General features: G+C 41.3%; 1 protein-coding gene across 1 annotated transcript; it reads left to right on the plus strand.

Annotated features, from left to right (window-relative positions):
• The first annotated feature begins 17,926 nt into the window (after positions 1–17,926).
• Positions 17,927–30,837, plus strand: LOC147728351 (uncharacterized). The gene is made up of 2 exons (XM_086963782.1): positions 17,927–18,011; positions 30,230–30,837. The coding sequence occupies exons 1-2, from the start codon at positions 17,927–17,929 to the stop codon at positions 30,835–30,837; spliced, it is 693 nt and encodes a 230-aa protein (XP_086819908.1).
• The last annotated feature ends 41,252 nt before the right edge of the window (positions 30,838–72,089 follow it).

The following is a 72,089-nucleotide window of genomic DNA, read 5'->3' on the forward strand; positions in this document are numbered from 1 at the left end:
TTATAATTATGGGAGAGGGTGAGCTTGTCGCCACACCCTGGGCGATTCTGGCCCTGGGGTTTTTAAAGTTAACTAGGAGGGGATGTATGAGTGACTGTATAGGGACTGTTGGTGAATGAGTGAATGTGTGTGTAGATCTTAGAATTACTGAAGAGGTGTATTGTAACTGGTATTGGTATGTCCATTGTTTTGAAAATATTATTTAGTATTTTATCAGTGTGTGTATCAAAGGTCATATTAGGGTGAGAGGAAGTCTGCCACTCGATCACAAGGATGATGTCATCAGTGATGTCATCAGTGATGTCTTTTAAGATGTCATCAGTGATGTCATGAGTGATGTCACTGACCATGTCATGAGAGATGTAATATGTGACGTCATCAGCAGTGCATTGCGGGCGGGCAATTTATAGTTAGCTGAACTAACTATAAAGGGGGAATTTCTATGGTTTTGTATGACTGAAAGGTCCAACTAACACTAACGCCCCTGAAACCTATGTTTTTTTCAGTAAATTTCTAAGGTTTTTTAAATGCTAACTTCTAACTATAACATGCCTGAAACCTATGTTTTATTTGTGAGTTTCTAAGGTTTTTTAAATGCCAATTTCTAACTATAACATGCCTGAAACCTATGGTGTTTTCAGTGAATATATATATATATTTATTATACTATGTATACATGTGAAAATGTCTCGGTCTGCCTGTTTGCCTCGGTGGCACAGAATAAATGGGTGGAACTAATGTCAGCATGCTGACAAGGTCCTCTTATGGCTCCAATGATGTCATACGGTGTCGCGAACCGAGCCGTGCTATTATGACGCCCTCGTCGACGTGGGAGAGCTAGGAAAGAATTTCCATTGAATGCTGGTGCAGGGGAAATTCACCTAAGTGTTCAGGCTTGTCCTTTGGGAGAAACTGTTTATGTTGCCACTCCAGAAACCGTAACCAGTGATCCGATGGCAGAGGCCTAGCAGATGGCACACAAGGTGGGGTGCCTAGTAATGTGCACCGGCGGGGCATCGAAGTGACAAACACCATAACCCACAAAAAAGGTAACAAGGGCACTGAATAACACAGGTTATTTTCTTTGTATCTGGCAGGAACAACAAAGTTGAAATGCCCTAGAACCAAAATGGAGAATTAGTGCTACAATGGTCTTCAAGCGGACCTGTGATGCCACTTCAGCCTCCTGTACTCTGGAGGCGGCACATGGGTCACGCGATACGGTCATACTGCTGTGGGACGCACACTCGTTAACCTCTCATGATACTGCTCCACACTTCAGGGAGCATGCTTTCCATTAGCTATGTTTTCTGATGAGGTGTCGCGCCGGCCCGTCCAACAACAGAACTCCATTAGATCCAAACAGACTTTTCGACTCTCTCACCGGAAGTGAAACCAGGCCACGCAGACACTTTCACAATACAACAGCCGGGAATGCACTTTGCGGTAAAAAAAAAAAACATACCTTCCTCCTAATTAATCAAAAAAAAAATTTCACTGACGAACAGGGGTCAGCTTTGATCGGTAAACAGCCGTTACAACAACTATTTTACTTCGCAATACCATTAAAATGCATGCATTAACACGCACGTGTTATACATCGCAAAGTCATTACTACGCATTTTTTTAGAACGCATGGCCATTTACAACGCATGCCTTTACAACTAATTTTGTTGTAAAGGTATGTATGGTAAATGACCATGCGTTCTAAAAAACACGTAAATGATCCACGTCGTTGTAAGGAAACAGAGGCTGTTCCATTTCCTCACAATGACGTGCCCCGCCCCTCAGAGACGACGTGAGGCAGGAACCATGAGGCGAGAGGAACCACGAGGAGTGAGAGGTAAAGGGGATTGGTCATGGGGTGGGGGTTTTTCTTCAAGGGTTTAGGAGTGCAGAGGTGTTTGGGTAGTGTAGGGGGTCATGCTGGGGGTAGTGTTTTAGGTTTTAGGGTAGTGCAGTGGTGTTTGGGTAGTGTAGGGGTCGTGCTGGGGGTAGTGTTTTAGGGTTTAGGATAGTGCAGTAGTGTAGGGGGTCATGCTGGGGATAGTATTTTAGGGTTTAGGGTAGTGCAGTGGTATATGGGTAGTGTAGGCGGTCGTGCTGGAGTAGTGTTTTAGGGTTTAGGGTAGTGCAGTGGTGTTTGGGTAGTGTAGGGGGTCATGCTGGGGGTAGTGTTTTAGGGTTTAGGGTCGTGCAGTGGCGTTTGTGTAGTGTAGGGGGTCATGCTGGGGGTAGTGTTTTAGGGTTTAGGGTAGTGCAGTGGTGTTTGGGTAGTGTATGGGGCAGTGCTGGGTAGTGTTTTGGGTTTATGGTTGTGCAGTGGTGTTTGTGTAGTGTAGGGGGTCGTGCTGGAGGTACTGTTTTAGGGTTTAGTGCTGGGGGTAGTGTTTTAGGGTTTAGGGTAGTGCAGTGGTGTTTGGGTAGTGTATGGGGCAGTGCTGGGGTAGTGTTTTGGGTTTATGGTTGTGCAGTGATGTTTGTGTACTGTAGGGGGTCATGCTGTGTTCTGGTGTTTTAGGGTTTAGGGTAGTTAAGTGTTGTTTGTGTAGTGTAGGGTGTCATGCTTTATGGTTTAGAGTTGTGCAGTGGTGTTTGGATAGTGTGGGGGTGTTCGTGCTGGGGGGAGTGTTTTTGGGTTTAGGGTAGGGCAGTTGTGTTTGGGTACTGAAGGGGTCATGATGGCGGTAGTGTTTTAGGGTAAGGGTAGTGCAGTTGTGTTTAGGTAGTGAAAGGGGTCTTGCAGGGGGTAGTGTTTTAGGGTTTAGGGTAGTGCAGTGGTGTTTGTGTAGTGAAGTGGGTCATGCTGAGGTAGATTTAGGGTTTAGGGTAGTGCTGTATATTTGTGTAGTGTTGGAGGTCGTGCTGAGGGTAGTGTTTCAGGGTTTAAGGCAGTACAGTGGTGTTTGTGTAGTGAAGGGGGTCGGGCTGGGGGTAGTGTTTTAGGATTTAGGGTAGTGTAGTGGTGTTAGTGTAGTGTAGGGGGTTGTGATGGGGTAGATTTGGGGTTTAGGGTAGTGCAGTGGTGTTTGGGTAGTGGAGGGGTAGTGTTTTAGGGTTTAGGTAGTGCGCACAACCAGCCACAATATCCGTGGACAAAGGGGATCCTGACTCTTTTGAATGCTCTGCCAATTGAATAATTTGGGTCAAGGGCACTACCATGTCCAAGACCTATCAATTCCTTTCTTGGGATCCCTCATAAACTTGGAGAAAAGGGTACATAGTTTCTCATCAATTTCAGGCATGTGTGCCACCTTCCCCTTCAGTGAGGGCCTGGGCCATTCTCCCCTCATCCTATTCCTGATCTCCCTTTCAAGGGGTTGATGGATTTTCCCCACCAAATACTCTGCCACTTTGGCGTCAGAGGTCCACTACGCCGACCTAGGATGGTAAATTTGGTTAGGCTCGACAATGTCCAAGTGGATCCCGTCCCCAACCAGGGACTGAGAGGACTGGGCCTATGGAGGCCAGGGACGCCCTGAGTCTTTATCCTCATCGGAGGAGAAATCACCTCTGATACACCCTCTCCCTCTAAGGAAAACCCACCATTGGGTTCCACAATAGTGGTGACAGCGTCGCAATTTGCCCCGGGAACCTCCTCCTCCAGGCAGGGTGCATGTTTTAGCGTTCGCACACTCTTGAGGAAGGTCTCCGTAAGGTTATCAAATCCTTTCAAGTGCTCTGCGTTATGCTTAATGACTCTTTTATTCCCCATCTGCAAGCTACTGGGAACTGCCACCACCAGTTATGGGTCACTGAACACCCCAGGGATGCTTTTCGCCAGTCTATCAACCTGATCCCTAAGAGGAGCCAGCGCCCTAGAAATAGCCAGAGAGCGGGCTTGGTCCACTGCTGGAGGGAGAAGTTGGGGGGGCATTCCTCCTCCACTTCCAGGTAGGAGGAGTAAAAACGGTCTTCTGGAAAAGACATGATAGCAGAGGGTGTGAATACAGAACAAATGCCCTTAAAATCCTTAAGGCATCCCCCTCGCCAGTGCTCCAACAGTTGGGCTTTCCCTGAAGCTGTTATAAGAATAGACAGAGGCGCAATACCAATTAGCACCATCATTGGGAAAAAAACAAAGGTTCTAGTTGAGGAAAATGTCAACTTGAATGTAACATTTGAAACTACAAAAAAAACACTGCAATTCATCAATTATAGTTATTTCAAGTAACTACAACTCGCACCCTCACCATGCACTGCTAAATTCTTCATATATTACATCACTTATGACATGTTCTATGACATAATTTATAACATCATTGATGACATCTGAAATGGCATACTTAATGACAACATTGTGCTTCGCAAGGGCCCGAGTTATAATTACTTGAAATAGCAATAAAGTCTACTGCTGGTATTGAACGTGATTGTTTCAGTCTGCATGTCAGAATTTCCTAATGAAATAGAAGAGGATTTGAGATCTCACCTAAAACATGCTCGAAATTTTCTTTCCACAGCACTAACCATAATTTCTATGGCAAAATGAACCCCTCATGTTGTTCCTTTTTAAATTAAATGTTTTAAGTGTCACCAGTTTATTCCAATCAAGATGGCTACAGGTGTGCCATAATTTTATCATAAGTAAGATTGTTAGCTAGCTAATTGTTTTTAGAACACTCTGGGAAGCTGCAGTAGAACACAAAGGCATCAACTGACAGGCTGCTCCTGTGGAAATATAACAGGGAGAGATTTGAGATCACACTTGAAACACATCCTAATTTTTCTTTCTACAGAACTAACCATAATTTCTATGACAAAATGAACCCCTTCATTTTGTTCCTTTTTAAATTAAATGTTTTAAGTGTTACCAGTTTATTTCAATCAAGATGGCTACAGGTGTGCCATACTTTTGTCATAACTAAGGCTGTTAGCGCTCTATTTGTTCTTTAGAACACTCTGGGAAGCTGCAGTAGAACACAAACGAATCAATTGACACTCTCTGCCCTTGTTGGATGTACATGTTTTACTGAGAATGTCAGACTTCATTCCCACTTGACTGAGAAAGATAATGTGAATTTACAGAAAATATGTTCTCATTTTAGCTTCTGTAGCACCTTCCAAAACTCTATGGGACAAGCATGTGAAAATAGTTTTCTCTCAAACATGATTCATGATATCCCAGCAGAAGGTTTTTCACAGGGTAGAATCACCATAGAACACACCACAATTCCTGAAAATAGTATGGTACCATCAACAAATGAATTCTAATATAACTAAAATCTGTTATCACCCTTTATAGTTCTCCTTTTGGTAACCCTCAAAATATTTGATTCCCTACAATGCATTTCAATGGGGTACTATAATGTATATTGGTCCCAAGATGGCTGCCAGCAAATCCAGGATGAAGTGCTGACAGCCAAACCGATCTTACGATGACATGTGTGGTTAGGCTCCTCCCAGATATCGATATTTATTCTTTTTCAAATTTCTCAGGAACTTCTGAACGTATTTACACCATTTAACGAAAAGAGTTCTTTCTGAACCAAGGGCTACATTTTTTGCCAATGTTGGTGTAATTCCGTTCAGCAGTTTGGGCTGTAGCCGTGGCTAAAGTTTACTATGAGAAATTGCATGGGGAAAATACGTTTTGTGGCCCCCCTTTTTTCTCGGTCCCCCCTTGACAAATCAGGCCAAAACTTTCAGGATAGGAGCTGACCGGAGCGGGCCATAAGTTTTGAAAAATGTTGTGAATATTCATCAATCAGCGATAAAGTTATTTGGAATAGAATATTGAATTTTTCCTATTGTAACTGGCGACTGCCAGTAAGTAATACATATCAGAAATATATACATTAACGGAAAAAACTAAAGGTTACATGGACATTATAGTTACGTTCACACTTCACTCATATAAAACCAGAGAATTCCAACAGTTAAATTTAGCAGAACTAACTATAACTAACACCCCTGCAAGGCCTGCTGATGACCTCACATATAACATCACTCATGACATCACTGATGCCATCTAAAATGACATCACTGATGACATCTGAAATAACATCACTGATGACATCATCCACAGAACAACTCACATACTCATGTATACCCCATAAAATATAACATATACCCACTCCCACACAACCAATGACTTTTCCATTCACATACTCATACAAATAGACACACACCTACTCACTGATCTGTAGAGCCACCCCCACATTAACTAACCTGTACAGCCACTACCACAGCCACTAACTCACGTATATAGCCAATCATGCACCTTCTCACTGACCAATACAGCCACTCACGCATCCAGTCATACAGACATACAGACATTCATACACCCACTCATACACCCATTCTCACACTAAATCCCTTACACACACACCTACTTACACACCTACTCACTCACCCAAACAGTCAGTTGCACAGCCAATCCCTCACCCATAGAGTAACTAATACATGTACTCACTTGTGTATGCAGTTACTGAGACAAGCAAATACTCTCACATACAAACTCTCTCATAATTATTCACTCACAGAAGCAGCTACTTACATACCCATTCACTCACCCATATAGCAACTCACATACCCACTACTCATGGATGCACCTTCTTACACACCATTCATGCACCCATACAGCACATTCATGTACCCTGCTGCTCACCCATACAGCCACTTATATATATGCTCAGTGACCCATTTAGGCACTTGTGCACCCTCCCATGCACTATTTAACCATTTAGAGCCACTGGAACTTTCTCATAGTAATCTTACCACCTGTAGGCAATATATATATCCATACTAATATAATAAAGAGAGAGCCCACACCTTTGAGGCGGGTAATCTCAGGAACCACAGCACCAATCACAACACCCAATACAGCGTTGGAAAGGGCAGCTGTAGCAGAAGGACATAGGCTATGCAGAGGCCCACCATATACATTTAAAAGGTAAAAGAACCGTGCCAGCAAAGTAGTCCCTTGTGGGTGTGTCTGCTTTGTGCTGTGGGTGTGTGCTGGGGGCGTGACAAATGCTGGGGGCGTGTGGTACTTTCCCCCCTTCATGCCATGTCTCATATTGTGTTCTAATCCCACCCTACTCCCTTTAAATACACCTGCACCCCATAATCATAACCCACCCTTACTCCTTAAAATACCCCAACGCCCTTAAACACTAACCAATCTTAACCCTAAAATACCCCTGTACCCCACAACCCAAACCTACCCGAACCCTAAAAATACCCCTTTACCCCAAAACCCAAACCTAGCCCTGAACCCTAAAAATACCCCTGTACCCCAAAACCCATACCTATCCCTAAACCCTAACACTACCCCTGTACCCCATAACCCAAAACTATATCTGAACCCTTAAAATACCCAAACACCCCAAAACATATACCTCAGTATCCCAAAACATATTCCCCTATACCCATACTTACCTTATCCAATCATTAAAAAAAACATGCTTTTACCATTCATGCATTTACAACGAATTTCATTGTAAATGCATGCGTGGTAAAAGCATATAAAATGTAATGCCATGTGTTATAATGGCATTGTGGAGTCATGGTACTTTCGTAATGAAAGTATGCGGAGTGATGATATGCGGAAAGAAAGTTGCGGAACAAATGGGTGTTTACCCTCCCCTGGTAAGTACATTGGTGGCACGGCGGCCCACATCTCCAGCAACATACTCATATTTTTTCACCACCCATTTGAAAAATGCACAGGTCTCTCTCATTGATGGCCAGCACCGACATACACTTTTCGACACACCTCCCGCCACAAGTTCTAGAATTGCGAACTTTAGAGCTGGGGAGCTACGTTCGAATCTCTGCATCAGCTCAACATCCTGTGATTCCAGGCAAATCGCTTTGTCTCCCCGTGCCTACCACAAATGAATGTGTTCTTCTGTAATGTAAATTGTGCTCATGCCATGTTGTCGAGTTCCCGCTATATAATATTGCAAGGAAAAATAAAGTAGGGAAACTCGAGTTCACACACTACTGAACGCGCACTCTTAACAGCGCCATTACTTCATGCACCTATTAAATAGTCCCAGTGGACTTCTCGAGTGAGCTCAGTTTTTAGACATTCTGGTGCTTGTGGTTTTGTAGTCCTTGAGACCAGTTTCTCCCAAGTGGGATTTGCACATAAGCAAAGTTTTATTAACCCGGGGGGAAAGAACCACTGTATGGATGGATATATATATATATATGATCAAGAGCTGGTGCCAGCCCGAAACGCGTCATCTGCCGTAGCTGTTTGGATGTGAAGGTGAAATAAACATCTTGCCTGAATACAGTGGTCTGTCTGTCCTTCTTCGCCGCTGCGAGTGGAAGTGGTAGAAGCTGCTATTGTTTGGATATATATATATATATATATATATATATATATATATATATATATATATATATATATATTTCTTTTTATCTTTTTTCTTTTTCCAGAACAGCGTTGGTGGGACGTCGCCACATGCCTCACAGTGCCAGTTCCGACTGGCTGTCGCAAGTGGGTAGCTATAGTCAGGACCTAATTTTCATAGGAAAAGCATTTTTTGACTTGCCTTATAACTTTTGGGTTGTTTGACCAATCTTTATGAAAGTGTCACGGTAGGTTCTGGTTGTCATGGAAAGTTTAAGGGTGATCTGTGCAATGGGGAGCAAGAATTTGGGGCATGAAATGCGGGTGCATTTGTAATGGTAATTTCCATAGGAAACCTTAGCTACACATACATCCTGAACTGCTGAATGGACTTACATCAAATTTGGCTGGGAGGTAGAGGTTGGTAAGCATGGGCGAATTTTGCAAATTCGCAATTTGCGAATTTGTGGATTTGCGAATTCGCAATCCGCAAAATTCGCGAATTCGCAGATTTTTTTATTTTTGCGTGTTCGCGGGTGTTCGCGAGGCGCTTTAAGTGTTCGCGGGTGTTCGCTAGGCGCTTTGCAATTTTGCAGGTTGTTTTTTTTGGCCTGCTTAATCACTGCCACCCTCTCTTTTTTTATGCCCATCTGCCCTCTATATCACTCGATTCTGTGCCCTTCTGCCCTCTGCCCCACTCATTTTTTGTCCCCTTCTGCCCTCTGTCCCACTTTTGTGCCCTTCTGCCCTCAGCCCCACTTAGAATGGTGCCGGAAAGCTGCCAGCACCATTCTAAAATAGCTAGAATTAGCTTCAACAGGAAGCACTAATAGATACACTAAATCAGGTGCTCCAGTTGAAGGTCAAATTAAGTTACACAATCTTTAATCACCCCAAGTTTGGGGTGATTAATGATTATGTAACTGAATTTGAGCAGCACCTGCTTTACTTTATCTATTAGAGCTTCCTGTTGAAGCTGACTTTTGTAACTGTTTTAGAATGGCTCTGGCAGCTTGCCGGCGCAATTCTAAAAGAGTTACAAAAGTCAGCTTGAACTTTTGACCCAATCCGTTCCGCTCGCGGATTTTGCTTGAAATTCGCGAATCTCGCAGATTGCGAATTTACCGAAAATCTGCGAAATCCGCGAGCGGAACTGATTTTCCGCCAATGCTTAGAGGTTGGTTCAATGAAGTGCCTTTTGCCTATTTGGTGTGAATCTGTTTAGTAGTTTTTGAGAAATTTAAGCCAAACATTATAGTGATATCTCTGGTCATGGATATTTCATGAGGGTTTTGCGAGTAATCGCAAATTCACATGCCAATGTAAAACCTCTGATTGGCTGGACGGAACCTGAACAGAAGCTTGCAGCCACCATTTTAATAATCGGAAACAATTCCCAGGGCTGAAAATTTCTGAAAAAGCTAACATAAGGGGTCAGAGTAGAGGTACTCTGACCCCATGTTTGAGAAATGGGGGTGTTAGTGACACAAGTTATGCGTCCAAAATAATTTTTTTTGATCACGCATGATATTCGCAATGATGCTGCAACTTCCAGCGCAGCCCCCCACATACCATTACTGGGACATCGCGACTATCGCAAAGGTATTGCGAAGAGTGATGGGAATATAAAAATATCAGTGAATCATTAATATACATTTTTATAGAGATATTGAATTTCTGATAAATGTTTTTATAGAGTTATTTATACAGTGAGTTATGTATTGTGATGGTTAGAATTAGTTATATAGTTTTCATATTGTAATGTGGTGGTGTCTATTAAATTCCTGCTTTTATTTTCTGCTTTTGCAAGGTAACCGCAGGGATCACAATGACTAACGCTGATCTCCCGTCTTACTGCAAAAATGGTATATATGTTTTAGAGATGGTTGTTCTAGAAATATACTAGAAAAACATGAGTTTGAAGTGTACAGCAATAAAGCCTTAGTATGTAAAATACTGTAACATGTGTGCATGCATGTGTTTTCACTTTATGGAAAAGGAGCAATCGTTGCAGTTAACAGTGACATTGTGATGTCCCAAATAGCTGCAAAAATGGAAAATAGGTCTTAAGTGTCATCAGTGATGTCACTGACCATGTCATATGTGAGGTCATAAGCAGTGCATTGCTGGTGTGTAAGTTACAGTAAACTCAGCCAACTATAACAGCAGAATTTCTCTAGTTCTGTATGAGTAAAATTTGACCCCAACTATAACGTCCCAGTAAACTTAGGTTTTTTTGGTGAATTTCTAGGGGTTTTTTCAATTTCAATTGCTAACTATAACATCCCTGTAAACTTTCGTTTTTTCAATTAGGTTTTTTGAAATGCTATTTCCTAACTATAACGTCCCAGTAATCATAGTTTTTTTGTGAATTTCTAAGGATTTTTTAACAAGCAGTCACATTTACAGAGTGGTGGAGAAAGAGGGCTGGGCCTCTGACCAGCTCTCAGGAATTCCACTGTGTGGGGCTTCTTTGCCCCCCAGGGTTCCACTGGAACAAAGGAGACTTCATACCCTAACTGGTAGTGCGCCTGGAGGCACATTTGCAGAGTGGTGGATAAAGGGGGCATGGCATCTGACAAATTCTTAGAAATCCTGCTGTGTGGGACTTACTTGAAGTAACAGGAGGGTTAGTTGGCCCCAAGGACGGCCATGGGGGCCAACTACCCCTCCTATTACCTCTAGTAAGTCCCATACAGCAGGGTTTCTGAGATCAGAGAGCAGGCCATGCCCCCTTTCTCCAATACTATGCAAACGCACCTCCTGATGCACTACTGGTAGGGAGAAACAATCCCATTGGCTTTTGAGGGTCCTTAAGGGCCAACTACCCCTCCTGTTACCTCCAGCAAGTCCAACAGAGTGGGTTTGCTGAGAGGTTTTTAGTTACCACACCCTCTTTATCCTCCACTCTGCAAACACGCCTCCTGGAGAACTACTATTTGTTGGTCCCTGTGGGAAACTAGCCTTTCTGTTTCCTCAGTAATCATCAAAGAGCTGCATTGCTGAGAGGTGGTCCCAGGGCATGACTCCTTCCCCAATCACTCTAGAAAAGTACCTCCTGGTGCACTGCTGCTTGGGGGATGAAGTCCATTTTAGTCCTGAGACCGTCTGGAGGCAAGTGGACCTCATTGCCACACCAGCAGTGTGCTGAGAGGTACAATTGCAGAGTGATGGAAAAAGGGGCGTGGCCTCCAACCACCTCAGCAATCCCACTGTGTGGGGCTTACTGGACGTAACAAGTGGGCTAGTTGGTCACTAAGGACCCTCTGCAGTGAATGGGTATTTAAGCCCCCTTTCTCTTGACCCTTTTGGCCCCTTGGGACTCCATATCCTGGACCTGACACATAAAAAAAAATACCCCAGGGACTTGGCATTTATATATATTATACAAAAAGGGAGAGGGGGCTACGAAAGGTCCCTTCCCAGGCTAATTTTGCCCCAGGGACCCCATACCCATATTTCTTCTTTTTAAAAGGGGGGGGGGGTGGCCTCGCAGCTCCGTTTTCCAGGCCAATATCGGCACAAGGGACCCCATCCCTGGGTATTGGCCATTTCTTATTTTTTTTCTCTTTTTGTAAGAGCGGGGGCGAGCAGCACCTCTCCCTGGCCGTTTTTGGGCCTGGGGACCCAATTGCCCTTGGCATGACCTCTCAATGGGGACGGTAGGGGGAGCCTGAAGTCCCCCGCAGTCCCTGCCAGTGCGCGCCCCCAGGGGGAGCCAGCATTGCTTTTTACAGAAAGGGAACTGCTGACTTGCAGCTCCCTGGGGTAAAAAGCAAATTGTGCTCCACATTGAACAAGTGAGAGCAAAACGCTTTCACTTTTTCAAAGCAGAATACACTTGTTTGCTTTGGAATGGCAGGTGCAGTGCTCCCACCATCCCATGGCAAACTTCAATGTTCTAGGCATGGGTACCCCAGGACATTGCTGGACCCGGCCCTGGGGTGTGGCGGTCCCCAGGGCCATTTACAGCTCAAGGAGAGGGGTCAAGATTCACAAGATGGATGCAAACACTTCATGGGTTGAAGTGTCAGCAGCCCATCAGATTTCAGGAAAGAGATCGGGAGGGTTTGTGGATCCACAGTTGGCACAGTCGTATATCTGAAAAATCTTTACATTCCTCAGGAACTACAGAATGGATTTAGACCATTTAACAAAAAGAGGGTTTTCTAGACCAAGATCTACCTTTTTGCCGAATTCGGTGTAATTCTGTTAAGCAGTTCAGGCTGTAACCTTGTCTAAAATTTCCTATGGAAATTAGCATGGAGAAAAAGCATTTTTGGGCCCCCCTTTTTCTCAGTCCCTGCTTGACAAATCACACCAAAACTTTTAACACAACAGCTGAAGTGAGTGGCCCATCAGGTTTGAGGATTTCACGGAGATTCGTCGAATCTTGCCCAAGTTATTGGCAAATCAAAAAGTATAACTACCTACCGGAGACCCTCAGTAGGTTTTATATATATATATATATATATATATATATATATATATATATATATATAAATTCGCAACTTGCCTCGTCGCAGGGGGAGCACACAAGAGCTGGTGCCAACAACGGGATCAAGGCAGTATCCCGTCTCTATATCCACACAAAGTTCAGAAATGATGGCACACCACTCGGGAAACTTTACAACAGCTTTTAGTACTTGGCTGCGATGACCTACGGGTTTCGAACGTTTCGTTCTTGATCACGGTAACATTGCAAACTGTGAGTCCCTTTTCACTTTTGCTTTAAATACACATTACACACGCAATGCATTATGGGCATTGTAGTTAAATTAACCTCATTTATCTGAAGTACAATTCACAAACTTCTACTGGATTCAGTTTAATAGTATTCAGGTTGTGTTGACATTAGTTTGTCATGAGTGTGGTTTGTGTCATCATTTGTCGGACTGAGTGCCTTAAGCATGCCCTGCATGTAGTGTTAAGGTTGCCATGTGGTGTATAAGTGAGAATCTTTATTCCAGCTTGGTGTGGTGTAGCAGTGAGAATTACATCCTATGTGCTCATTTATATCTACAGTGTTCTACAGTGAATGGGTTCACTCTTAATAAGACAACTACTGTGATTTGGCAGATTGGGTGTTATTCCGTGTTTGTAGGGCTGAGTGCCCTGGCCACCGCTACTAATTACCACTAGTGGCTGGAATTGTGTTGCTGTGTGAAGTTCAATTCAAAATTATTAAAAAGCAATTTTTGTTCGTCGAATTGTATAAGCATCAGTCCAATCTATTACAGATGTACATGAAGTTCAGCATCTGTATTGAGTTCCATCGGTTGTGTGGTTTTGAATCTCATAATTAGTTTTGACTCAAGTCTTCTTAATTGCAATATCCTATCCCCTCCACATTCATTGGGAGGTATTGGAGCCAGACCTGAGTATGTCATGTTTGTCCATATATATCCAGGATGGTTTGTCATGTGCTTTGCCATTGCATAGGCAGGGTCCTTTTTCTGTATTGCCCTTGTATGCTCCAGGATACGTTTTTTCAACGGACATGTCGTGCTCCCAATATATCTTTTACGGCACTGACATTGGAGTAGATATACAACAAAAGGAGTTTCACACGTGATTTGTTGTTTTATTTCGAATTTTCTTCCTGAGGGTTCCAGCAGGTTTTTTTGATTTTTTCCAAATCTGCAGGCCTTGCATACTAGGCATTTTGTGAATCCTGTTTGTTTAGATCCCAAGCAGGTTTTGTCTTTTCGCAATTCGAAGTGGCTATGCACCAAATGGTCTGACAAGTTTGGTGCTCTTTTGTATGTAACCGATGGTCTATCTCCTATTTCATTTCCAATGTCAATGTCTTTTTTTAGTATATGTCAATACTTTGTCATGATTTTTCTTATTTTGAAGCTCTCCTTCGTATACTTGATTATCATTCTTGGTTGTTCTTATGTTCTTGTTGTTTCTGTTTCACTTATGTTTTGTGTCATGTCATGATTTAAGTTTTTTCTTTTTCCAAGTAAGGTTTTGTAACATGACGTTAGCATTTCATGTCTGTTTTTGTTCCAGGCTGCTTTTTCCCCTCTCTTGATGTCGATTCTTTTGTATCCTCTCTGCTGAAAATTAATTTTTGTATCTTCAAACTTGCGCTCCATTTCACTTTCTTCGGAACAGTTCCTCTTCATCCTTAGCAATTCCCCGTAAGGGATACTTCTCTTCAAACTGGTTGGATGGAAACTCTGTCCATGTAAAAGACTGTTAGTTGCTGTTTTTTTACGACGGACAGTTGTCTCCAGTTTATTGTCTTTCACATATACCCTGGTATCCAGAAATTCAATTTCTCTAGGACTGATATTGTAGGTGAATTTTAGTCTCACTGTATTAGTGTTTAGAATTTCAAAGAAGTTTTTAAATTCATGTTCAGTGCTTTTCCAGAGCAGAAAGAGGTCGTCTATGAAACGGAGCCATAACGCTACGTTAGCCATATGTTGGTCGTTTTTTTCCCCCCAAGCTACACACCTCTCCCACCACCCCATCATGAGATTAGCGTAGCTTAGGGAGAAGGAAACTCCAATGGCAGTTCCACAGCGCTGTGCATATGTTTTCTTGTTGAAGATGAAGATAATATTATAAGACAGAGTGTTATCATCTGTAAGAGCATCTTCGAATGTTCATAGAGGTTGACTGATCTCTGTTGGAGGAAATATTGGATTGCCCTAAGACCAATCTCATGGTCTATGTAGGTATGTAACGATACAACATCGATCGTTACTAGAAAGTAGTTTGGTTGCCATTCGGTGTTAGACAGAATTCGCAAGAAGTCCCCTTTGTCTTTAATGAAAGATGTTAGTGTGGGTACTATGGGGGCAATGAAATTATCCACATACACTGACACGTTCTCATATAGACTTCTGCAACTACAAATTATTGGCCTCCCTGGTGGTTTGTTGAGTGTTTTATGTACTTTCGGAAGAAAGTATATGGTTGGTACAGTTGGATTTTCTACCATCAGGTATTTTCTTTCCTGTTCAGTAATTAGGCCAGCCTTTTTCCAAATGTCTAGTTTGTTTCTTAGGTCAGTTGTTAATTCTTTCATCGGGTTTCTTTCAGGCACAGTGTATTTGGAAGTGTCTTCTAGTTGTCTCATTGCCTCATTGATATAATCTGTTTTTTCTTGGATAACAATGTTTCCCCCTTTGTCGGCGGGTTTGATCTCGATGTTATTGTTTAATTTGAGAGATTGTATGGCCAATCGTTCCTTTTTGTTGAGATTTTCAATTCCATTATGACTTACATTCGTCATCTTGTCAATCTCCCCCAACACTAGATCATGATAGATGTCTATCTTATTCCCCGGGTACAGAGTTGGACAAAATTTGGATGGGGGTTTCAAAGTTGTTTTAGCAGATTTGTTTGTGGTTACTGCCATTTCTTCTAGGATTTGAGTGTTTCCAATTTGAGTACTGGTAGTCTCATCCGCCAATTCATATGCTGTACGAAGTTGTGGAATAACACCCAATCTGCCAAATCACAGTAGTTGTCTTATTAAGAGTGAACCCATTCACTGTAGAACACTGTAGATATAAATGAGCACATAGAATGTAATTCTCACCGTTATACCACACCAATCTGGAATATAGATTCTCACTTATACACCACATGGCAACCTTAACACTACATGCAGGGCATGCTTAAGGCACTCAGTCCGACAAATGATGACACAAACCACACTCATGACAAACTAATGTCAACACAACCTGAATACTATTAAACTGAATCCAGTAGAAGGTTGTGAATTGTACTTCAGTTAAATGAGGTTAATTTAACTAGAATGCCCATAATGCATTGCGTGTGTAATGTGTATTTAAAGCAAACGTGAAAAGGGACTTACTGTTTGAAATGGTACCGTGATCAAGAACGAAATGTTCGAAACCCGTAGGTCATCGCAGCCAAGTAATAAACGCTGTTGAAAAGTTTCCTGAGTGGTGTGCCATCATTTCTGAACTTTGTGTGGATATATATATATATATATATATATATATATATATATATATATATATATATATATATATATATTTATATATATATATATATATATATATATTTTCAGGCACGGTTGGGTTCACCGCCGTAGCTCCACTTCTCTCCGGGTGCGTCAAAGCCAGCGTTGGTGAGACGCTTAGATATCGCTGCACATTCCTCCTTGCATCCACGAGTAGAGGAAAAAAAAATCGGCTGGCACGCTGGTATCCCAATTCAAAATTTATTCATACCAAACCCCCCTCACCCCAACAGACGCGTTTCGCCTTCACAGGCTTCGTCAGTGTTACGTTAGTGCATAATGACAGTCACCATTTTAAGCCGTCAGCCAGATCAACAATGTCAAGGAAATAGAAAAAGGGCTATTAACATTTGAAAAGATGGACGCCATCTTATAATGTGCAAATTTCATCATAATACGTGGCTTAAAAAAATTGACTGAAGATAATGTGCATAGTGCCAATTAAAAACATGTAACGTAAAGCAATTATTTCATAATTTGTAAACACAGCAATTCTTTTATGTCATTATAAGCAATTATACAGCTCCTTTAGTTCATATGGGATTTATGTTACCATTGTCAATAATATTTGTTTTCCCTATATGATACAGATTTGTAAAAGAGCTAATTTATTTTACAGCATGATGTTAGTCATTTAGCCCTGAATGGGCAATTGCGTATACAGCACATACAGACAGATAGTGACTTGCAGATCGCTGATTTGCCACGTAAGTTTGATACGCTCATCCTTAGTGTTGAAAATCAGCGATAAAGAAATAACATTCTTGGACGTTAAGATCAAAGTCACACAACAAGGTTTTACTACAGATCTCTACAGAAAAGACACTGACCGCAACAATACCCTTCACTATACTAGTTTCCACCAGGGATCTCTTAAAAAACACCTGCCATTCTCCCAAATGCTGCGTGCCAAACGCATAGTGTCCGATGAGCAAATTTATCACCAACGAATTAAGGCAATGCATCAACGCTTTTTGGATAGAGGTTACCCTGAACACATTGAACACATCATTAAGGAAGCTCAAACTCGAGTGTCAAAAATCACAAGACAAGAAAGTCTGACTAGAACTCTTACAAACACAGAGCAACGCATGGTACTTGTCTCCAAATATTCCACAGCGAGCTTGGCCTACAAAAGAATCATACTTCAACATTGGCCCATATTACAAATGGAACCCGACTTTCGGGACATGTTTCAAAGTCCTCCTTTGTTTGCCTACACCAGGAGTAAAAATATCAAAGAAATCCTTTCCAAACCCACTCCTACATCTAAACATTATAAAGGAACTCAACCTTGTCTTAATTGTAGCCAATGCAATTGTATAATTAAGGGCAATACCATCAGACACCCTATGAAGGGACACGCAATTCAACTTCAAGTCAATGCCACTTGTGACACGGCCAACCTAATTTACGCTCTGAAGTGCCCCTGCGGTAAATTATACGTTGGAAAAACTGAATGCAAAATCAAGACGCGTTTGAACGAACATAAATCGAACATACGCTTTAAACAGGAGAAATCAAACATTGCCACACACTTTTCTGAAGCTCGCCATTCCATTGCGCAACTCCAATTCATTATCTTGGAAACCATTACCCCTAAAGAAGGCATGGATAACCGCAAGACTCTCCTCAGAAGAGAACTCGAATGGACCTACCATCTACAGACTCTTAAACCATTTGGTCTCAATAACCGTACTGAATATAGTTGTTACTTATAATTTTAATGTACATATTTGTATATATGTCCTGCATTGCTCTTTGAATTATTCACCCCTTGGACCTTTTCTTACCCTATCTCACTTAACTATCCCATAGTCACTCACATACACCGCTATAACATGGCGCTTCTTTAACTTTGTTAACCCTACCCACACTGTAGTCCTTTGTTTATTTTTCAACCTTGCGCGATCTTCATATCCCACAACACACCCTTCTGAAATCGTCACAACGCTGCACATTTGCCCTGACTCGTTGAGGTAATGGTTGCCACCATCTTCGATACTAAGTACGTTTTGCCCCGCAATTATCCGCAGCTTTATGCGTAAGCGCTCGTATTTTTAAACCGCGTCTTTCACTCGTTTAATATTTCAACCCTATGCACGTCCCGCATGTTGCTCTAAACCCAGCCACGTTTCTCATCACCATAGTATAGCTCACATCCCGGCACAAACCAGTACTTATTATTCCCAACACTGAGCACCATTCACACTTCATGTATCACGCTCGTACCATTGTGACCCTTTATTCCGTTCGTCTTCCTTTCAGCTCTCCGTGAAAAAGAGCTATCCGCCCGAAATGCATTGGAGTAGTTTAATCGCATCATGACAATCTTAACGAGTTAAACATTGGAATGATATGAAGTAAATATCTTTGAATCTTCTTTCAATGAACATTGTTTCAAAAAAATAAACCACACCTTGAACAGCCTTTTTGAATCATGGATATGATCATGTATGGTGTGCCTCACTTGGGGATGTATTAGCACTCCATGCGTACACTACTTGCTTGTATTATTCACGTGTTCTGACGGAAACACCACCCACGAGCAGCACCCTAAACTTTTTGAACTTCCAAATAAACCGCATTAACAAATCCTATTCTAAAAACAGCAGTGCACCACCCACATCTCATCTCTAATTTTCTTAGACATTTTAATCTATCACCTCCTATTACATTCGGAGGGACTGCACCTATTGCAAAGTAGGTGAAACCTCCTAAATGACTGTTGTGATGTTTTGCAAAGTGGCGAGCTACCGGGTAAGTTTTGTCAATATTCTTAATGGCTCGCAAATGTTGTAACACCCTTTTGTGCACAGGTAAAATTGTGCTCACCACATAGTTTAATTTACATGGACAACTCAAAACGTAAACGGCAAAATCAGTTTTACAATCGAACTGTCCTTTGATGTTTCTTTCTATGTTTGAGCAACCTGTCACATATTTCGTCATGTTCTTTCCATGCCAACACGCTTTGCACTTAAAGCACTTAGTAAACCCATCTTTCTTACAGAGCCAAGTTTTCATAGGCCTAGCTGCTTTCCTTTTAGGTGCCATGTTACTCATCGACATCTGTTTGAATGACCTTGCTTTTCTGACAGTGATCAAAGGTTTGACTGACATGATTTGCCCTAATACAGGATCATTACGGATTACGTGCCAGTGTTTCGTTTTTCCTCACTTGTCCATGCTGTCTATTGTGCATTGTTATCATTCTGCAATTACTCACCCCTGCTTGGTTATTTCTCTTAGCACATTTTTTTGGGTTATTAAATAGCACTGCCTCTCTGGTTTTCCCTCTAGTTTTGTGAATAGCTGTTTGTAAACACTCATCTCCATAGCCCCTTGATCTAAAACGAGAGTGTAGAGTTCTCATTTCTTTTTCCCTCACTTCAGGTTCACTACAGTTGCGTACTGTTCTCAAACATTCCCCACAGGGGATACTTCTAATTAAATTCTGGGGGTGAAAACTAGAAGCATGGAGCAGGGTGTTTCCTGCTGTTGGTTTACGAAACATTTTCGTGTGCAAAGTCTAATTTTTTACATATATGGGCAAGTCTAGGAAATTGACCTCTGTATCACTTACAGTAGAGGTGAAATTTAAGTTCAGGTCATTATTCTGGAGTTTGTATATGAAATCATTAACTGAGGCTTCAGTGCTTTTCCATATCAAAAATAAGTTGTCAATATAACAACACCAGTGCACAATGTTTTTTGTTTCACTCTGTATGGTACTGCTTCCGGACCACCTGCTCCTCCCACCAGCCCATATGCAAATTAGCATAGCTGGGGGTGAAGCAGGTGCCCATTGCTGTACCACACAGCTGATGAAAAAATTCACCATTGAAAAGAAAAAAGTTGTTTTTAAGGCTTGTATCTACCATTGATGTTATCATTTGGGTGTGCGACCATAATGATATTGGTCTTGTGCCTAGATAGTACTTAACTGCATTAAGGCCATCCTCATGCCTAATGCTTGTATACAATGTCGATACATCAATTGTCACAAGTAACATATCTTGCTCCCAAGGCATGCCATAAATACCCTTCAAAAAATCTCCCATATCCTGAATAAAGGAGGGCAATGATTTTACCATTGGGTTTAGGAAGGAGTCGACAAATGTTGATGTATTCTCTAGTGCACTACCTATTGCCGAGATAATTGGTCTACCCGGAGGGTTGTTAATATCTTTGTGCACTTTAGGTAATAAATAAAATGCCGGCGTAATAGACTTTTTGATTTGTAAAAACAGCAACTCTTCATTGGACAATAAACCTTTTGCATACCAATCTTGTAATTGTACATTAAAGACATCATGGCTATTAGTCATCTTGCCAACATCACCTCTAACATAATTATCCCTGTTGTCTAGCTGCTTTTATGCCTCATCTAGATATTTTTGTCTCCCCCACAGGACTACATTTCCCCTTTGTCTGCATTTTGTACCACACAATCTTCATGTATTGAACGTTTCTTAATAAGATTCATACCCTGTTTCTGCTATTGTGACCATTTTTTGTATTTTGCACCAGTACATTTTTCCAAATTCTTCAGATCGTTTACAACCAATTCAATAAACAATTCAACTGAATCTTTTGTAGTCATTGGGACAAACTTTGAGCGTGGTCTAAAGTTCGTGGCTTAACCTTCATTAATATTAATGCCCTGTTCCATTGCGATGTTTTCAATTAGAGCCAATTCATCAAGTTCAGTATTTTAATTGTCATGATCTTCTGCACCCATTTGTTCACAGTCCCTCATTAGATCCATGTCTTGCACCAATAAGTTGCTGTACTGTCCTTGAGTGGTCCTACTCCTCGGTATACTGGGCGCTTTATATCTGGTTAGATTTAGTGCAAAATATTTTAGCATACGTGTATATTTAAATGTGTTGATTCTTGTGGATACATAATCAAATTCAAGAAGTGAACAATAAGAAAGTCCTAAGTGTAGAATATTTTTCTCTTCCTCAGACAAGTTAATCAATGTTAGGTTAATTATGTCCATTTGTTTTTTATCATCTAGGTTGCTGGTTATTTCTTCTTGTTCTTTCCTTCTCCACTGTTGTTTCGTTGCCCCCTTCCGCCTCTGTTCCCTTTGCCTCTTCCTCTTCCTGGACCTGCGTAATTTGTCACAGTTCTTGGGCGGAGATTGAAACTCCTTTCGTCTTGAAAAAAACCAAATTCATCTATTACTGAAGGAATTTTGTTTCCCATAAACCCCATTGCACCTTCATCCGCTGATATTTGCACTTCTCAGATTTGCAGGCTACTTGAACCAGATTGCGTGCCATTTCTATTTTGCAGTCCCGCATTCATTTTCATTCTACGGACATTTTCAAATTTTTCGCAAAAGTATATATCTGGCCTCTTTCGTAATCTCCTTTATCGCACAGAAATTTTTCTGATTTTCTTTCTTTGATCGATATTTCCAATTTTCGTAGCTGCTCAAGCATGTCTTTTTTAAATTTAGAGATTAATTATTGATCTCCTTCTTTATCTAACATCACGATGATCTGTTCAATTTCTTCCAACATTTTAGCGTGATCGATCACAGCATATTTTATGAGAATCGCTAACATTCCGCGTGAAGATTCTATTGGGAATAACTTTGGCTTGTTTCTCAAAGAAGATGGCCCGCTCCGCTCCTTCCCCTCAATAGGACGATTAGACACGGCTACAGCCCGAACCGCTGAATGGAATTACACCAAATTTGGGAAAATGGTAGGGTCGGGTACGCAGTTCACGCTTTTGGTTAAATGGTGTAAATCCCTCCAGTAGTTCCCGAGAAAATCAAAAGAAAAAAATATATATATATATCTGGGCGGAGCCTAACCACACATCTCATTGTGAGATCCAATTGGCTGTCAGCACTTCATCCAAGAAGTGTTGGCAGCCATCTTGGGACCAATATACATGATAGCACCTCATTAAAAAGCATTGCAGTTAATAGAAGGTTTTAGGACTTTAGTTACATTATAAATCATTTGTTGATGGTACCATATGGCTGAGATACCCGCCACCCCCTCTCAACACACTCCCCAAGGATGGGAAACTGGAAACCGTTCTTGAACTTTTGGAAGTCGGGAAGGGAGTTACCCTTCCCGGCCGTATTTATTAAAATATGAAACAAAATTAAAACATTAAAATAACAGTTTCATAATATGTACAATTTCATTACCACATTGCGATGTTTGGCTAACCTTAACATATCCTCTAATACAAAGGTTCTCCTAGCCGAACTAACATCCTACAAAACATTTACTTGAAACTTTGAAATTGTACATCCTAACGTTTAAGGGCCAACGGCAAGGTCGTAACCGGTGTCAAGATCCCTAACCTAGACATATCCCCCTCCCTTGTGAGGGGCGGCACGGAGGCATACCTCAAGTGCAAATACCAATTTCCCTTGACTTGACGGGGGCCCCAGTAAAACTCGACGCCACTTAAAGGTCGTACGAGCTCGTGTGAGGTATCTAGAAGGTAGCGTAGACCCCCCCCACACCCCACACAACTTACCACATCTGCCGTCGCAGACGTCCTGGCCCCGGGAAATTCCCCAGGAGGGGGCTGTAACCCCTCCTACCCATGAAGGGGCCTTGACCGCCTTCCCTTTCCTTTCGGCGACCCATCCTTAGAAGGGACCGCCTCCCCGTTGAGGGGCCAATGGCCACCTCCCCCGAGCGCCCCCATCCATAATGGGTAACGCCCACTCATAGGGATCTTCCAATTAGTGCTCACCGATCATGACCTTACCGCCCGACCAAAATAAATACGACAAGCTAACTAAATACTAAATGACTATATCCAACCAACAGTAGCAACGACAACTTTATTCAAACACATGCGTACTGATGAACACTAACGCCGAATTACTTTATTCGCAAAACATAACACAAATCGACCATTCTTTATTGCATACTCAAGATCTTCACGATAATACCACAACCTGTAAACGAAAATCACAGTTATCCCTCAAACTTTATTAAAACCACTCGCTGTCTTCAGGGGCTGGTGGGTGGGTCAAAATTGGCTCTTCGTTCCGTCTCGAGCTCACGTGCAGCGAGGAGGTGCAGCTTCGGAGCACAGGAACAAGAGGATGCCCTCTGGTCTTGTTTCTCCTTTTATCCGTCTTCAGGGCGGGCGTAAACCCGCCCCTGCCTGCCCCAAGGGCGTGGCCAGCCGCGTTAGTGTCTAGGCCAACCCACTCGAGGGCGGGAAAAGGCGCGCCCCGGCTACGCCGCTTCGGGCATACCAGCCGAGGCTCGCCTCCCGCCCAAGATGGTTTCCCGGGGGGATCGTGGTACTCTGCCATACGTTCGGGGGGACCGATTGGTCGCCCCTTGCCATACTCATCTTAGGAATTGTGGTGTGTTCTAAGGTGATTTTACCCTGTGAAAAAGCCTTCTGCTGGGATATCATGAATCATGTTTGAAAGAAAACTATTATCTCATGCTTTTCCCACAGTTGTTTGGCAGGGGATCTATAATCTAAACTGAAAGCATATTTTCTGTAAATTCACATTATCTTTCTCAGTCATGTGAGAATGAAGTCTGGCATTCTCAGTAAAACATGTACATCCAACAAGGACAGAGACTGTCAGTTGATTCCTTTGTGTTCTACTGCAGCTTTCCAGAGTATTCTAAAGAACAACTAGAGTGCTAACAGTCCTACTTATTACAAAGGTATGGCTCACCTGAAGCCATCTTGATTGGAATAAAGTGGTAACTCTTAAAACATTTAATTTAAAAAGGAACACAATGAGGGGGTTCATTTTGCCATAGAAAGTATGATTAGTGCTTCAGAAAAAAAATTAGGGCACATTTTGAGTGACTTCTCAAATCCTCTTCTATTTCATTAACAAAATTCGGACATGCAGACTGAAACATGCACTTTCAATCCCAGCGCAGACTTCCCTGGTGAGCAGTGGCTTTACTACAGTGATCTAATAAGCAACTAGCGTGCTAACATTCTGAATATGTGGCAAATGTGTGGCACATTTGAATGCCTTCTTGATGGAATCAAAGTACATAACTGAAAGTATTTCCTACTGAGGAGACTGTAGTAAATGAGAAAATTAGGAAACTTCATAACAAATAAGTCTCCCAAGATGGCCACCAGAGACAAAAGAGCCCAAATGTAGTACAAATATCCCCCAGATGTAGCCAAGTATAGCCCAATGACAGAATTTCCTAGAGTGTTCTAAAGAACAACTAGAGCGCTAACAGTCTTACTTATGACAAAAGTATGGCACACCAGAAGTCATCTTGATTGGAATAAAGTGCTAACACTTAAAACATTTAATTTGCAAAGAAACAAAATGAGGGGGTTCATTTTGCCATAGAAATTATGATTAGTGCTGAAGAAAGAAAAATTAGGGCACATTTTGACTTCTCAAATCCTCTTCTATTTCACTAAAGAAATTCTGACATGCAGACTGAAACATTCATTTGAATACCAGCAGCAGACTTCCCTGGTGAGCAGTAGCTTTACTAGAGTGATCTAATGAGCAACTAGAGTGTTAACATTCAGAATTTATGGCAAATATGTGACACATCTGGATGCCTTCTTGATGGAACCAAAGTAAACAAGCATTGAAAATGCAATAGATCTCGCCCTCGTTTAAGTTTGTAAATGTTATTCTGTTTGTAATGAGGTGGCTTTTTAGCTTTTCTTTTATTAGTGTTTTTCGAACTTTCATGTAAATAACATGCATATGTATGCATATATGTATATGTATGCATGCATTTATATTTGTATTTATATAGATATGCAGATTATATATGTTTATATATGTGTATATATATATATATATATACATACATCTATATAAATGCATATGCATATATATGCATATATATATGTGTAAATGTGTGCATAGAGGTAGAGAGGTAGAGGTGTAGAGGTAGAGGTGTAGAGGTAGAGAGGTAGAGGTAGAGAGGTAGATGTAGAGAGGTACAGACTAGTAGAGAGAGAAGTAGAGAGAGGTAGAGAGTAGAGAGTGAGTAATAGAGAGTAGATAGTGAGTAGTAGAGGTAGTAGAGAGTAGTAGAGAGCAGTAGAGAGAGTAGCAGAGAGTGAGTAGTAGAGAATACTAGTGTGAATAGTAGAGTGAGTAGTAGAGAGTAGTAGAGAGTCAGTAGTAGAGAGTGAGTAGTAGAGAGCAGTAGAGAGTGAGTAGTAGAGAGTGAGTAGTTGAGAGTGAGTAGTAGAGAGTAGTAGAGAGTGAGTAGCAGAGAGAGAGAATAGTGGAGTAGTAGAGAGTGAGTAGTAGACAGTAGTAGAGGGAGAGTAGTAGACAGTGAGTAATAGAGAGTAGTAGAGAGTGAGTATTAGAGAGTGAGTAGTAGAGTGAGTGGTAGAGTGAGTAGTAGAGAGTGAGTAGTAGAGAGTAGTAGAGAGAGAGTAGTAGAGAGTGAGTAGTAGAGAGTAGTAGAGAGTGAGAAGTTACGAGTGAGTAGTAGAGAGTAGTAGAGAGTGAGAAGTAAAGAGTGATTAGTAGAGAGAGAGTAGTTGAGAGTGAGTAGTAGAGAGTAGAGAGTAGTAGAGAGTGAGTAGTAGAGAGTAGTAGATAGTGAGTAGTAGGGAGTGAGTAGTAGAGAGAGAGTAGCAGAGAGTAGTAGAGTAGTAGAGAATGAGTAGTAGAGAGTGAGTATTAGAGAGTAGTGGAGTAGTAGAGAGTGAGAAATAGAGAGTAGTGGAGAATATTCCAAAGTTTGGCACAGCACCACTTGCACAAGTCCAATCAAATCATATCGCTTAGAATCCTTATTGAAGCGCTCAATCTTGGTTTATATTCAAATGCTTTTATTTTCCTTAAGTTTATATTACCACAGCCAGCTGACGCGTTTCGTTATGTACAACAGAACTTCTTCAGGGCGTGAGTAGTAGATTTATATATCCACTCATTCTTCAATGCAAAGTACTGTATTTATAATAATTTAAATATCAAAGCAAACCACATTCACTGGATGATGTCATCCGTGATGTCATCAGTGATGTCATTTGAGATGTCATCAGTGATGTCATCAGTGATGTCACTGACCATGTCATGAATGATGTAATGTGTGACATCATCAGCAGTGGATTGCGGGCGCGCTAGTTATAGTGAATACAACTAACTATAACGGGGGAATTTCAATGGTTTTATGCGAGTAAAACTTCCTGCTAACTATAACTGGTGTGAAACCTATGGTTTTTTCAGTGAATTTAATAGGTTTTTTAAATGCTAATTGCTAACTATATCTGGTGTGAAACCTATGGTTTTTTTCAGTGAATATATATGTATATATATATATATATATATACATATATATATATATATATATATATATATATATATATATATATATATATATATATATATATATATATATATATATATATATATATATATATATATATATGTATATATATATGCTACGGTGTATTGAAGAATGAGTGAGTGTATAAATGTCTGAATGGACAACTTTAGTAGGTGTGTAACTGACTGTATAAGTGAGTGATTAATTATGTCTTGAATGCATGGGTTAGTGACTAAACTGTGTGAATGTATACATCTGTCTGCCTGCTAGTGTGTAAACGGCTGCATGGGTTGGTGAGTAGCTCCATGAATGTCTGTATGGGTTATTGATTGGTTGTCTGAGTATCTGTATGGGTGCCTGAGTGTCTGTGTGGGTGGATGGGGGTGTGTGACTCTGTGCATAGATATGTGAATGGGTGATTCACTGGGTGTGTGGGTTCAAGAGTGCATCTGTGAAGGGCTTTATGAGTGGGTGAGTATGTGTAAGGTGGATTGGTGAGTGAAGGAATATCTCAGTGGTACATGCGTGAGTAATTGCATTTGTGAAATGCAGTATATGTGAGTGTTGGAGTATATAAATTACTATATGTGAGAGTGAGTGATTGTGAGAGTGGCTGTCTGGATGAGTGTGTGCTTGTATCAGTGATTGTATAAGAGAGTAAGTATGTGTTGCTATCTGTATGAATAAGTGAGGTGGTCTGTATATAACTGTATAGATGAGTAAATGCAGTGTGATTGATTCTTTACTTGATTGACTAGGTGTGTGTGTAACTCTATGGATGAGTGGTGGTGTGTGAGTGTCTGTATAGGTGTATGAGTGCCTATGATAGTACAGTATTGATGAGTGACAGCATTTCATGAGTGACTGTATGGGTGAATGAGTGTATATATGTGTAGACCTAGAATCAGTGAGCGGGTATGTAGTAACTGGTATTGGTGAGTATATGGTTTCGGAAATGGTAGTCTGTATTTTAGAGTGGGAGTCTCAAAGGTTATATCAGGGTAAGAGGAGGTACATCAGATTTTTTCATGTGGATGATGTCATCAGTGATATCATTTGAGATGTCATCAGTGATGTCACTGACCATGTTATGAATGATGTAATATGTGACGTCATCAGCAGTGTATTGTGGGGCACGGGATTTAGTGGGTTTAACTAATTATAAGAGCCAAATTTCTCTGGTTTTGTACTAATGAAATGTCCAACTAACTATAACCTCCCTGAAACCTGTGTTTTTTTGAGGAATTTCTAAGGTTTTTACATTCAGGCTGACAGGTCTAACAGCCAGTTATCTGAAAGGTTTTTTAACGCTAATTTCTAACTATAACATCCTAACTATGCCTACAGAGGTAGGACATGTGAAGAAAGAGGAAGAAAGGCGCCGAAAGAAACAAGAGAAATGCAGAAAGAAGCAACAGAATTCCAGAAAGACTAGGAAAAGTGCAGAAAGAAGCAAGAGATAATCAGAATGAAGTAAAAGAGGTGCAGAAAGAGGCCTTGTTGCAAAGTCATCCCGTGCCCCCAACTTTTGCTGACTGGTACTGGTGGTAACTGGCATTGACTAACTAGGCCCTGAGCCATTCATATGCTGAAAGACACTTAGAATACAGTGAAAATACCTACATAGACTAGAGTACACTATGGGTTGGGGTATCCCTTTGATTGACATGACCTAACCTTTTTATCAAGCAAGAGTCCTAATTACTTAAAGCAGGAGTCCACAACTAGAGAAAACCCATCACAAGTTAGTTCAGACAGACGTTCCTCATTTGTTTTCAGATAACTGGCTGTTAGACCTGTCAGCCTGAAGGTAATCTTCCCTCAAACCTTTTGCCTTCCTCCTGTACTTTTGGTGGTCTTGTTTTTGCCAGTCTTATGATGCTGTGCACGTTACCACTGCTACAACAGTGCTAAAGTGCTTTGCTCTCTCATCATCACATGGTAAAAATGAACTACACCCAATTGGCAGATTTAATTTACTTCTGCTTCCCTAGTAAAGTGGTACCACCTGTGCTCAGGGCCTGTATATTAAATGCTACTGGTGGGCCCGCGGCACTGATTGTGCCACACGCTTAAGTAGCACTGTCTCAGTTCTGCCAGTGTAGACTGCGTATTCAGTTTTAAACTACTGTTTGTACCTGGCAAAACAATTCGTTTGGAAGGCCCATACCTTCATTTTTGATACATACAGGTCACCCCCATGGTAATCATTGGACAGCCCAGAAGTCAGGATGCAGTGTATTTAAAAAGGAGGACATGTAGCTTTGAGTTTTACATGTCCTACTAGTGGAAAACTCTAAAATGTGTTTTTCACTACTGCAAGGCCTACCTCTACCTTAGGATAACATTAGAGTTACCTTACTATCTGTAATTTACACATAGGCACAGGTAAATAGTTCATTTTTGGAGTCTTTAGAATGGTATTGAAAAATCATCCCTTGTGTTAAAGTTATATTTCAAATTACAAATGCCACTTTTAGAAAGCTGGCATTTTCCTGCCTTAGCCGTAGTGCTTAATTGAGTCTGTGGTTTCCAGTGCTCAGCACCAGCATTTAATCACCAATATCAGCGATTTTTGGAGCACCAGCTAAAGACACATTCATTCACGGGGAGATTAATTGATTTGTCCAGAATCACAGGATGTTGAGCCGATGCCGGGACTCAACCTGGTTCCCCAGCTCTGAAGTAGACCGCTCTGGTCATTACATCACATTCTCTCCCCACTTTCATGGTTAGAAGTTGGTTCTCTTTTAGTCGGCGCTAACAGGCGAAATGACATGGAGGCTCCTATTATGCAGCCTTTTTTGCTTTATTCTCTCAGCAGCTAAGCAAGAACTACATTTCCCAGAAAATGAGGACAAAAGAAACTGCAAAATGATATCATAACACACACACCATCAAGATGTTTAATACAACAATAATTATGTTAACTGCGAACAGTAAGTCCTCCTGGGATGTATTTTAACAATTTTTAACTTTTAACCTTTGTATATGTTTTTATGTATTTTAAAAGATTCATCCTGTATGTACTTTTATGGATTTTCAGAATCCGAATAAAGATCATTTCATTCATTCAGTAAGTCCTCATTTCTTGCTGCTCACAGTCAAGATATGTATATTTATTCTGTTTCCCTCATTCAATTTTGTTGATTTGCGTTTCATATTTATGTTTCTGTTTGATTTTATGACTCTTTAAGTGCCATCAGATTCCCTTTATTTCTGTGTGCGTCTTGCTCACTTGGGCACAGTTGTTACACCATTGAGAGGAGCTCCTGTCAACTGTCCCCGTAGTGTGTGCTCAGCCCATTCAGCACTCCTCGTTTTATTGTTTTTTTGCCCAATTCATGTTCAGCGGCTTCCTCAGTTGCTTCTGCCCAATTCAAATTCAGCGGAAGGTTTCTCTCACGATGCTGAGATGTTGTCTGAACTCTGCTTTTGTGGTGTGGCATCTCCTAAGTCACTGCCTATTTTTCCTGTGAGTTCTGCCTTCCAGACACTCCCCCAGTTTACTCCCCTTTTATTTTTACATATATTAACCTTTTATATGCTTATTTGTTTTTTGTTTTTTGTTAGTATTTCCCTTTAGGGGCTGTGTATATTTTATTTCAGCATGTCTGAAGAGGGATTCCAAAAAATTCAAGAATAACTTGAAATCTTTTATTAAAAACTCTGTTCAACAAGCCATTTCACGTTCAATGTTAGATGTTTCACAGAATGTTGAGTCATCTTTGTCCAAGATGCTGGCTTCTTCTCATGAAGGGTCTTCTGTTAAAAATCCAAAACACCCTGCTCCCTCCGGTTCATCTGAGGGTATTTCTATAAGAGTTGACCTTCCCACCCAAGAGGTATCAAAAGTGGGTCCTCCCTCCTCCCCTTTCGTTATTTCCCATTTAAGGGATACTGATGACGATGATGATGTTGATATTGTGGATGTCTCAGACTTTTTGGATGGATCTAATGATCCTTTTGCTCATGTGCCGCTGGAGAAAAGGTGTAAAATTTCTCCTGTTGACAGTAGTGTGTTTCACCCTGAGTTTCAAGATTTGGTAGACAATTCTGGGGAACCTATGTTCCATCCCTCTCTTATTCATCACCCTAACTCTACTGAGTGGTTCCCTACTGAACATGCAGCAGAATATGTTTCTTTTTACTTATGTAATTCACTTGATAAGCCCACATGGAATAAACTCAAATCTGAGTATCCTCGTCCTCAGTGATGTCACTCACCATGTCATGATTGATGTAATATGTGACATCATCAGCAGTGGATTGCGGGCACGCGAGTTATAGTGAGTACAACTAACTATAACTGGGGAATTTTTATGGTTTTGTATGACTGAAATGTACAGCTAACTATAACTGGTGTAAAACCTATGGTTTTTTCAGTGAATTTCTAAGGTTCTTTGAATGCAAATTCCTAACTATAACTTGTGTCAAACCTATGGTTTATTCAGTGAATTTCTAAGGTTTTGTAAATGCTAATTTCTAACCATAACGTGTTTTAAACCTATTTTTTATTCAGTGAATTTGCAAGTTTTCTTAATTCTAATTTCTAACTATGACGTGCGCGATACCTAAGGTTTTTTTCTGTAAATTTACAACATTTTTAAATGCTAATTCTTAACTATTATGTGTGTGAAAATGATATATAATGTATACAAAGTGCATGGTTTCATGTCTCTTGATATACGATGGCCGTTGGCACTGATGTCCAACAATCCTTTTACGAAAGTACGGTGCACATTATATAAAATATGATTATAAAAAATTAAATATATTTAGGTGTTTTCGTAGATAATAATGAAATAATAATAATAATATAAAAAATTGTTTTTCCCTCCCAAAAAAGGTTTTTTTTTGCCCGTCTGGGTTCTTTTGAGACCCCCTGAGAAGGTTCAGGGGGTCAGGGGGTCTCTAGCTTGCCTCCTTTTCATGTTTTGTAACTTTCATGAAAATCAGTCAAAACGCCATTTTGAAGCAACGTGTGCGCGCACCTTGCAATTCTTTTTGAAAAAAAAGGGGTTTTTTTGCGCATTGGGGTTCTTTTGGGACCCCCTGAGAAGGTCTCGGGGTCAGGGTGTCTCTAGCTTGCCTCCTTTTCACGTTTTGTAACTTTTATGAAAATCGGGCAAAACGCCATTTTGAAGCGACGTGCGCGCCCGGGTGCGCGCACCAGGTGCGCGCACCCGAGCGCGCACGTCAAGTCATGTGACTCGAAAACAACACTTTTCATTGGTTCATAGTAGTTTCTGTCCTAGGATCTTCAAAAACCCCACCCACTTCCCTTACTATCTGTTTCACTCTCGTGGGAGAAGGAGCTTTTCCAGTTTCCTGAGAATTTTCAGAAATGGCAGAAAGACAGCATTCATCTTCTGATTCTGAGGAAGAATATCGCCTCCCTCCAAGAAAAGGGAAGGAATCATTCATTTGGACATTTTTTACTATACCGGAAGGGCTCAAAAAAGTGAATGCACCGAAAGTCACATGTACTATATGTGGCACTGTTCTCTCAAGGGGATACCATTCAAAAAAATACTCCTTCTCAATACACAAGATGATAAGGCATGTTAGACAAGTGCACCCTGTGCAATTTGCACAGGCATCAACAAGAGCCCTGGCCACACAAATGTCACCAGCTGTGGCCGATTCAGAAAAGGGGGTGGTGATGAACAGAGTGTCTGAATTAAACAGACCACTCTTACCCAGTCCAAAGATCAGGGCTTGATCCATCACCGTTATTTATCTCACTGCCCCATTGCAGCTCAGAACCTGGCTATATGCAAATCAGTCTGTCCCTGGCCCAGTGCATCATGGGAACAGGGCAGACTAAACTACCAAGCCAATTCTACACCAGAAAGGAAACAAGCTACCGGGGACCGGTTTCTGGCATTTCAGCCGTCTTCGGCCCGGCTTGCTTGAATCCTGATGGAGCAGTGAGAAAGGGACTCATGTCTGAGTATACCCTGCCACACCTATAGTGGCCAAAAACGATTCAGAAAAGGGGGTGGTGATGAACAGAGTGTCTGAATTAAACAGACCACTCTTACCCAGTCCAAAGATCAGGGCTTGATCCATCACCGTTATTTATCTCACTGCCCCATCCCAGCTCAGAACCTGGCTATATGCACATCAGTCTGTCCCTGGCCCAGTGCATCATGGGAACAGGGCAGACTAAACTACCAAGCCAATTCTTCACCAGAAAGGAAACAAGCTACCGGGGACCGGTTTCTGGCATTTCAGCCGTCTTCGGCCCGGCTTGCTTGAATCCTGATGGAGCAGTGAGAAAGGGACTCATGTCTGAGTATACCCTGCCACACCTATAGTGGCCAAAAACGATTCAGAAAAGGGGGTGGTGATGAACAGAGTGTCTGAATTAAACAGACCACTCTTACCCAGTCCAAAGATCAGGGCTTGATCCATCACCGTTATTTATCTCACTGCCCCATCCCAGCTCAGAACCTGGCTATATGCAAATCAGTCTGTCCCTGGCCCAGTGCATCATGGGAACAGGGCAGACTAAACTACCAAGCCAATTCTTCACCAGAAAGGAAACAAGCTACCGGGGACCGGTTTCTGGCATTTCAGCCGTCTTCGGCCCGGCTTGCTTGAATCCTGATGGAGCAGTGAGAAAGGGACTCATGTCTGAGTATACCCTGCCACACCTATAGTGGCCAAAAACGATTCAGAAAAGGGGGTGGTGATGAACAGAGTGTCTGAATTAAACAGACCACTCTTACCCAGTCCAAAGATCAGGGCTTGATCCATCACAGTTATTTATCTCACTGCCCCATCCCAGCTCAGAACCTGGCTATATGCAAATCAGTCTGTCCCTGGCCCAGTGCATCATGGGAACAGGGCAGACTAAACTACCAAGCCAATTCTTCACCAGAAAGGAAACAAGCTACCGGGGATCGGTTTCTGGCATTTCAGCCGTCTTCGGCCCGGCTTGCTTGAATCCTGATGGAGCAGTGAGAAAGGGACTCATGTCTGAGTATACCCTGCCACACCTATAGTGGCCAAAAACGATTCAGAAAAGGGGGTGGTGATGAACAGAGTGTCTGAATTAAACAGACCACTCTTACCCAGTCCAAAGATCAGGGCTTGATCCATCACCGTTATGTATCTCATTGCCCCATCCCAGCTCAGAACCTGGCTATATGCAAATCAGTCTGTCCCTGGCACAGTGCATCATGGGAACAGGGCAGACTAAACTACCAAGCCAATTCTTCACCAGAAAGGAAACAAGCTACCGGGGACCGGTTTCTGGCATTTCAGCCGTCTTCGGCCCGGCTTGCTTGAATCCTGATGGAGCAGTGAGAAAGGGACTCATGTCTGAGTATACCCTGCCACACCTATAGTGGCCAAAAACGATTCAGAAAAGGGGGTGGTGATGAACAGAGTATCTGAATTAAACAGACCACTCTTACCCAATCCAAAGATCAGGGCTTGATCCATCACCGTTATTTATCTCACTGCCCCATCCCAGCTCAGAACCTGGCTATATGCAAATCAGTCTGTCCCTGGCCCAGTGCATCATGGGAACAGGGCAGACTAAACTACCAAGCCAATTCTTCACCAGAAAGGAAACAAGCTACCGGGGACCGGTTTCTGGCATTTCAGCCGTCTTCGGCCCGGCTTGCTTGAATCCTGATGGAGCAGTGAGAAAGGGACTCATGTCTGAGTATACCCTGCCACACCTATAGTGGACAAAAACGATTCAGAAAAGGGGGTGGTGATGAACAGAGTGTCTGAATTAAACAGACCACTCTTACCCAGTCCAAAGATCAGGGCTTGATCCATCACCGTTATTTATCTCACTGCCCCATCCCAGCTCAGAACCTGGCTATATGCAAATCAGTCTGTCCCTGGCCAGTGCATCATGGGAACAGGGCAGACTAAACTACCAAGCCAATTCTTCACCAGAAAGGAAACAAGCTACCGGGGACCGGTTTTTGGCATTTCAGCCGTCTTCGGCCCGGCTTGCTTGAATCCTGATGGAGCAGTGAGAAAGGGACTCATGTCTGAGTATACCCTGCCACACCTATAGTGGCCAAAAACGATTCAGAAAAGGGGGTGATGATGAACAGAGTGTCTGAACTAAACAGACCACTCTTACCCAGTCCAAAGATCAGGGCTTGATCCATCACCGTTATTTATCTCACTGCCCCATCCCAGCTCAGAACCTGGCTATATGCAAATCAGTCTGTCCCTGGCACAGTGCATCATGGGAACAGGGCAGACTAAACTACCAAGCCAATTCTTCACCAGAAAGGAAACAAGCTACCGGGGACCGGTTTCTGGCATTTCAGCCGTCTTCGGCCCGGCTTGCTTGAATCCTGATGGAGCAGTGAGAAACGGACTCATGTCTGAGTATACCCTGCCACACCTATAGTGGCCAAAAACGATTCAGAAAAGGGGGTGGTGATGAACAGAGTGTCTGAATTAAACAGACCACTCTTACCCAGTCCAAAGATCAGGGCTTGATCCATCACCGTTATTTATCTCACTGCCCCATCCCAGCTCAGAACCTGGCTATATGCAGATCAGTCTGTCCCTGGCCCAGTGCATCATGGGAACAGGGCAGACTAAACTACCAAGCCAATTCTTCACCAGAAAGGAAACAAGCTACCGGGGACCGGTTTCTGGCATTTCAGCCGTCTTCGGCCCGGCTTGCTTGAATCCTGATGGAGCAGTGAGAAAGGGACTCATGTCTGAGTATACAGTGCAGTGAGCTAAAAAACTGTGTTGGATCTAGCCCTGATCTCTTGACTGGGTGAGAGCTTTCTGCTTAATTCGGAGACTCTGTCCCTCACCACCCCTTGTTGTAAATATTTTTGTCCACCCTAAGCGTGGAAGGGTATTCTCAGATGTGAGACCCTTGCTCATTGCACCATCAGGATTCAAGCAAACCGGGCCGAAGACGGCTGTAATGCCAGAAACCGGTCCCCGGGAGCTTGTTTCCTTCCCAGTGTAAGAATTGGCTTTTGTAGTTTGGTTTGCCCTGTTCCCATCATGCACTGGGACAGGAACAGACTAATTTGCATACAGCCAGGTTCTGAAACTGGGATGGTGCAGTGAGCTAAAAAACGGTGTTGGATCTAGCCCTGATCTCTTGACTGGGTGAGAGCTTTCTGCTTAATTCAGAGACTCTGTCCCTCACCACCCCTTGTTGTAAATATTTTTGTCCACCCTAAGCGTGGAAGGGTATTCTCAGATGTGAGACCCTTGCTCATTGCACCATCAGGTTTCAAGCAAACCGGGCCGAAGACGGCTGTAATGCCAGAAACCGGTCCCCGGGAGCTTGTTTCCTTCCCAGTGTAAGAATTGGCTTTTGTAGTCTGGTTTGCCCTGTTCCCATCATGCACTGGGACAGGAACAGACTAATTTGCATACAGCCAGGTTCTGAAACTGGGATGGTGCAGTGAGCTAAAAAACGGTGTTGGATCTAGCCCTGATCTCTTGACTGGGTGAGAGCTTTCTGCTTAATTCAGAGACTCTGTCCCTCACCACCCCTTGTTGTAAATAGTTTTTGTCCACCCTAAGCGTGGAAGGGTATTCTCAGATGTGAGACCCTTGCTCATTGCACCATCAGGATTCAAGCAAACCGGGCCGAAGACGGCTGTAATGCCAGAAACCGGTCCCCGGGAGCTTGTTTCCTTCCCAGTGTAAGAATTGGCTTTTGTAGTTTGGTTTGCCCTGTTCCCATCATGCACTGGGACAGGAACAGACTAATTTGCATACAGCCAGGTTCTGAAACTGGGATGGTGCAGTGAGCTAAAAAACGGTGTTGGATCTAGCCCTGATCTCTTGACTGGGTGAGAGCTTTCTGCTTAATTCAGAGACTCTGTCCCTCACCACCCCTTGTTGTAAATATACCAGCTGTGGCTAGCACATCATCGGCACAACCACCTGCATCTCCATCCACAGCAGAAATGGACTTAAGACCATTCTTAAGAAAAGTGCACGTGAGATGCAACAAGTACTTTGAAATTATTGTGTAGAAGAGCAGAGCCTCACTCTGATCGAGCGGAGAATTAATGAACACCAATGCTCCAAGAGAAGATGATTTTTTTTAAGTTTGGATTTATTTTGTTACTGTTGAACATTTTTGCAGTTGAAGATTCCCCTTCCAGTTTGAAAAAAAACAAAAAATATAAAACTTTCAAAAAAGAAAAAAATATATAAAACAACAAAACAAATAAAAAGTTATTTTCAGAACTAACTCACTTCTCAGCTGTATTTCTAAAACAATGTGTCATTATCTGTTTGAATGAATGTATAGTGAATAAATGAATGACTGAAATGACTGAGTGTAGGGGAGAAAGAGACTGAGGGAATGCGTGAAGAATGGAGAGTATGGTGAGTAAGGAAAGGTGAGTCAAAGAGTGACTAAAAGAAAGGGACTAAGGGTAGGGGAGTGAGTTAAGGTGAGTTAAAAAGTAAGGGAAGGGCACTAAGAAAAAGAGAGTAAGGTAGGGGGAGTGAAGAAGGAGAGCGGGGCGGAGACAAGGAAGGAGTGTATGGGACGGAGAGAGGGAAATAGAGTAGGGTAAGGGGAGTGAAGGTATAAAAAGTGGAGTGATAGTGAGGGAAAGGGTATGAGGATTATAAAAGGGGGGTAAGTGAAAGTGAGAAGTGGGGAGTGAGGGAGACAGAAATTGAGTGAGGGAATGGAGGGACTTTGGAAAGCGTGGTGAGGGAATGTGACTAAGGATTTAAATGAGTGAAGGAGAGTGAGGGAGAGTGAGGGAAAGAGAGCAGAAAAGACAACAGGGGTGACATAGAGACAGGATGAAAGGTAGTAGGGGAAGGGGAGTGACGGTGAATAAAGGGCAGTGACAGTTACAGAAAGGGTATGAGGGTGAGGGAAGGAGAATAAGGGAGAAAGAGAAGGAGAGCAAGTGAGTAAGAGGGAGTGAGGCGGTTAGACTGAGTGCCACAGACGAAGAGAGGGAGAGTTAAATGGAGTGAAGGGGAGTGGGGGACTAAACAAATGGGAGCTAGCAAAAATTAATGAGGAAAATGAAGTAAGGGAAGAGGAATGACAGATGGAGTGATGGAAAGAGAGTAAGGGCGAGTGAGAGAATTGAAGCAGGTGAAAGAGAATAGGAGTGATGCACAGAGATAAGAATATGAAGTGGGCGAAAATGAGTGAGAGTTAGTGAAGGGCAGTGACAGGGTGAGAAAAAGAAGCATATTAAGAGACAGGAAACATTAGTGAGTAAAAGAGAAGGATTTATGGAATGAGAGAGAAAAGAAAAGGAAGAATGGTGGACAAAGAGGCAGACAGTATGAGAGACAAACAAAGAGAGAGTGAAGAAGTGTGAAGGAGTAAATCAGTTATACTGACTGAGACAGAGAAAGAGACTTAGAGACGGATGAAGGAAAGGAGAATTAGGGAGACAATAAAGGAAGGGGAGTGTAGAAAAGGAAAAGAAAGAGTGAGAGAAGTGGAGTGATTGAAGGTCAGTGAGGGATGATGTAATAGAAAGAGAGTAAGGGGGGAGTGCGAACAGATTGTGTGATACAGCAACACAAGGTAGTGATTGAGGAAGATAGGAAAGAGAAGTGAGATACAGGCAGTGGAAAGAGAGAGTTACACAAGGTCAGTTATGGTGAGCGAAGAGTACTTTTGGTGAGAAAAGGAGTGTAGAAGTGAATGAAGGGCAGTAATCACAACGAGAAAAGGTGAGTAACATGAGTAAAGGAAGGTTAGTAAGAGAGAGGTTAAAGAATGGGAAAGACACAAAGAAAAGTAAGTGAGTGATAAAAAAGTATTTTTTTGTCAAACTTACCTTAAAAATAATGACAACTTTATAGTATATTTTTAAAAAATATATACTATCTGGGGAAGAACAGAAAAATTGTAGTTATAATATATATTTCGTAATAGAAAAAAAAGTAGAAGTCAAGGAAACAGAAACGGAAAGTGAGGAAGGGTGAGGGAGAGAGAAAGAGAGAGAGAAAGTGACAGAGAAAGAGAGGGAGAGCAAGTGACTTACAGGAAATGAAGTGATTAGACTGAGTGAGACATAGGGAGAGAGAGAGAGACAAATGAAGTGAAAGAAGTGAGAGACTAAAGGAAAGGGAGTTAGCAAAAGTAAATAAGGAAAGAAGAGTAAGGGAAAGGGACTGACAGATGAAGCGAGGGAAAGAGAGTGAAAGAAGTGCAGAGACTGAAAGAGAGTGAGGGATGATGAGTAATGGGAGAGTGAGAAGAGACTGATCAGTACAGCAAGACAAGGATAGCAATGGAAGAAGATAGGAAAGAGAAGTGAAGGACAGAGAGGGGAAAGAGGGAGTTGGATAAGATACTTCCGGGTGAAGGAAGAGTACTGATGGTGAGAGAAGGAATGTAAAGGTGAATATAGAGGAGTAAAGAGAATGATGGAAGAGGACTAACATAAATAAATGGAAGATGAGTAAGAGAGAGTGAAGAAAGGAAATAAGAGAAAAAGAAATAATAGAGTGATGAAAAGATATTTTTTTTGTCATACTTACCTTATAAATAATGACAAATTATATAGTATCTGTGGAAGGGTGAGGGACAGAGAGAGAGGGAGAGAATGTGTAGTGTATAAATGAATGACTGAGTGAAGGAGAGGAAGGGACTGAGGGAATGAGTGTGGAAAGGAGAGTATGGTGAGTGAGGAAAGGAGAGTATGATGAGTGAGGAAATGTGAGACAAACAGTGACTAAAAGAAAGGGACCAAGGGTAGGGGAGTTAGTTAAGAGGAGTGAAAAAATAAGGGAAGGGCACTAAAGGGAAAGAGAGTGAGAGAGGGTGAGTGAGAGAAGGGGAGCGGGTCAGAGACAGTGAAGGAGTGTAAGGCATGATGAGAGGGAAATAGAGTAGGGTAAGGGGAGTGAATATTAAGAGAAGTGGAGTGATGGTGAGGGATATGAGGATGATACAATGGAGGTAAGTGAAATTAAGAAGTGGGGAGTGAGTGAGATAAAAATTTAGTTATAGTGACTAAAATTGTAGAAGAGATTTAGAGATGGATGAAGCAAAAGATAGTGAGTGATAAAGGGAGTTAAGGAAGGGTAGTGAACAAAATGGAGTGAAAGAATAAAAGAAGTGGAGTGACTGAAGGTCACTGAGGGATGAAGAAATAGAAAGAAAGTTAGGGGGGAATGAGAAGAGACTGAGCGATACAGCAACACAAGGAAGTGATTAAGGAAAAAGGAAACATATGTAGGAAACAGACAATGGTGAAGGAAAAGTACTTTTGGAGAGTAGAGGTGAATGAAGGGCAGTAATGTAAACAAGAACAGGTGAGTAAGATCATTAAAAGAAGGTTAGAAAAAGTGATGTTAAGGAATGTAAAAGACAGAAAGAAAAGTAAGAGACTGATGAAAAAATATTTTTTGTTTGTGAAACTTACCTTATAAATAATGGCAACTTTATAATATACTTTCTTTCAAAAATATACTATCTATGGAAGAAAAGAAAAAATTGAGTTATAATATATATTTCATAATACAAAAGAAAGTATGAGTGAAAAAAATAGAAAGGAAAAGAGAGGAAGGATGACAGAGGAGGATAGAAAGAGAGTAAGTGAAAGAGAAAGAAAGGTAGAGTGTGTGACTGAAAGGAAATTAAGTGATTAGACTGAGTGAGAAAAAGAAAGAGAGGAAGAGAGAAATGGAGTGAAAAAAGTGAGCGACTCAAGGTATGAAAATTAGCAAAAGACATTCAAGAAAGGGGAATAAGGGAAAGGGATTGACAGATGGAGTGAGCGAAAGAAAATAAGTGAAACTTAGGAATAAGGGACAGGAGAAAGAGAATGGCAATTATGAACAGAGAAGAAAATATGAAGTGGGAGAATATGACTTAGATTGAGTGAAAGGCAGTGACAGTGACAGAAGGGATAGGAGGGTGAGGAAAGAGAGAAAGATAAGTAAGAGATTCTTAAAGAAGTTTTTGTTTGTTTGTCGTACTTACCTTATAAATATAATATCTGTGGAAGAGAAGAAACAATGCAGTTATAATGTATATTTTGTAATACAAAATACTAAATATTTTGTACAATATTTTAATTATTTTATTTTGCTGTTCTCAGAATGTATTGAATTTCACTTAAAACAGTGAGTGCAATACTACTCATCATATGACAGCGGGTAAAAAAAGAACCATACAACATTTGAATACATAATGTAAATATTCGAAAAAAACATATCTTAAATGTTTTTCTCTAATTCGCAATTTCTTGTTTAAGTATGCTACATCTCCAACAATCACAAAGTAATAAAACAATATCACTTATTTTTTATACCCTCTAAATAAACTTCCATACAAGCATGTTCTAACAACATTTTCCCGAAGTAGTCATTTTGTTCTGAGATACTTCTCCTCACGGCCAAATAGTATGTGTAAAGTGTTTAGTTTGCAAATTACTTAATTGTACTCTTAACCTTTCTTTTCCGAACTTTAGAATCAAAAGTTCCAACGTGTTGTCTACCACCTAAGATTAGTAAAACCTCTACCTGATGCTATCATTATCTCAAATACAAGTTTTTTTAATAATTTGCTCACCCTCACTCACAAACTAATTCTGAACCGAGTATCATAATAGCAGTAATCTTCCTAGGCCAATTAATTTTCCTAAAATTTGGGTTGTAAAAACACTAGGTTAGAATGTGGTAAGTCAAAAGGCAAACGTTTTTTAAAAGTCAATTGAGTATCATTACAGTGTGTCCAGCCTTTTGGAGATTTTAAATAAGCTGTGTAATGTCCTGATGTTGTAGAAGGACCATCATGGAAGATAATTGCTACAGTTACAAAAGTTCTTCCAGAAATTGATAGTTGAGAAGCCACAACATTTTTAATTGAAGTTGTCAATTTTGTTCCATCAGGTCTGCATCGTTGGAGCATTAAAATTATATACTGTCCATATCTTTAGATAAATATTGTTGATAACATTTCTGAGTTACATTAAGAACAGACCATGTTTTGATTTGCTTCACTAACTAGATTATTGAAAGACACTGCTTTACTACATTAACCACTACATTTGCATAGCAGTTGACACCAGAACTGTTTTCAAACTGAAATCCAACAGCCTCTTCAGTAGTATCCTTTTTCTTTTTGCTTCCAATCACAGGTTCATCTACTTTTTTTCTTTTCTCTACCACTTCACTACATTTTTTCTCATATCTTCTTTTTCGACCTACCACATGTTTTCAATTAAAGGATATTGAGGTAAACTTGGAGCATATTCTCTTCTTAACCTGTTATACTCCTTCACACAATTAAGATCTGCACTAATCTTTGTCTCATCAAAATCAATCAAGTATAATTCGGAAAAAGTTCTGACTCGAGATAAAGCAACATAGGCCATACTCTCTTTGAACACAGTACTTCCAATATTCACCAAAGCACAATCTACACTTAAACCTTGATATTTATGAATAGTCACCGCATATGCCAAACAAATAGGAAACTGTTTTCGTCGGACATATAAATCTTTTACAGGCAAAAATCGAGCTGAACAACAACTCAATTGTTGTACTTATTCAATTTGATCAAATTTGATTTTCAAAAATTCAATCTCTTCTCTATTTGGGTAATTCAATAAACCAACAACATTACCCATTGCTCCATTCACCAAACCTCTTTCCACATGTAAATTTCTTTGTAAAATGATCCGGCATATTTAAACATACATACAGATTCTTTTCTAAACCAGCACTTTTAGATATTGATTTATCTAAAGAATCCAATTTTAACTTCAACCTTTCTGACAAAATAATAGTACTTCCTTCATGCTCTATTCTATCTTTAGCTTCCAGTTTCTTAATTTCTTGATTTTCAAAATTTAACATTTTTTCATTGAAGATTGAACATTCTTGTAGAGTTGGCATCAAGCATATAACTGACTTATCTTCTTCCACTTTACTATATATATTCTCTGCCACAACATTTTCATTTGAAAAAAAATCTGAAAGTAATCGTGCCTGTAAAGTTTTATTGGCATGTTTACTTAGTTTTCCAATTCTTATATCTTGAAGAATATTTTATAATCCGCATCCTTTGCCAGTCGCATTCAATGAATGAGTTCTGTATATTTGAAATGCGACCATATATTAACATTTCCAATACTTCCCAAGCACTTTCTGGTGTCTTCATGTGTAACAGTTTTAAACACAGGTTGGCTTTTCACAGGAGTTAGCTGCAGTAGATCTCCAAAAACGATGACGAGTTTGCCTCCAAATAACACATCTTACTCTGTTTTAAGAATCTGTTGCATTCTTAAATGCACAAAGGCAAGCATTAAATTTGATACCATTCTTACCTCATAAATAATGAGAAGTTTCATTTTTTAAGGAATCTAGAAACTTCACAACAAGCTTCTCCAGATAGCTTGTGGTATTCTCATTTATTTTCATGTTCGACTGACAGCATCAATAAACGATGTAAAGTAATCCTTTTAATGTTGTGTGCTGCCAACCCAGTTGGAGCAGTGACAACACAGGAGAGTGATGACTCAGTTCTTTGCTATAAATATGTTGCAATTCCTTTAATTAGAAAACTTTTACCAGTTCCGGCTTTTCCACTCACGTATAGTCGGACAGGTTGGAATGACATACAAGAGCATTCTTTTTTCTCATGGCGTAAGCCATGCTCAATCTTCATATATTTGTTTTTGCTTAAGATTTAGCTGTTTTTCACATTCTTATAAGTTTATTACATCCTCTTAAGCTTGTTCCATTGCTCTTTCCACCTCATCCATGGCAGTGGCTGTGGCTGCTTCATTTTGAATAATTGGTTGTCCTAGTGGATCTTGACTCAACGTAGCAGATCTATGACTGTCTTGAGAACTGTCTCTAACAATCTCTGCTGCAATTGTAGCTTCTTGCTGTGTTTCGTCATTTAACATTTTCAGATAAGTAGCAAAAATAGGACATTCGATAATATCTTTAGTTGCGTTGAATGAATCTTCATAACTGTCAAAGTCTCCAAGTAGTTCCTCTTCTGTACGCCATGGCTTAAAGAGTTGCAAAAGAGCTAAATAGTAAAATTCCCTTTTGTGAGGAGTTTCGTAACTCAGTTTTCGGTGATTAATCAAATGTCCTTTTCTTTGTTTCACCAGACATCCTTCACATCCAATCACAGCATATACACCTTTATCGATATCTTCTGTAATATTCCTTTTAAAAGTGTAGCTTTGCAGTACTTCATACCGATAAACGTTTTCAAGCTGATTACTTCTATTTGGATAGTATGTATCCAACATGTTAGTCTTCAGAATGTCTGTACTGTTTAGTTTTTTCTCTGCTAAATATTCAATTTCTTGAACAGGTTTCAAAACTAGGTTTCGTGTTTTTGCAAGACCTAAACTCACCCAAATGATTGTTCTAGATTTTGCATATAGACTTGCAGATGATAATCGATCAGAACATTCATATGCTCCAATTTCTCGATGAGACAACATCTTCAAACTGTAGCTATACAATTTCTTACTTAGGCTCTTTTCATGAGAAATTTCTTCCCACATTTGCATTAGTTCCGTCTTTTCAGATTTGGTGATGTAAGACGTTACATATCGAGCCATAGCAATAGAGTTGTCTGCAACATATTGAATATCCATATTAGCATTCCACATGGAAAAAATGACTGGGTTATAGTAATTTATGTATTTTGACTCTTCACTTCTTCTTAAATTGTAGGTATTTTTTATGGATCTTCTTGTGATAGTATGTCGCAATGATGACATAATTGTTGTTCACTCTTCCTTTTGAAATTACTGGTCGTGAAATCCAAAACGACATTTGGTATAGAATTTATCCTTTGATTTGAACTTTCGTCGACAGTATTTGCCACAATGATGGCTTTGAAATTGTAAGACTTTTCCTCTTAAGTCCTTATCTTTTGTACTTTTGGGTATATCACATGTTGCATATTCTTCAATGAAAGACATTAAAGTATCATCTGAGTCTGTTCCAAATTTGGGAGCATCTTTGATCCATAATAACATATAAATATGAGGAGCACCTCTCGCTTGATACTCTTTTCTCCAGAAGAAATCCAGAACCTCGCCAAGAGGAGGATTTTTTTTGTTTGTAATAAAAGACATCATAGCTTCAAATCTATGTTTAAAATACCTGCATACATTAACTGGATCCAAAGAGCACAGTTCTCCAGGTGACTTGTACTCTATATTTTCTATGTTTGCATTTGCTTCTCGAAGAAATTCAAATAAATCTTCCCAAGCATACTCAGCACAGCTTAGAGTAAGAAACCATGTAGGAGTTCCTAAGTTTCTAAGCATACATTTCAAATCCCCATGACGACGGTACCAATACCAGAGCTGTGTGAATATTAACTGCTGTGAGCACTGTGCCTGAGGTGTATCATCAGAGCTGTGTGAGTAATAACAGCCGCCAGACCCATGTCTGAGGTGCATCATCAGAGCTGTGTGAATATAAACATCTGTGAGCCCTGTGCATTCTGATAGTTAGGCCCTTCTGGGCATGTGTGAAGTGGAGTATATTAAAAATAGTTTGTCTCTAGACAGGCTACAAGGGCAGTTAACAGAAAGGTAGGAGACAGCACATGGGAAACAAAATGACTACAAGAAATACAAAATGGCTTCCAGCTCATGCCAACAAATCTGTCTAATATTCGACACATGGGCTGTGTTCTCTGTCTTAAAGAAATGACTGTGATAAATGGTTTTGGTAAAATGAGCACTATTAAAGTTTTTTACCAGGATGTTACATGTAATCTACCACGTCTGTGTCTGCTTGCACTATCTGTGTCTGTGCTCATACCATCTCACCGTCTCTACTGACAAAAAACAGACCATATATATATATATATATATATATATATATATATATATATATATATATGAGCAAGACATAACATTCCTTTTTCATTTCATCAGCACACCCTGGATCTTTATTGCACAGGATAGAGCCTATTTCGGAATTAAGAGGCCTGACAGACATGCTGCCTAAGATTCTCTAGCAGTACATATCCTAAAGCCTAACTGACTTCAAGAATACATGAATTCCCATATTTTTAAACACATCAACTAAGCAAATTATTCACCCAGATTCATTTAAAATCGAGCTTCACTCACAGTGTGATCTTAGACACATGACCAGGATGTTACATGTGATCTACCATATCTGTCTCTGCTTCCACTATGTGTGTCTCTGCTCATACCATCTCACCGTCTCTCTGCACCATCTTTACAGATTACAGAAAAACGTGCAACTATCATTCTTTCTTTCACCCAGACACTCTCTGTGATCCCGGTCAAAATAGTCTGAGAGTTATACTAGAGAAGTAGGTGCATTCTGTTAGTTGGGCCCTTCTAGGCATGAGTGAAGTGGAGTATGTTAAACATACTTTGTCTCTAGCCAGGCTACAAAGAAAGTTAACAGAAAGGTAGGAGATAGCACATGGGAAACAAAATGTGTGTCAGAAATACAAAATGGCTTCCAGCTCATGCCAACATATCTGTCTAATATTCAACACATGGGCTGTGTTCTCTGTCTTAAAGAAATGACTGTGATAAATGGTTTTAGTAAAATGAGAATTTTTAATGTTTTTCACCAGGATGTTGCATGTAATGTACTAAGTCTGTGTCTGCTTGCACTATCTGTGTTTGTGCTCATACCATCTCACCGTCTCTACTGACAAAAAACAGACCATATATATATATAAGCAAGACATAACATTCCTTTTTCATTTCAACAGAGCACCCTGGATATTTATTGCACAGCATAGAGCCTATTTGGGAACTAAGAGGCCGGACAGACATGCTGCCTAAGATTCTCTAGCAGTACATATCCTAAAGCCTAACTGACTTCAAGAATACATGTATTCCCATATTTTTAAACACATCAACTAAGCAAATTATTCAAATGAGTTCCAGCTAATGCCAACAAATCTGTTATTATTCAACACATGGGCTGTGTTCTCTGTCTAAAGAAATGACTGTGATAAATGGTTTTAGTAAAATGACCACTTTTAAAGTTTTTCACCAGGATTTTACATGTAATCCACCATGTCTGTGTCTGCTTGCACTATCTGTGTCTCTGCTCATACCATCTCACCGTCTCTACTGGCAAAAAAAGACCATATATATATATAAGCAAGACATACCTTTCTTTTTTCATTTCAACGGCACAACCTGGATCTTTATTGCACAGCATAGAGCCTATTTGGGAACTAAGAGGCCTGACAGACATGCTGCCTAAGATTCCCTAGCAGTACTTATCCTAAAGCCTAACTGACTTCAAGAATACATGTATTCCCATATTTTTAAACACATCAACTAAGCAAATTATTCACCCAGTTTCATTTAAAATCAAGCTTCACTCACAGTCTGATCTTAGACACATGACCAGGATGTTACATGTAATCTACCATGTCTGTCTATGCTTCCACTATGTGTGTCTCTGCTCATACCATCTCACCGTCTCTCTGCACCATCTTTACAGATTACAGAAAAACGTGCAAATATAATTCTTTCTTTCACCCAGACACTCTCTGTGATCCTGGTGAAAATATTATGAGAGTTATACAAGAGAAGTAGGAGCATTCTGTTAGTTAGGCCCTTCTGGGCATGAGTGAAGTGGAGTATGTTAAACATACTTTGTCTCTAGACAGGCTGCAAGGACAGTTAACAGAAAGGTAGGAGAGAGGCCATGGGAAACAAAATGGATGCCAGAAATACAAAATGGCTACCAGCTCATGCCAACAAATCTGTCTAATATTCAATACATGGGCTGTGTTCTCTGTCTTAAAGAAATGACTGTGATCAATGCTTTTAGTAAAATTAGCACTTTTAAAGTTGTTCACCGGGATTTTACATGTAATCTACCATGTCTGTGTCTGCTTTCACTATCTGTGTCTGTGCTCATACCATCTCACCATCTCTACTGGCAAAAAATGACCATATATATATAAGCAAGACATAACATTTCTTTTTCATTTCAATAGCACGCCTTGGATCTTTATTGCACAGCATAGAGCCTATTTGGGAACTAAGAGGCCTGACAGACATGCTGCCTAAGATTCTCCAGCAGTACATATCCTAAAGCCTAACTGACTTCAAGAATACAGGTATTCCCATATTTTTAAACACATCAACTAAGCATATTATATGCCCAGATTCATTTAAAATCAAGCTTCACTCACAGTGTGATCTTAGACACATGACCAGGATCATACATGTAATCTACCATGTCTGTCTCTGCTTCCACTATCTGTGTCTGTGCTCATACCATCTCATCATCTCTACTGGCAAAAAACAGACCATATATATATAAGCAAAACATAACATTCTTTTTTCATTTCAACAGCACACCCTGGATCTTTATTGCACACCATAGAGCCTATTTGGGAATTAAGAGGCCTGACAGACATGCTGCCTAAGATTCTCTAGTAGTACATACCCAAAAGCCTAACTGACTTCAAGAATACATGTATTACCATTTTTTAAACACATCAACTAAGCAAATTATTCACCCAGATTCATTTAAAATCAAGCTTCACTCACAGTGAGATCTTAGACACATGACCAGTATGTTACATGTAATCTACCATGTCTGTCTCTGCTTCCACTATGTGTGTCTCTGCTCATACCATCTCACTGTCTCTACTGGCAAAAAAAAGACCATATATATATAAGCAAGACATAACATTCCTTCGTCATTTCAACAGCACACCCTGGATCTTTATTGCACAGCCTAGAGCCTATTTGGGAACTAAGAGGCCTGACAGACATGCTGCCTAAGATTCTCTAAAGTACATATCTTGAAGCCTATCTGTCTTTAAAAATACATGTATTCCTATATTTTTAAACACATCAACTAAGGAAATTATTCACCCAGATTAATTTAAAATCAAGCTTCACTCACAGTGTGATCTTAGACACATGACACTATTGATTGTAAATCAGTAAAATAATTACTATCCACTCTTCAAATATTTTCTATGGCATTTCTACAGTATACCAAAAATGGTTGCAAAACTACAAGGTGACAATCTGACAATTCTAACAGTTGTAAGGATGTAAAAAAGGGAAAAAGTAAAAAGAACGAATACATGAAAAGGAATAACTGAGATGATGTGAGGAAGTCAGGAAAGAGAGTTGAAGGAAAGAAAGTGAGGAAGGAGAATAAGGAAAAAGTACTGAGAATGAATGAAAAGCAGTACAAGTGAGGGATTAGACATCAGGATGAGGGAAGAGGAGTGAGGAAAAAACATAAGAGAAAGTAAAAAGTAGTAAGTGAGAGGAAATCATTATAGAAACAGAGAGGAAAGAAAAGGAAGAGTAGTGGAAAGAAAAGAAAACAGTGAGAGAAAAATAAGAACATTGAGAGACTGTGAGGGAGTGAAACAGTTATAGTGACTAAGGCATAATAAAAGGAGAAATACAGTGAAAAAGAGTTAGAGGCTCACCTTTAAAAATGCTTTGAAAGATCTAGAACAGTGGCAGTCACAAACCAGATTTTCTTATACAGAATCTCTGAATAATGCTTCTGTCACTGCAGCCTCAAAATAATGGCACAGATTCCCTCTCATTTCAGACCCACATTCATGTACATAACCCATCACATTTCTTCCCATGCAAATTCAAAATCAAACTAACATTTCAATTGGTTCTACCTTTCAATATTTTCAAAGTCACATACAGTTCAACCATCGCCCTCTGCCCTCTCTGCCTGTTACCATGGTAATACCTCATACTGTACCTGGCTGAAGACACAGGTCAGAAGTTCATATCTCAATGTTGCAAAAAAACCAGCAAGGCTGTTTGACCTTCAAATACACCTGCTTATCTACTGCTATGTTAGTTATGATGATTTACATACAATGAAACATGCGAATAAGTCTGTTTATGCTTTCCTCAGAGACTATGGAATGGGTTGTATATACCACAACAACTTGCGTTACAACATGCAAGGCATTTATAGAGGAGACGGTGTACATTTCACAGTTGACGGAAACAGAGTCTTTCTTTTGAATTTACGACTCTGCATCGGTACTTGTTGGTACCAAAAGCACTTTATAAAAAAAATGGCTCTTTTTAGAGCCAACCCACATCTAAACTCTCAAACATGTTATTTAACTATATTTTTGTTGTGTTTGTTTGTCGACGTGGGCGCACGGTGCGCACACTCACGATATTTTTCCAGAAATTTATTTTTTGGGCCCGTTGGGCTCCTTCAGGGACCCCCTGAGAAATCCTAGGGGGTCAGGGAGTCTCTAACTTATCCACCTTTCCATGATCTCCACTATAGTTTCCCACACTCTTGTACATCGAGGTGCACAACAGGGTACGCGCACCTCGCGATTTTGTAAAAAACAAATCATTTTTTTTGCCCTTGGGTGTCCTTAATGGACCCCCTGAGAAAACCTATGGGGGCATGTAATCTCCACCCTGCCCCCTTTCCACATTCTGCCCCTTTGTCCTCCACAATATGTTGACTTGCACTAACAAAATGGCGGTCAACACTTCCTGATTTCCTCCAAATCGAATGTTGTCAGACGCCAAACAGCAAATCAGAATTCTGCTCGCGCACAGAGGGGCGCGCACCCGTGCGCGCTTATAGATATATAATTGACTTCTACTTTAATTTTCTCAGAAACTACTGGAGGGATTTACACCATTTAAACAAAAGCTTCATCTACGAACCAGACTCTACCTTTATGCCAAATTTCTTACAATTCCATTCAGCCGTTCGGGCTGTAGCCGTGTCTAATCGTCCTATGGAAATAACATGGGGAAAACACGTTTTGGGACCCCGCTTTTATTTCAGCCCCCATCTGACTAATCCCCCCCAAACTTTTAGGGAAGGAGCGGAGCGGCGGAGCGGGCCATCTTCTTTGAGAAATTCACAAAGATTTGTGCACCGGCGCAAAAGTTATTGCCAAAAGAATGTTGTGGATTTCCTATGGAAACTAGGTCCTAACTATAACTACCTACTGGCGACCTCCAGTAGGTAATATATACACATACATATATATAAATGCATATGCATATATATGTATATATGTGTGCGTGTAGAGAGGTAGAGGTATAGAGGTAGAGGTGTAGAGGTAGAGCAGTAGAGGTAGAGTGGTAGAGGTAGAGAGGTAGAGACTAGTAGAGAGAGAAGTAGAGAAAGGTAGAGAGGTAGAGAGTGAGTAATAGAGAGTAGAGAGTGAGTGGTAGAGAGTAGTAGATAGCAGTAGAGAGAGTAGCAGAGAGTGAGTAGTAGAGTGAATAGTAGAGTGAGTAGTAGAGAGTAGTAGTGAGTGAGTAGTACAGAGTGAGTAGTAGAGAGTAGTAGAGAGTAAGTAGTGGAGTGAGTAGTAGAGAGCAGTAGAAAGTGAGTAGTAGAGAGTAGTAAAGAGTGAGTAGTAGAGAGTAGTAGAGAGTGAGTAGTAGAGAGTGAGTAGTAGAGAGTAGTAGAGAGTGAGTAGTAGTGAGTGAGTAGCAGGGAGAGAGAATAGTAGAGAGTAGTAGAGTGAGTAGTAGAGAGTAGTAGAGAGAGAGTAGTAGAGAGTGAGTAGTAGAGAGGAGTAGAGTGAATAGTAGAGTGTGTAGTAGAGAGTGGTAGAGAGTGAGTAGTAGAGAGTGACTAGTAGAGAGTAGTAGAGAGTAAGTAGTAGAGTGAGTAGTAGAGAGCAGTAGAGAGTGAGTAGTAGAGAGTAGTAAAGAGTGAGTAGTAGAGAGTAGTAAAGAGTGAGTAGTAGAGAGTGAGTAGTAGAGAGTAGTAGAGAGTGAGTAGCAGAGATAGAGAATAGAAGAGAGTAGTAGAGAGTGTGTAGTAGAGTGAGTAGTAGAGAGTTGAAGAGATAGAGTAGTAGAGAGTGAGTAGTAGAGAGTAGTAGAGAGTGAGTAGTAGAGAGTAGTAGAGAGAGAGTAGTAGAGAGTGAGTAGTAGAGAGTAGTAGAGAGTGAGAAGTAGAGAGTGAGTAGTAGAGAGGAGTAGAGAGTGAGTAGTAGAGAGTAGTAGATAGTGAGTAGTAGGGAGTGAGTAGTAGAGAGAGAGTAGCAGAGAGTAGTAGAGTAGTAGAGAATGAGTAGTAGAGAGTGAGTATTAGAGAGTAGTGGAGTAGAAGAGAGTGAGTAGTGGAGAGTAGTGGAGAATATTCCAAAGTTTGGCACATCACCACTTGCACAACAAGTCCAATCAAATCATATCACTTAGAGTCCTTATTGAAGCGCTGAATCTTGGTGTATATTCAAATGCTTTTATTTTCCTTAAGTTTATGTACCACAGCCAGCCGACGCGTTCCTTCAAGTTATGTCGGTATCCTGTTGTCATATAACTAGATATTTCTTCCAAATGTTAGACGAGTCATAAGTACATTCTTATTCAAAGTGACTAGGTATCAATTTTACCCACACAATTCAGGCAGCCTTGAGTAATTTATAGCATCCTCAAAGTCCGTCTTTCAAAAATTCCAAAGTATAGGACATGATAATCCAAATCCAAATGTTTCTCAAGAAAAGTCAATTTTAATCATTTGGAATATCGGCGTTTGGGCAAATATGACCCACGGACACGGTTTATGACTTTTCTTGAGAAACATTTGGATTTGGGTTATCATGTCCTATACTTTGGAATTTTGAAAGACTGACTATGAGGATGCTATAAATCACTCAAGTCCATGGATGCTGCTGGGAACGCCCCCAGCAACACCCATTGCACGCCCCTTTAATGCAGGACACTGCATTAAAGGGACTGATATTTATCAGGCAGGATTTCGCCACAAAAAGTGGCTAAGTCCTGCATGATAAATATCACTCAGTCTTCTGCACCACCGGAACGTCACAAAAAGTGACGTTCCGGAGGTGCAACGGGCTCATAAATAAGGCCCCATGGGTTTCACACTCGCTATAGTTAGGAATTAGCATTTAAAAAACCTTTGAAATTCAGTGAAAAAACCATAGGTTTCACACCAGTTATAGTTAGCTGGACATTTTACTCATACAAAACCATGGAAATTCCCCTGTTATAGTTAGTTGTACTCACTATAACTCACGCGCCCGCAATCCACTACTGATGATGTCACACATTACATCATTCATGGCATGGTCAGTGACATCACTGATGACATCACTGATGACATCACTGATGACATCTCAAATGACATCACTGATGACATCACTGATGACATCATCCAGTGAATGAGGTATGCTTTGAAATTTAAATTTGTATTATAAATACACTACTTTGCATTGAAGAATGAGTGGATATATAAATATAAATGTGTGGATGGTGGATTTAGTAACAGTGTCATTGATTGTTCCTTTGACTAATTTGTAGAGTCTCACTATATATAATGTGTAGTTACTAAACTGTTTGAAAGTCTTTATTGCTTTGTCTTAATTGCTATGTTAAAGACTATATTTGTTATTGGTTTCTTAACTGAGTATTTGTATGGGTAAATGAATGTCTATGTGGTTTGGTGGGGGTGGTGTGATTGCCCAAAAATGTGTGAATAGTTCATTCAGTAGGTATATGAGGTTAAGACTACATGTTATAACAGTTGTTTCAGTGAGTGTATATGTTTATGGGTGTTGGGGTGATGAAATATTTCTCTCAATGGTAAATCTCCATTAAACTTGAAAAAAAAGGTGTATGTGACAGTTATCTCTAATTAAGTGTGCCTAAGACCAGCGGCGGTGCGTCCATTGGGGGCGTTGGGGCGTTGCCGCACTAGCCTGGACGACCGCCGACCGCACTGCCAAGTTGAATAAATAAGTATTTCTCTTTTATTTAAAATTAAAAAAAAGAATCGTAGCCGAGCGTACTAAGGCCCCAGGAAAAGCCCGACAGGATCGGGCATCCATAATGAAGTGGGCCATGGCGTGGGTGGTGGGGCTGCGGCAGAGAGTGACAGCCAGGCAGGCAGGCAGCGCACAGGCAGAGGGATGACTGACTAGTCTCAGTCTGCGCATGTAAAATGCCGGAGTAGTCAAGATTTCGACTGGCCCGCACATGCGCACATTTGTGACCTCCCCCCCTCTACCAGTAGTGGACATAGGCATTGACCCGGGGCCCCGGGTCTCAAAATGGGCAGATAGCAGTCTGCTCTTAGCCAATCCTGTCGCAGTGGCGCTGCTAACGCCGCGCCAGGATTGGCTACTCCAGCAGGATGGTGCCGTGCGTGGGTGTTGGCTCCTCTGAGCCTTTATCGTCGGTGATTGGCCACACTGAGCGTGCTGGAATCATGCCAAGACAACAACAACAGTAAGTGAAAGTGGAAGTGATCATGATGAGTCATAGTGAGAGTCAGTGGGCGTGTGACTGTTGTTGCTTGTCAGACTCGTCGTGACCAGACGTGTGTGTATGTCACTGCCACTGGACTTGGACCGCCTGCCTGTACCTAGTGTGCGAGACCGCGTCCCCCCACCCACGCAAGTTATGACCACCAATGAATTACATTTACATTGAGTTTATTATTTATCATGACGGCTGGCCTGGCCTGCATATCGTCATGCTGTAAAATTGGTGGGTGGCGGTGCATGATTGTGCATGGGATAATGGGAGCACGGAGACAGAGATTCCTGCTGCTAGCCTGCCAACTCCACATTGTAAAATGTAGGCTGTGGACTTACATGTAAATTGTAAAATATTCTAGTAATGCAAGTGTAAGCGTCGGGCACTGCCCGACAGATCGACCGATCTGTCGGGCAGTGCCCGCCACTTACACTTGCATTACTAGAATATTTTACAATTTACATGTATGTTATTATTATCCAATTAATTGCTACTCGTTGTAAATGTATTGATTGATCTTGGAAAGACAAATGACTGTACCAGCATCGCTATAGCTCAGCTTAGCCTGTAATCCTCCGACATTTGCCGTTAAAGGAAAAACTCTGGGTTCTCTGCAAAGCTTGCTTTCATGCTTTGTCGATGTGTCGGGCCTCATTGATAACTCAATAGTTTCTGGCAGCGGGTGTTGCGGCACTAGGGGTGAACCGACATACTTGTGGTAACACCGCACACTAATTTTCTGAAGTGTCTGGCAAGTTTTATCATCTGGTAGCTGGAGCAGATTTACAGAAATGTTCCATAGAGGCAGTGTTTCAAGTCGGGAGTCCTAAAACCCGCTTGCATTATTCAGAATACTGCATAAATGCCTGCACATGGCATTGAACCCAGATATCTCACTACAACATTAATTTAAGAAATGACTGGCCTGGTATTAACTTTACGGACAACCATAGGTGGAAACTGTTTTCAACAACGTTGTAATTTCCGGAGCTTGGGCTGTATTACTGTTACTGCCCAAGTAAATTCATATAAGGGTTTAAAAGGTCTTTAGAAGAAAAGAAATGCCCAACTCCATGTATTACCCGCAATTTTTCTTTTACGGAGCATAACCAGCAAGCTTGAGGGATTACGGGGCATATTACCAACGAGTAGCGATATTTATCGCTAACTAGGCTTTGCAATGATTTTTTTATCGCTAAGCATCGCCGGAAATTATCGCTGAGATAACTTGCTATTAGCAATGTTTATGTCAATAGTGATAAAAATCCTCACACTAACTGCCAAATGAGAGATTATCACAGGAAAACCAACGATAATCTCTCAAAGTTTGGCGTTAGCTTGATGATAGGGGCCAACAAACTTAGCCATGATATCCACCTTCCATAGGATATCATGGCTAAGTCAGGAAAATACCAGGTGTAAAAAAAGCAGTGCTAACCATGGTTAGTGCTGCTTTTTTTGTCTCTAACAGGGTTAGCGTGAAGCTTGATAATAGGAGAAATGTCGCTTAGCGACATTTCTCCTAATATTTTGCTCTGGAACGCCCACTTTGCATCTCATTAGAGATGCAAAGGGAAGCATAGTGAAAAAGGGTGCTAACATGCGAATTTGCGTGTTAGCACCCTGTTGCTGATAGGGAGATAATTTTATCTCTGCTTTCTTGGCTTTTAAAGCCAAAAAAGCGGAGATAAATCCCTTGATAATATGCCCCTATGTTTCCACGTGGTGTTCTTCAATTACTGTAACCTTAGCGCCAAGATTTTATTTTTTTAAATAATGTTCTTTTTGGAAGTGAATGACATTGACTAAGCAGAGGTGTGAGGTGCCCAGAAGCAAACTTGTTCAGTCTGGGTATGTGTCATTCCCACTTTCCTTCCGCGCTAAGAATGCCAATGTGGAAATTACGTTTTTCAAGACAAATTACCTCTTTTTTGCTTATCACTTCATAAGCGTTTAGTTTAATGGTTAACCCTGTGAAAGCTACTCTGTCTGTACCAATGTTCGTGCTATTTGATGAATGCTCATTCTCGAATGTGCAGTCAACAGATCAAATATACCTTCATTATCACAAATATACCATGGTGTTTCCAAATGTACACTCATTGAGGCAAATGTACATTTGGGAAACATCCCATGGGTTCCAGGTAGGTAACAAAGTGGCTTTGTTCACTGATAGGCACATCAGCATTTCTGGGTCGTAACTGGCCAAGCTTAGAGTGCTTCTTAGGTCTTGCATATAAAGAGCTATTGCAGCCTGTTGTTTAAGACCTACTGTGAGCAAAAACAATACAATACACCGAGTGGGCTTTGGATGAGTTGGAAACATGGCGGCAGCTAGCTGAGCTGTCGCGGTGCTCTGACCTGAGTTCCTGTCCGCAATGGTCTGCGTGTGAGTGTCGGCTCACAGCGCAGCGGGTGAGAGAGTGAGCGTTCTACTGCTGTGCATCAATCCCTCTCTGAGCCTGTTCGGCAAAACTTGGCATCCGAGTGCCTCGGCATTCAATGTGCGGAGACGGGGAGTGCCTGTTCGGCTCGGGGGCCATTACTGGAGTTGCTGGCTCTCATGGCGATTTTGCCGCCGGGGGTACTACTGCTGGTGCAGCTGTGCTTACTCCGCCTTCTGACCCCAAGCCGGCTGTAACGCGGAGGCGGTCAAGCTTGCTGCTCGATTTTCAAGCATTTTGTTCAAGTCCGTGGCAGGCTGTTCCCGGCTTGCAGCTTTGGAGTTTGGCTGCGCTGGAGCTCCGTCATGGGAGGAAGATCCGCAGCCTTCTCCTGGGACCTCGAGGAAGCTTGGTGGGATCCTGCTCCAGCTCTGGCATCTCCTCTGTATCTGGTAGGAAGTGTAGGGGAGGAGTGGAGGGGAAGAAGGACATAACTGAGGCACAAAGGGGTGTAGAGCCCAGCACAGAGGCTGTCACGGCTGAGGCTGAGGCTGTAGAAATATCACAGGGGGCTCACAGCAGGCTGGGGAGTCTGGAGGTACACAGCGCAATATCTGCACCCATAAGTCAGGAGCCCCCAGACCCCAGCCCTACCCCCGGTTTGTCGCTTCTCCAGAAAGTGGTTCAAGTGTGAGTACCCCAAAAACAAATACAAGGCATACAGCCAGAAGGAGGGAGAGAGGTACTCTTAGCAGAAAGTCCAAAACTGCTGGGGGGACTATTGATCCTGGTGTGGAGTTAGAGGTAGAATTGGATTCCAGAGGTGAGGGTCTCCTGATTTAAGCCAGATAGCACAGGTAGCCTCCTTGAAGAAAAAAGTCTCCTCATATCTATCCGGTGAGGTTAAAGCTAAACGTGCTTTTACTTGCAAAACAGCAAGGGGTTCCAAATCCGCCCAAAATGCCAAGGCAGTTAGTAACACAGGGTCGAGGATAACGCCGTCTTTGCTATCTTATTTTAAGGTTGTCCCGCAGATTCTGTGCCTTTCCGACCAGCAATTTCTTGAAGACACCTCTCTTGCGATGGCATCGCTGCAACACCCTGAGTTTACTGCACCAGCCACAGACTTGAACACTTCTAGCATAGGGCCTGTTCCTGCTACAGCAAACACCCAACAGGATCTAGCTGAGTTTGAGGAGGTGGATACAAATACAGAGACAAATACAGTTGATATCAGAAATGAGTTTTGTGAGATAAGGGTGGTTCATTGTGGTTTGAAGGCTGGGGCCAAGGATGAGGTTAATGTGGATGGCCCTCCAGTCCCTCCAGTCCCTCCAGTCCAGAGTGTGAACCCTCGAGGGCGCCGATTGTCATCTCTACCGACACCCCGGTACAAAATTCAACAGACTTATCACATCCTATGGAACCACCGAATGTCATTCCTCCCGCTACCCTTGTACAAAATCCAACAGACTTATCGCACTCCACGGAGTCTTCGACTCTCTTGTCCCTCTCAACACACCTGGCTACAGCATCATTGACACTGGCGCGTAACCCAGGGTCGTTGTCATCAGGGCTGTTACATAATACTGAGCTACTACAGGAGGACTTACGGGGGCTACGGCCTCCGATACATATCTGGGTAGTGGGGTTGATCCATCTCTTGCCTCATATCTTCAGTCGATGTTCTCATCTTTATCGGCAGACATCAAGAAAGGCTTTGAGGAGTTGGCAACTATCCAATCCGAAATTCGGAATTTTTGTGAGTCCTTAGATAGCAAAGTAGACAGCCTTGCCACAAGAACAGAAAGATTGGAGGATACAGTGACAGGTATGTTTCTGCACCTGGATGAAGCCAAGACGGATATTGTTAAGCTCAAAAAGGATGACCTGATGCTGGCGGAGAGGATGGAGTTCTTGGAGAATAACTTGCATCACAGTAACCTCCGCATCCTTAATATCCCGGAAGGTAGTGAGGGGTCGGATATCAAGCAATATATCACCCAACTGTTAAAAGATTCCCTGAGATTGGATCAATCGGTCGAGGAGTTGTCTCTGGACATCCAACGTGTCCATAGAGATCCCTTCAGGAGAAACCCCCAACAAACAAAGCAGAGGAAAATACTAGTGAACTTCCACACTTATACTCTCAAAGAGACCATCCTGAGTTTGGCCCTAAAGCAGAAGTCCTTGAGTGGGAAGGGTTTCAACTTCCAGATTAGATCACACCTCTCAAGGGCCACGCTGGATAAGCAGTGGGAGTTTGGGAGGAGGTTAGATGCCTTCAAGAGCCTAGGGGCGGTAGCCCAGTTAGTCTTCCCAGCTGCATTGAAGGTCATGCACAATAATACAATGCATAATATTCGATCGGTGCAGGCAGCTGATGAACTGTTAATCTCTTTGGGGAGGGGAAGAGATAAGGATAAAAACAAGGGGACCTCAAGTTAAAGCAGTAGAATATTGCGTTATGAAAAATAAAAAAGTTTAGATAAAAGCCACGAGTAACGTTAAAGGAGATCGGGAAAGGGAAGGAGGAAAGAGAAGGAAAGGAAAAAAATAAAATAAAAAAAGGTTAGCACAGGTAAAAAAGGCTACTTGGTGTTATTAGAGCAATTAGTAGAGTAACTTAAAGTGATAAAATATTGGATTAGGAAATCCGTAAAGAATCTAAGAATACTGTAAAAATATAAAACTTATGTCCTGTTTCTCTTCCTGTAGGGTAACTTATTCTTCTTTTTCAGCTTTTTCCGCTTTTTTCATTCTCTCACTTATGCACATGTAAAAAGTAATGGTTAGTTAGGACAGGAATTCAGCAGGGGTGCTATCTTCTGGTAATTCCAGATAGATAGAGCAAGGGTTTATCATGGGGTGGGGGGAGGGTTCAGGGGAGGTTCATGGGGTGGGGGGAGGTTCAGGGGGGCATTAGTTAAAAAATGTCCTAATTTTTTGCTCGCTGCTATTTTCTTTGTTATGGAGAGTTACAGGTCTAGAGGTAAACGTCGGTATTGTTAGTAGAGGTTTCTTTTCCCTAGGTGTTAGTACCCGGGAGAGGGGGAGGGGAACTGCTCCTATGGATAAGCTAAAAGTTATTTCCTGGAACATAAACAGCCTGCGTTCTAGTCCAAGAAAGTGGAAGATATTGCAGTACCTTCGCGACTCGGATGCTCAGGTACTCATACTTCAAGAGACCCATCTCACAGAAAATGAGATTCTTTCTCTTGTTAAAACAAATAGGTGGGTCGACTTCTGCGTATCCACCACACAAAACTCCAATACCCAAGGAGTGGCGATCATCTTTAAAAAATCCTTAAAAGCAAGGCTAGTCAATAAACTCGCAGACTCTGGGGGCAGGTGGCTCATTGTCTCGGTAGTCATAGCTGGGGCTCCAGTTACGATAGTGGGCTACTATGGGCCTAACCAGGATGATCCATCAGCTTTGAGCTCACTGTTTTCTCATCTCCTTCTCTACCCGGAACCAATCATTTTGGCCAGAGATTTTAATGTGGTCTTGGACCCTAATCTGGATAAATCTCCGTCTAATAGACTAATACCTCCATCTAAAACTAGGGCCTTTCTACTCAACAAAATGAAGGAGTTTGGGTATGTGGACATATGGAAACTAATATCGGGGCTAAAACAGGGCATCTCATTCCGTAATGATAAGCACCATCACCAGTCGAGAACAGATTTACCTCTGGTCAATCAGGAATTAGTTAAATTAGTGCAAAATGTCTATTATCTCCCTTTCCATTTATCTGACCATGCAGCTGGTTGCCTGGAACTGGTTGGGCTGGTAAAAACCACATGGTCGCTCGACCGCTCCCTCCTTGATGCTCCAGACGACATTACCTTTTTAAAATCTGAAGCACAGTGTTTTTTCGATAATAATACTGGGTCCGCTTTTCCAGGTTGCGTCTGGGATGCATTTAAGGCTTTTTTGCAAGGCCTAATCACCAACAAGGTCTGGTATAGAAGGAAGATCTATAGAGAAATGGTCACCTCATTGGAAGCCGATATGGCTAGGGTGCAGGAGAATATCTTGCTACATCCTGGCGCTTCACCAGAAATTTTGAAAGATTGGCAAAATAAGCTACTGACATTAAAAGGGGAACTGGGTTCAACCCTGTATGCACGAGTTCTCCAGAGATGGGAGGCCAGTAAGATGGCCCATTTTGAATATGGAGAATGTGCAGGGAAGCTTCTGGCTTGGAAAGTAAAAACAGATCGAGTCAGAAACAACATAGACCATATCAAGGTTGAAGGAGTGGCTCACTCGGCAGATAGTGATATCCGAAGTGCCTGCCGTGATTTTTTTAACGACATCTATCAAGAGGACAAGACTATCGAGTTGAGGCAAGTGGATGATTGGTTGATCGGAGTATCCCTCCCTGCTCTGTCACCTGACCAGAAAGCTACCTTAGACAGACCTATTACGAATGAAGAGGTTATTAGAGCCATAACAGATAGTAAGAAGGGTAAGGCATCAGGTCCCGATGGCCTCCCCTCGGAGGTATACCTGGCCCTATTACCAACAATAGTTCCCTCCCTAACGCAGTTGTTCAATAAGATCTTTCAGGTGGGGTTGTCCCCCCCTGACTCATGGAATGACGCTTCAATCACTCTGATATTGAAGCCTGGTAAACCAGCTGATAGCTGCAGCTCATTCAGACCGATTTCCATTCTAAACTCGGACTATAAGCTCATTAAATCTGTCCTTGCCAGAAGATTGGGGGAGGTGGCACCTTGTATTCTACATTAGGACCAACAAGGCTTTGTGAAGGGTCGCCAGCTCTTTGATCTGACTTATGATCTGTTGGGAGCAATCGACATGGCGACTGCGGACTCTTTGCCCCTAGCTGTTATCACGTTGGATGCCACCAAGGCCTTCGACAGGGTGAATTGGACATTCCTTTCAGAGGTCTTGGGGAAGTTCAACATCGGGAGGTTTTTCGCAGAGTGGTGAGCCTACTGTATCGGAACGCCACAGCTTCTTTGTTGGTCAACAGTGAATTGTCAGACCCTTTCAACATCACTCGGGGTACCAGGCAGGGCTGCCCCCTCTCCCCTCTCTTACTTGATTTATATATTGAACCCTTTGCCAACGGCTGAGATACAACATTAACATCAAGCCTTTTATCTATAGGGGATGGGAGAGGAAAGTAGCCCTGTACGCGGATGACATTCTCATTTTCACCTCAGATCTGCGTGCAGCACTCCCTTCGGTCATTGCACTGGCCCATAACTATGGTGAGATATCTGGATATCAAATCAATGCATCCAAAACGGAGATGATGCTGTGGAATGAGGCTGAGCCAGTGGCAGGGGCTTGGCTAAGTCATTCTATGCGCTATCTCGGTCTCACCATCATTAAGGATATAGACTAAGCATGGCAGAAATTTGCGAATTCGCGTTCCAAGAATTTGCAAATTTCCACACGAAATCGCAAAAAAATCCGCAAATTTGCAAATGTTCCAGCGAAATTGCGGATTATTTTGCGATTTGCCCTGGAGTACTTTCTACTGGCTAATCCAGTAAGTGATCCCTCATTGGGTAAATGTATAGTGCTTTTACTACACTGCAGCTGCGTAAAGGGCCAGAAGACGTGTCTCCAGTGACCATGTGTGCCTGTAACACAGGCACTATATCTCTAAATGGAGGGGTTTTGTCCTACGGGTCCTGGCTGGACAAGATACATTTGATAAAGAAGAAAATGCCAGGGCTCGATTTTAACAAACCAGAGCTAATTTATTCAACTGGTGTGTGCCTTCTTTTCATTACTTAGAGAAGGTATGCATTTGTCATTAATCATGCAATTCATAACAATTTTCATATTTCAACAATATACAGAGGCTGAAAATATCCCTTTTGCTGGGGATACAAATGAACGCAATATTTCGTACATTTCAATACATTTCAAAACAATATGTGCAGACAAAACTAAATGAAAAATAATTCATAAACAGTTACACTTTCATCATTTTTTTCATAGAACAGGCATTGAATCCTGTGCACCAGAATTCATTTAGGTACATTCATTATTGTGTTGCTATATTGTGTGCCTACAGCCAGATGGCCGACGCGTTTCCAAACCCTTCTCTTAGTCTAATGGGTTCTTCCTCAGGGCCGGGCTGTGTACCTATGGTGCAAAATTAGGGACATTTAGTATCTCCTATTTTCCTGAGTTCTTTACTTAGCTTCATATACTGGCGGAGCCTGTGGGATTTTACCTTGTGTGACAGGTTTACTGACCGCTGCTCTCAAGCACGGGGCATCGGGTGACCTTGAATTTTCACCATTACCTAGATGTGGTTAAGGATGGGTGAATTTAGTAAATATGTTGAATTTTCACATTTCTTTGTGCAAAAGGTATCTATGTAAGGGCTGCGCTAACACTTACTTGTTTTTTTCGCTTGTTCTCTCAAAGTGATGTTGTTGTTAAAATGTATGTCGCGTTCCGCGGTGACTCCGATCTGTATATTTAAAAATTCGGAATCAGTTCCAAGAGTAAAACATTAGATCGAGTTCTGTTTCTATTTATGCTTTTCGCTTACTTGTATGTAGCGCGACTGGCGACCCAGGCTCTTCACATGATTTAAATGAGCGTTCGCGTTTCTTTTAGAGTTCTGTGGGGGGAATCAAGCCGATGTTAAAGTTTACTTGGCGTTGATTCTTTTTTACTTAAGCGATTCTAAAAAGACGCTTTCGCGATGCCTTCATAGCTTGTAATATTGTCCATTTGAATTCGTTTTCATTGTGTTTCTGTTCAACAAAGTGCTGCACCATGGGTGCGGACAGCACTTTGTTCTTGATCCTAGATCTATGTTGGGATATTCGTTGGTTGACTTTTTGAGTGGTTTTTCCTATGTACAACTTAGGACACGGGCACATGACTGCATATATTACATTTGATGTTTTGCAGTTCGAGAATCCTTTATGTGTCCATTTTGTTGTCTTGAATGAAAATTCTTCACCTTCGATTGTGTTGGGGCAGGAAGCACATGAACCACATTTGTGGTGACCAGTTACAGGTGGTAGTTTCCACAATGTGCGTAAGTCGGTTTTGGCTTTGGGGCTATACTTCTGTTTTTCTTTAGGGCAAACAAGGGTTGCTCCATCGGGACTTCTGAATTTTTAATCAAATGCCAGTTCTTTAGGATGATGGATTTCAACTTGCAGCACTTTGTTGAACAGAAACACAATGAAAACGAATTCAAATGGACAATATTACAAGCTATGAAGGTTCCTCCGAGAGGAGGAAACATCGATGCCATGTTACCAAAAAAAGAGGCTTATCTAATTTTAAAATTTAATTGCGTGATGGATGGCCTGAACGAAATGTCGGAATTACAAAGAACCAATTATTGAGTCCCCTGTGAACCCCACCACCACTGACAAATTATCCATTAAAAGGTGGCGAGTTATTGCGCTGCGCCCATCCCTTCCAACTCTACAAACAACATTACCAAAACCCCTTTTCCCTAAAAAAACTACAAATCCCACAATCCCTAGCAGCATACTTAAACAGGAAACCGTGTTCCATTTGGTGTTCAAACCAAACCAGAATAGCAGCACTCAGAGTGAGAAGAGGCCGCACAGAACCCCTAGCGCAGCAAGAGACCCACAGACAGAGGTAAGGAGGCATCGCAAAAGCGTCTTTTTAGAATCGCTTAAGTAAAAAAGAATCAACGCCAAGTAAACTTTAACATCGGCTTGATTCCCCCCACAGAACTCGAAAAGAAACGCGAACGCTCATTTAAATCATGTGAAGAGCCTGGGTCGCCAGTCGCGCTACATACAAGTAAGCGAAAAGCATAAATAGAAACAGAACTCGATCTAATGTTTTACTCTTGGAACTGATTCCGAATTTTTAAATATTCAGATCGGAGTCACCGCGGAACGCGACATACATTTTAACAACAACATCACTTTGAGAGAACAAGCGAAAAAAACAAGTAAGTGTTAGCGCAGCCCTTACATAGATACCTTTTGCACAAAGAAATGTGAAAATTCAACATATTTACTAAATTCACCCATCCTTAACCACATCTAGGTAATGGTGAAAATTCAAGGTCACCCGATGCCCCGTGCTTGAGAGCAGCGGTCAGTAAACCTGTCACACAAGGTAAAATCCCACAGGCTCCGCCTGTATATGAAGCTAAGTAAAGAACTCAGGAAAATAGGAGATACTAAATGTCCCTAATTTTGCACCATAGGTACACAGCCCGGCCCTGAGGAAGAACCCATTAGACTAAGAGAAGGGTTTGGAAACGCGTCGGCCATCTGGCTGTAGGCACACAATATAGCAACACAATAATGAATGTACCTAAATGAATTCTGGTGCACAGGATTCAATGCCTGTTCTATGAAAAAAATGATGAAAGTGTAACTGTTTATGAATTATTTTTCATTTAGTTTTGTCTGCACATATTGTTTTGAAATGTATTGAAATGTACGAAATATTGCATTCATTTGTATCCCCAGCAAAAGGGATATTTTCAGCCTCTGTATATTGTTGAAATATGAAAATTGTTATGAATTGCATGATTAATGACAAATGCATACCTTCTCTAAGTAATGAAAAGAAGGCACACACCAGTTGAATAAATTAGCTCTGGTTTGTTAAAATCGAGCCCTGGCATTTTCTTCTTTATCAAATGTAACACAGGCACTGGCACACATGGTCACTGGAGACACATCTTCTGGCCCTTTACGCAGCTACAGTGTAGTAAAAGCACTATGGGGCAGATTTACAAGCCGCTTGCGCCTCTTTTGCGCAGCAGTTGCATCACTTTTGTGACGCAGCAGCAGCACAAAAGATGTGCTATGGTGCTGGGTATTAACAACGTGACGCATCTGAGAGATGCGTCACGTTGTAAAGCCCTACAAAAGGGGGTGGTGATGGACGGAGCATCTGAATCAATCAAACACTCACACCCAGTCAAAAGATCTAGGTTTAATACATCACCGTTCTTTAGCCCACTCTGCCACCCCAGTTCAGACATGGCTATATGCAAATCAGTCTGACCCTGTGCCTCATGGGAACAGTCCAGCCCGAACTGCCAAGCCATTTCTTCCCTGGACCGGAAACAAGCTTCCGAGGACCGGTTTCTGGCATTCCAGCCGTCTTCAGCCCGGCTTGCTTGAATCCAGTGGCAAAGTGAGCAAGGGACTCACGTCTGACCATACCCTGCCACACTTGTACCGCGGAACGTTGGTGTGCAGTTTGACGAGTTCACATATGTAGGCAGTTTGATGAGCTGGCACTGATGCCAGCTCCTTAAACTGCAGGACAGTTTTTGACTGACAATATTGGACAGTGTAGGAATCCGGCAATGGTAATTAAAGCACAACATGGGCACTGAGAGGAGGAGGACATGTTGAGCTGTGTGAGGGTTCAGCACTTGATGGGCACTGTGATAAGCTGACACTGGTCAGTCAAATGAGGAGCGTGCAATGATGGGTAGAGTAAGGAACAGGCACTGCTTGGCTGTATACATCAGTTGCACTGGTGGTAGTATAAGGCTAATGCTGATAGGCAGTGTGAGGTGTTTGCAGTGACGGTAGTGTGAGGAGACACCTGTGGTGAGAAGATGGCACTCATGTAATGTGTAACACTGACACTTGTGGACATTTGGAGAAGCAGGCATGGATGGGCAGTACGAGAAGCTGGCACTGGTGGGTATGGTGAGGGAGCTACACTGTAGGAAGTGTAAACAGTTCCCTTTGGTGGTTTATGTGAAAATCCAACACAGGTGTCCAGTGTTATCGCTATGGAAATATGAGAAGAAGGCAGTGGTGGGCGGCTTGAGAAACAGGCACTGCTGGTTAGTATGAGAAGTTGAAACTGGTGCGTCTGATAAGGGACTGACACTGGTATGGTGATAGTTTGTGACCTGTTTAGTTGGTTCTTTTGTTGTTTGCAGTTTAAATCAAAAAAGTTGTTTGTTTTGTTGTTTGCAGTTTCAATAAAAAACAATCTGTGAGGTTTTCAGTATTGTATCTTGAAGTCTGTTGAGAAGCTCTGTGGTTATACTGAATAAGCAGCTACCTATGTTATATGACAGCTCTTTCATAATGTAATACCTACACTTTCACAATTGCTTTATTAACCTTCCTGCTTTCTCAAGTTTGCTTGAAAATGCACAATTTTCCCACTATTTTTTCAATATTTTCTCCGGGGGAAACCCCCGACAAACCCTCCTTAGGGGGTTTGGGCTCGCTCGCTACGGTGCAGTATGATTATCAGTTTCCGCCGCACCACTTTCAAATGTCACCAGCCGCCACTGCCTAAGACTTAGTGATTGTATGAGTCACTATATGGATAACTGTATACTTGTAATAGTGATTTTATAACACACTAAGTGTGAGTTACTATCTATATAAGTGGTGTTTGTATAAGTGTGTAGGTGAGTAAATGTAAGTATAATCAATTGTTTGCATAAGTCAGAAGGATGTCTTTATAAGTGAATACAATGTATGCTGGTGTGTAATGTTGAAATAGGCGTACAAGTATATTTGATAGTGTTCTGTTGATTATTCACTGCATATAACACTGAATCTATAGGTAAGTGATTAGATGTGTGTATAGTTCTATGAATAACTGAGTGGGTGTTTAGAAATTTCTATTGGTGTGTCAATGGTTTCAAATATGGCACTCTCTATTTTACAGTGAGTGATGAAAGATTATACTAGTGTGTGATGAGATGTATTTGATTGTCACATGGATGATGTCATCAGATATGTCATCAGTGGTGTCATTTGAGATGTCATCAGTGATGTCACTGACCATGTCATGAATGATGAAATATGTGACAACATCAACAGTGGTTTGTGGGTGCACGAGTTATAGTGAGTACAACTAACTATAACAGGGGAATTTCAATGGTTTTGTCTGAGTAAAATGTTCAGCTAACTATAACTGGTGTGAAACCTATGTTTTTTTCAGTGAATATATATATATATATATATATATATATATTACCTACTGGCGGTCCCCAGTAGGTAGTTATAGTTAGGACCTAGTTTCCATAGGAAATCCTCAACATTCTATTTGGAATAACTTTGGCCCTGGTTGAAGAATCTTAGCGAATTTCTCAAAGAAGATGGCTCGGTCCGCTGCGCTCCTTCCCTAAAAGTTTGGGGGGGGATTGGTCAAGTGGGGGCTGAGATAAAAGGGGGGTCCCAAAACGTGTTTTCTCCATGTTATTTTCCATAGGACCTTTAGACTCGGCTACAGGTCAAACGGGTGAATGGATTTATAAGAAATTTGGCAAAACTGTACAGTCCGGCTCGCAGATTACGCTTTTTTGGAATGGTGTAAATCCGTTCAGTAGTTGTTGAGAAAATTAAAGTTAAAGTCAATTATATATCTATAGGCGCGCACACGTGCGCGCACCCAAGCGGCTGCGCGTGAGCGGTATTATTTTTGGCTGCGTGACGTCTGTTAACGTTCGATTCGAAGGAAATCAGGAAGTTTTGTCCGCCATTTTGTCACTGCGAGTAAATATATTGTTCATTTCAAAGCGTTGAAACATGGAAAGGGGAGAAGGTAGAGATTGTCTTCCTGCGTAGGTTTTCTCAGGGTGTGCAGTAAGGCCCTTAAACGCGAAAAGATATAATTTTTCTCCCAAAAAAAATACGGGGTGCGCGCACTCGGTCGCGCACACCTATTTACAAGAGTGTGAAAATGGAGGTAAATCAGAAGTTTGAGTGCTTAGATATAAGGTGGCTCTGAAAAGAGCCCTTGTGTTAATTGAGTGTTTTCTGCATTTATAAGTAAGTACCGATGCAGAGCCTGATGTTGCAGAGGAAGATTCTGATTCCCTCATTCGTGAAATGAACACCGTCTCTCCTATAGACGTCTTGCATGTGGTAGCGCAAGTGTTGTGGTAAATAGAACCCATGCTATAATCTCTGAGGAACGCAGAAACGGATTTATTTACATGTCTCCTTGCTTTCTCAAATTGTGCACAATGGTGATTGGACCAATTCCATTTCTGTCTTTGGCATATATTGGAATATACCAATGCAGATCGAGGAAAAAGTGTCATCAATTGTCGAAAGGTGTCTTTTAGAAGCATTTCCAGACCTACCCCAGTGATTGTGCCTAGATCGTTCCCACCACAGTGCACAATTATAAGGTCTGGTTCTGGGAGATGCATAAAAGTTTTCACCAATGGAATTAATTGGTGACATTTCAATCCTCTTTTGGAAATCCATGTTATGTGTACATTTGGTAAGCTGAGGTTGCAAATTCGTCTGCTTACTGCATATTTTTCACTCCAGTGAATATAACTGTGTCCTATTAGCCAGACCTTCATTTTCAAGGGATTTGTAGTCGTCCTCCGATCGGTTCTGGAAGTGGAATGGTAGTTAGAAGTTGAAATTTGAAATAAAGAAAAAGGAAGAGGCTGGGTGTGGTTAAAAAAATAAAAATGATTGGTTGATTGTAACAAGTGGAGAGTGAACAGGTCAATGTTTATGTTAAACGAAAAGTATTATTGGGTGTGAAAAAACAAGACATGTAACAGAGTTGTGGATTGGCAGGTGTTTCTGGAGGGAAAACAGTGTTCTTAGTTTGCTGTAGAACGTTGAGACATGAACTTTTGACCTCTGCCTTCAGCAAGGTGCAGAATGAGGTGTAACCATGTAAACAGCCAGAGATGGCAGTTGGTGATGGGTTCACTCTTTGGTGCCTCTGCATCTGAGTCTGTTCTCTGGTGGCTGGCGGACAACTGTTTGTTATTGTGGAGATGAAAGGGTGATAAGGAGAGAAATACGACATAGCGTCTGGCCTGTAGAAGCGTGGGAGCAGTGATTAACTCTGAGTAAAGCGGAACTGTGTCGGTGCTTAGTAACAGTAAAAAAAAAGATGTTAACAGTGGTATAACTGTCTTTACGGTGCGCGACCTACTAAGAAAGAGTTCACAGGCCGTAATTGGCTTGCAGGTTCTAGTATCAGTAAGTGAGGTCGAGAAAAGAAAACATTCAGGACTTTATTTATGAAGGCCTTGCGCCACCGGTGCGTTACTTTTTCCCATTTTAAAAAATGAGGCCCCGGCGGCGGAAGGTCTTCATAAATAAGGTCCTCAGTGTCTACAGTTAAGGTTATGTGGAACCCATGAATAGTTTTTCAATATGAAATCATTTCAGTTGAGATTATGGATTAAAAGAGAAACCGTGAATATTTGAAATGTTTATTTAGAAATGTACTATTTTAAAGGCAAATCATTATGTAATCTGAGTACAGAAATTGCAAAAAACACAGTAATTGGTATTGTCAGTAGTACATGGAATACAAACGCTATAGTTGAAGAAAAATGAATATAGTTGGAAAAAAACATTGTACAGTCTTATAAGGAAGTATATCATATTTTAATAAATGGAAGAAGGTGTCTGGCCTTTCAGTTTAGGAACGATATATGAAAATGCAAGTGGTTATACATCATTACTTTATGAATCAGCTGTCTAACAACACGAAATCATAATGTCCACTGTTAGTAAAGCAAATAGGTCTGTTCTTCAAAAGAAAATATGGAAAATAACGTGAAGAATATAGAAAACCAAAAGGAAATGAGGACGTCAATGGCTTGTTTGAGAGTTATTGAAGCATTGTTTAGGCAAAATAGGTAGTTTTTGCTTGTAACAGGAAATCAGTTTTATCATTTGAAAGTATGTCAGCTATCCAATGGAAAAGAGTAAAGCAGTACTGATAATCTGTTATAATCAGAGCCTCTTTTACCATCAGAGTGCAGGTCGGTGGGTTTTCGATGTAGCTCGCTGTTAGGAAAGAGTTAACCGTCCATTGTGTAGGCAAAGTATGCAGCAAGTGCCTCTAACATGAAATCATTGTTATCATCTGAAAACATGTCAGCCATCCAATTGAGAAGATCAAAGGAGCATTCATGATCTGTCATTATTGGAGCGTCTTTTACCATCATTGGGCAGCTCAGTGGGTTTTCGATGTAGCTCTCTGTTAGGAAATCTTGTGCCGCTGCGAATATATTCCAATGACCCAGAACTCCTTGTATCGCTGAAAAGGCCATAAACCCTCCGTTGTAACAAAGCTGTTCATGATCAAGTAACGGATTCATTAGGTGATTGTAATTCGGTTCAGGAGGTACCAAATTGCAGAGACATAAATCCAGGGCCCACGTGAAATCACAGCTCAGGCAATGAAATACAGTCTGCACACAGGTGAAATACGAATATCGAAATGATAATCGATATGATGCATTCAAAGTCGAGAGTGGTAAGATGCCGTAGTAGTCAAGCATCCTCTGGCAAAATAGTTCCAAGTGGCCCGGCTCGTTTGCGAAGGCAGGAGGGACATCCATTTTGAATTGGTTGTATAGCAACTCCACAGAATTAGGTCGCCGGCTATGCAGTGGAGAGAAGCAGAATGACTTGATACATTTTCTAAGAGTCTAGTCACTTATATATTGCTTATTGGTTATTAAAAAAGTAGCTTTTTTTGAACTGGAGGATGCGTTAAAAAATAAGTGAATGTTAGCTTAGTGAAAGATATGTGTGTGAGCAGATGCAACGTTCAGTTTTAAATGTGACAATGGCGGTCTTGTTCATGTCTTCCGATTCAAGGTCGGTATTCGCTGCCAAATACAAAGATTAAGAAACGCATGCGTGGGGTACATAGTGTGCATTCTTAAAGGAAAGCAAATGAAGGGTTATTTTTACCGCGTTAGCATTGTCGTACAAAAAGTTATAGTGATTTCTATTATATGTGAAGAAAGTGTCACTGATGAAGACTGAAAATAAATCCTTATAAATGATACGGACTGGTGTATTTTAGAAAAGGTTTGTAACATTACATGAATTGTGTAAAAAAAATAATGTAATTGAAAGTGTATGGTTTGAAAATGAAAAGTAGAGGTTTATAGTTCATGTTTTGAAAGCAGTTCTAGAGGGTCAGAAGAAAGTGTATGGTTTGAAAATGAAAAGTAGAGGTTTATAGTTCACGTTTTGAAAGCAGTTCTAGAGGGTCAGATGCATGATAGATTTATTAAAAATAGAACATGTTTTTAAATAGTATTTTGGAAAAAATATGTGCCTTTATGTACTATTTACATTATGTGCCTGTTGCATATACTTTGAGTTTTAGTAATCCTGTGTCTTATAAGTTTTCTAGGGGCGGTTTGAGGTTCATGGTGGGTTTGGGCAGGGAGGGTAGGTTGGGGGTTTGTAATAGGGGGTTCGGCTGGGGTGGAGTGCGGAGTTTAGTGAAAAGTGAGGGGGGCGGGGAGTAACGGTGTTTGGTAATGGAGCAGAGTCAGAGGACGCCACATTTGTGTTATGGGCTGCCACGGAAATATGTATTTATTCTCAGAGGTTTATTATATTAAGGATATATATTAGCATGGTGGCTCTTGTCGTTTTGTGGTTCTGTGTATGTTTATAATGCTGGCTCTGTAGTTTTTGTTTATGGACCTTATTGCGACACACAGGGGACCTACATTGCACAGTTGGAGATCAGAGACTTAGGAAATAAAACTTTATAATTGTAAGGGCTGTAAGCGATAGAAATCGCCCGTTCTCGGTGTAAAAAATATCACCGCTATTGGTGGTATTTTCTACGGTGTTAGTACTCGAAGGAGACTAGTAACATATATGTGAAATAAAATTATGTAATAGGCTCAGCATTTTACATTATCTTGGAAAACAAAAGTTGCTTTTACATAGCAATAAGTCTCTTATAATTAAGGGACGGAGTGTATATAGTGCTATTTAGTACTCTGCTATGTGATTGATGTCGAATATTTCATAAGAGGAGGCTTTAAAAGTTTTACGATAAACTGGTTTTCTAGGGAAGTGGGTGGAGTGTTCCGT

Source organism: Lissotriton vulgaris, chromosome 3_1 (assembly GCF_964263255.1).
Source record: "Lissotriton vulgaris chromosome 3_1, aLisVul1.2, whole genome shotgun sequence".
NCBI classification, from domain to species: Eukaryota; Metazoa; Chordata; class Amphibia; order Caudata; family Salamandridae; genus Lissotriton; species Lissotriton vulgaris.

Excerpts from the sequence above, each read along its gene's own strand:
- LOC147728351 (XM_086963782.1), top strand. The coding sequence starts at position 17,927 with ATGGATAACCGCAAGACTCTCCTCAGAAGAGAACTCGAATGGACCTAC. Across the intron at positions 18,012-30,229 it reads ACCATTTGGTCTCAATAACC|CATGTCTGAAGAGGGATTCC; the intron begins GTACTGAATATA and ends ATTTTATTTCAG.